The 58,596-nt window shown below is 33.6% G+C and overlaps 4 protein-coding genes across 6 annotated transcripts; 2 read left to right on the top strand and 2 right to left on the bottom strand.

Moving 5' to 3' along the window:
• Positions 1-2,800: 2,800 nt before the first annotated feature.
• Positions 2,801-33,380, top strand: LOC130662391 (protein PTCD3 homolog, mitochondrial-like). Of its 3 annotated transcripts, none has more exons than XM_057461252.1 (30): positions 2,801-2,917; positions 13,194-13,255; positions 13,571-13,613; positions 13,844-13,889; positions 15,895-15,963; positions 16,431-16,526; positions 20,582-20,645; positions 20,726-20,791; positions 20,873-20,946; positions 21,103-21,192; positions 21,309-21,346; positions 22,026-22,116; positions 23,084-23,144; positions 23,539-23,621; positions 24,090-24,135; positions 24,394-24,492; positions 24,606-24,656; positions 25,198-25,284; positions 25,846-25,874; positions 25,960-26,060; positions 26,139-26,220; positions 26,366-26,456; positions 26,612-26,694; positions 26,824-26,888; positions 27,522-27,590; positions 27,713-27,754; positions 31,268-31,331; positions 31,408-31,499; positions 32,805-32,829; positions 33,293-33,380. In XM_057461252.1, exons 1-29 carry the CDS (start codon positions 2,901-2,903, stop codon positions 32,827-32,829), a joined length of 1,926 nt encoding a protein of 641 aa, XP_057317235.1. In that variant the 5' UTR covers positions 2,801-2,900; the 3' UTR covers positions 33,293-33,380. The 3 variants fall into 3 exon arrangements, with proteins under 3 accessions (XP_057317235.1, XP_057317234.1, XP_057317236.1); XM_057461251.1 differs by lacking the exon at positions 2,801-2,917 and adding an exon at positions 2,988-3,118; XM_057461253.1 differs by lacking the exons at positions 2,801-2,917; positions 21,103-21,192 and adding an exon at positions 2,988-3,118.
• Positions 28,402-30,644, bottom strand: LOC130662392 (zinc metalloproteinase nas-15-like). The gene is made up of 4 exons (XM_057461254.1): positions 30,212-30,644; positions 29,812-29,965; positions 29,018-29,193; positions 28,402-28,667 (listed from the first exon to the last, which is right to left on the bottom strand). The coding sequence occupies exons 1-4, from the start codon at positions 30,351-30,353 to the stop codon at positions 28,441-28,443; spliced, it is 699 nt and encodes a 232-aa protein (XP_057317237.1). The 5' UTR covers positions 30,354-30,644; the 3' UTR covers positions 28,402-28,440.
• A 969-nt stretch (positions 33,381-34,349) lies between the features above and the next one.
• LOC130612058 (laminin subunit beta-1-like) lies at positions 34,350-49,278 on the bottom strand. The gene is made up of 14 exons (XM_057433347.1): positions 48,150-49,278; positions 44,562-44,729; positions 44,312-44,476; positions 43,957-44,172; positions 43,429-43,663; positions 42,063-42,463; positions 41,758-41,904; positions 41,017-41,302; positions 39,924-40,651; positions 39,620-39,850; positions 38,691-38,840; positions 37,186-38,315; positions 36,961-37,095; positions 34,350-36,172 (listed from the first exon to the last, which is right to left on the bottom strand). Exons 1-14 carry the CDS (start codon positions 49,144-49,146, stop codon positions 35,666-35,668), a joined length of 5,496 nt encoding a protein of 1,831 aa, XP_057289330.1. The 5' UTR covers positions 49,147-49,278; the 3' UTR covers positions 34,350-35,665.
• A 642-nt stretch (positions 49,279-49,920) lies between these two features.
• LOC130612383 (40S ribosomal protein S10-like) lies at positions 49,921-58,191 on the top strand. Its single transcript, XM_057433688.1, has 5 exons — positions 49,921-50,009; positions 54,978-55,122; positions 56,236-56,413; positions 57,327-57,442; positions 58,049-58,191. Exons 2-5 carry the CDS (start codon positions 54,979-54,981, stop codon positions 58,112-58,114), a joined length of 504 nt encoding a protein of 167 aa, XP_057289671.1. The 5' UTR covers positions 49,921-50,009; position 54,978; the 3' UTR covers positions 58,115-58,191.
• Positions 58,192-58,596: the final 405 nt, after the last annotated feature.

Genomic DNA, 58,596 nt, shown 5'->3' with positions numbered 1-58,596 from the left:
TGCATCCATGACTTCTTCAATTTGAGCAATATCAAATTCGACAGTTTTCATATTTGGTGACCAGGACATCGCATTTTACAAAAATAATGTTTAAAGATGTTAAGTGATGGAGTGTTTTGGAGCTATGCGGAAAAATTAAAAACATGCTTTGTAATTTTTCAATTGTAACTCGTGGTCATAGGAGATTAATTCCTGCGGACCTATCCTTAAATACTTTTGCTCGTTCCCTTGCACTCGTTAGTCTTTGCACTACAATTTCTTGTCTATCCAAAATTTCTTTAATTTTATTGCAAAACTTTAAAATCAGTCATTCTAAATAAAGGAAGCATAAAAATTGTCATAATATAGTACAAACCTGTGTTTTGATAAAAGGGTTTTACACTGTTAATAAAGAATTTCGGAGTGTATATTCTGCCGGTACCGGCAGGTTAAGGAAGAATATTAATCTGCCGGCAGTAAATTTCCCGCCAAATCGCGTACATTAACATCATTCAGGCATTATCGTCATGCATGGCGGATGCGGTTGATGTAAGTCTCCCTTTCGGAAAGGGAGACTTACATCAACTTACATATTTACTGGAAAGACTTTAAACTCGCCGAATCAATTACCCCGCGTTATTACCCGCCCCCTGGTGGCCATTCTGTACGAAACGCGAAAAGTCAAAAAAAAAGTAATGAATTTTGATCGGTAAGTACTGTCGTAAAAAAGAATGACTATAAACCGTTATTAACATTTAGTAAAAGATATTTAGACTGAGCCTGTGGAAGATAGGACAGTTGGTAGCTTATTTAAATTTGTGATGACTTTACCACCGATGGTAAAAACGCCTGAAACTACCAAAAAGAGAAAGATACAAATAGCAGAAGGGAGAGAAAATCGTGACATCAGGAAAATGTGCAACTCTGGAAAGAAAAAAAAGACACCAAAAGTTATTGTAATTGATAAATGATTAAAGAAACATTTGTTTTAATAGCACAGATTGGAATATTTGCTTTTTTAACAAAGTTTACAATACAAAAGTCAATAACTCTTTTGTCATTACATTCTTAAAATAATGTTACCATATTCTGTTAGGAAAAAGGAGATGAAAAAGCAATCGAGGAAGGTATATAGCCGGCATTATAATTTTTACCACTTGACTCGTGTTTTCCGCTATTACTGCCGGCAGACTAATGTTTTTCTTTATTCTGCCGGTAGTTGGTTACTGCTGGCAGAATTAATAGTTAGCAATATGTTGTGTTTATCGTAAATTAGTCCCTCGTAGTCATATAATGTTCTAGTTATTTTTGTAAAATTATGTGTAGTTTATTAAAATAATTAAAGGCTTGGATTAGTACCACAATAAAAAATGATTAATGCCCCCTTTATTCTACCGGTAATTAGTGCCGGCAGAATAAATACTCCCACCTATTCTGCCGGTACCGGCAGAATATCCACGTCCAAAGAATTTTGCGCAACTTTCATGGTAGTTTTTGCCAACATACACAAGACAATGGGCAGGTAACTTGCGTCTCTATATAAAACAAACAGATGTTAGTAGAAAGATTAAAACCTGTAATAGCAGCTGAAAAGGACAATAGGAAGCCAGTTTCTTTGTTATAAAAGATCTCATTCATTTGTACGATAGCATCTTCTATAACTATCTTTTAATTACTCACTTTACAAATTGCTATCCAAATTATAGTTTTGCCGCAAAGAGAAGAATTTTTAACTTATGATTAATACACGGTTTTCCATATAAAATGAGAGGAGAACTAAGAACAATTCTCGTTCTAAATGTTTGACCAATGAAATCCTTACATGTGCTTATGAAAAAGAGGGAATTTGAACCTTTATTCACTAAGCAACCTGGTGCTTACACAAACTACGCATTTCAATACATTGTCATAAAATAGATTTACCTGGATTGTTTCTTTTTTTTGCTACCTCTTGCGTCTGGAGTTAGTATTTTGAATTACCTTCCCTGTGCGCATGTGTTGTAAACTTTACTACTGGGCTGGTTTCTATGCCCTTGTTTTTACTTGCGCACGTGTTAATGTAGTCAAAATGCATCGTGGAATACTATGGCAGCTCTCAGCCAAGCGACAAATCAATTTTAAAATTTTAAAATAAAAACATTTTTAAAAACAGAAAAAAAGGTAAAGTATAATAAATTGAAATAAAAAAAATGAAAAAATAAAAAAAATGAATTATAAGTAAAATGAATTAATGAATTTTTTTAAAATAATAACAACAAAAATTATTGAAAGTAAATGAATTGAAATTAAAAAAATAAAAGAAAAAATGAATTAAAACTAAAATGAGTTAAAAACGCAATTAAACAGAGTTTTTTTTGTGTGCCAGTTCTCAGCCACCATACTGTAAGCTAGCTAGCTATATTTGTGTAGCTATATACTTAGTTACATGAGTTACGAGAATTGCAGGTTATGTGCTACTTTGATTAGCAAGCTAACCCTACTGGTTGCACAAATCTTAGTTGGCAATAATGAACAATAAAATTTCTCGCATTTTTTTGGAAATATTTCCAGGACAAAAAATTGCGATGTAATTTCCCTTAAAAATCATTGCAAAAGTTTTGTCAAAAGTATTTGGGGAACCTTTACAATTTTTAATAAGCTATTTAGGTTACATATTGCGCAGTTTGTTTACAACGTGTTGCCTAAAACAACTAGCTAGATGCTATAGCTAGCTAGCTATATAGCTAGCTTAGCTAAAAGATGTTACCCTGAAACTGGCTTTACTGGCCACCAATCTAATTATGGTTATATCCATAGCTATATAAATAGCTATGTTTATTTTAGCCATTCTACTTGGCGTCTTATAAAAGGTGATTAGGAAAGGCACTGACTGACGAACAGAGGAGAAGACTGCTCCTAACCAGCATCTGGCTAGCTACAAAATGTCTCGCACAAAAAGGTAAACAACTACCATAGTTTGCAACTACGTACAGGTCAGTTTATTGTACATATATGGAAAGGTTAGTTGTAGTTACGGACTGGAATATACCTGCATGTAGGCTATACCATGTGTTTCGAAAAACAAAATGGCAGCTGTATGTGGTGAATTATGTAGCTGCAGAAACTTGAGACATTTTCAACAAACAGGATCCATAGCAAGGTAAGCTTTAACGAGCCTAAATTTAGACAAATTTCCTCTAAAGATAATTTTCATTAGCATAGCTATCTAGCTTTCTTTTGTAAATTGGAAGCATTTGCAAAGTTTTTATTTTTACTTTTAAAAGAGTTTGCGTGAACATTTTGGAACTATGTAGCTACTGCTTCTTATTCCATGCCGTATCATGTCTACCATAAAAAAAGAGCAGCACTTTCTATAAGTCATATATATATGAATTTCACAGCAGTGCAACTAAAAAATCAGTTTTTTTAGTTAGGGTTAGGGTTTAAAGGTTATGACACCACTTTCTGCGTGACATAGTTGATTTAATTTTATTAGGAGAACAATGAGCATGCACCCACTTTTGTGTAGGTAAAAAAGCAGGAATCACGCAGCGTAAAATGGTTCTAATTCTTCTTAATAAATTTCACTATTTTCTTTTTTGGATGGATTTCTTTAATTATTGTGGGTCTGTTGTTTATATTTTCTGCCAACAGAAATGCTAAATAATAATAATATTAATAATAAATATTTAAAGTGGCTAGCCCAGAAAATCACAAAAACCTATAGTTAGTGGATTGTTTCCACTGGGGGCCACTAGAACAAAAAAGAAACATTAATTGCTATGGTTCTGAAGCAACAACACGAAAGCAAACAACAACAATGACAGATAATGTTAGAAGTATATTTCTCTTGTTTCATGTCATAACTACACTTGAGTTTGGGGAAAGGGGGGGGGGAATTCAGGTTTGGTATCAGGGGGGCCCAAACCAGATGCGTGTGTTTCCATCCTTACCCTTAGTAAGACGTATCTCGTGGAAACGTCTGCGTACCTCGTGGAAACGCTAACTCAGCAACTCGCTTGGAAATTGCCTATATCTGAGCGACTCACTTGGAAATCGCCTACACCTCAGCAACTGCTTGGAAATTGCCTACCTCTCCGCGACTCACTTGGAAATCGCCTACACCTCAGCAACTCGCTTGGAAATTGCCTATATCTCCGCGACTCACTTGGAAATCGCCTACACCTCAGCAACTCGCTTGGAAATTGCCTACTACCTGCTATGGCGTATCTCGTGGAAACGCACCTCATTTGTTAGGGAAACAAACGCATCTTCATCCCATTTGGCTGACGAAGAAAGCCCGACATCCCCACCAGCGCGGGTCAACAGTGCTTCTACCTCTGGACAAAAAACTTGGCAATCGCAAGTAGCCAAATTTGGATCACCAAGAAAACCTTGAGGCAAGAGCACTGGTGTAAGCGAGCGCGCGTCTTTGATGCCAATTGATCCCTCCATCTTGCGTTGTAGATCGTTGCGTGTTGTAGTTCGTAGTATCGTTGCGTGTTATAGTTCGTTGTAGAAGACCCTCTGGGGCTACATCAATTGGTATCGTATGCACTCGTCATGTGTCGGATGATGGTCCGGTTATCGAGTTAACATAAGGGTTGTGGTTGATTGTAGAATTAGTTAATATGGTGACAGTTGTGGACATTGATGCCAGTACATGAAGTGATTGATGTACATAAAAGAAAAAGAAAAAATATATAATAACAGGGTGGGTGGGTGTTCAAACCAAACTATTAGCAAAATGTGATGATGGAAACTAGTTGACTTTAGCTGCTCCCAATTTATAGGTAGGCAAGGCAATCTTAGGGGCCTGGATCTACAACAGTATTGGTTAGTTACCTTGAGGGCCCCTAGTGTTCATGCCTTGTGACCACCCTTTTCACTAGTCTACCATTCTAGATTTGAAATAACATTGAGTTTCTAAAGTATATCCTTCAATGATGCTAGTAGCCATCTTTGTTGACACTTGAATACTGAATGCAATCAAAGCCAAGCCTCTCAACAAGGTATAAGTACTTACTTCAGGAACCGCAATTAACATGTGGTGAACTGTTGGTCCACCACCATAAAAATGATAAACCTTAGACTGCCTCAGCTCAATCAAACATAGTAACATTTATAATCTGTGAAAATTGAAAAGAAAAAGAATAAAAAATAAAAATTAAAAAGTTAAAAAGTGATCTCCATTAGAATTTGCCAAATACATTAGAGATGGAAGTCTTAAACGAAAGCAGACTTCCATCACAGGTCACTTGGTCTGGAAGATTATTCCACACTTTTGCAGCTCTAAATGGGAAGGCTTTTTTGCCAAATTCCGTGTTGACCAAGGGAAGTGTGAACCTGTTTTTTGAAGCTCCTCTTGTTTGATGATTATGACAGTTTTTTGTCAAAAGGAATTTTGAGCGCATGTAATCAGGAGCAATGTGATTCATGGCTTTGAAAACTAATATGGCATCGTTTTTGATGAGTAAATTATTCATTGAATATTCCCTCTCTTTCCCAAGAAAGGTACGGACACATTTTAATCGTTTTTCTAGTTTTCCCAATCTACCTTAGGTGGCACAAGCCCATGCCGAGGAGCAGTAGTTAAAATATGGCATGACAAGTGCATTAATTAAAAGGTTTTTTGTGTGAGGTGTTAAACAGGATGCAATGGTTCTAATTTTAGAATATTTAATTAGTATTTTTCTATTTATGTCATTAATGTGCTTTTCCCATTGCATTTTTTGATCAAATGTTACCCCAAGATATTTAACTTTTTCGCTCCTCTTCAAAGGAATACCCATATAGTTGATAGTTTTGTTCTCAACTTTTTTTAACTGGCTGTGGTTGCCGAAAAAGATTGTTTCAGTTTTGTCCGTATTAATAGTCATTTTGTTATTATTCAGCCAGAGGTCGACTTGCGAAAGTTCTAACTCGACCTGGGAGACAAGGGTATCCAAGTTTTTATGAGACGAAATAATTATTGTATCATCTGCATATAGATGGTGGTAGTTTGAGTTGATGACAGATTTTAAGTCATCAATATACAAAAGAAAGAGCAGGGGCCCCAACACAGATCCCTGCGGCACCCCAAAAGCGTCTTCATGAAGCAGATCTGATCCTGTGTTGTTTACAAGAGTCAGCTGCATTTGGCCCGTTAAGTAGGACTCGAACCAGTCAAAGGCAGCATCTCTGATGCCAAAACACCATAGTTTTTTTAACAAAATTTTATGATCAACAGTGTCAAAAGCTTTTTTAAGGTCAATGAGCACAGCACAAACAAAGTTATGTTGGTCGAGCTCAGTAAGAATAAAATCAGAGACATCGACTACTGCAGTTTCTGTGGAAAAGAGTTTTCGAAATCCGGACTGTCTGTCATTCAGGAAGTTGTGCTCAGAAATAAAATGAGACATTTGCTCATGCACTAACTTTTCAAAAATTTTCATAGGAATTGGCAAAATGGAGATAGGCCGATAATAAGTAGGATCTGTTTTATTGCCACTTTTAAAAATAGGCGAGACCCTTTTAGTCTTCCAACATTTAGGTACATAACCAGTAAATAAAGATTTGTTGAAAAGACTTGATAAATAAATACTTAAAACTGACGAACCTGCTTTTAGCAGTCATGAACCAACTCCGTCCAAGCCTGTAGCTTTATTAAGTTTTAGTGAACTAATTATTTTTTCGACACTTTTGGTCTCAATACGAGCCCACCGAAAATCGTGTCCGCTAACAGGTGGATTAACATTAGTAGTGTCAGAAGAAAATTTAGAGGCTAGTTTGGCACCAACACTGACAAAAAATGAATTGAATGTGTTGGAAATTTCTTTTGGGTTAGAAGTTTCTGTACCATCGTTTTGGACTACTCGTTTTATCGAGGTAGTATTGCCTGACTTATCAGGAACCAGTTTTTTTAGGGTTTTCCAAAGTTGTTTTGGCCGTTTTTGAAAGTCCTGCAAAACGTCATTATAGTACTCGTTTTTAAGTCGATTTTTGAGACCTATTACCTGGTTCCTTTTTTGTTTGAAAGCTTCCCAGTCTATGATTGATTTTGTTTTTGATGCTTTCCGTTTCAAGAAGTCTCTTTCTTTGATGGCTATTATTAATTCATCAGTGACCCATGCCTCAACACGGCCAGAAAATCTATGTGTTTTGAAAGGGGCATGTTTGTCAGCCACTGTTTTAACATTTTTATTCAGTTTCTCACATGCTTCATCAAGGTCATCATAATTATTAAAATATGACCAGTCTAAATTCCTGAGGTCCTTCAGAAAAGCCTCTTCACTGAAGTTCTTGTAGCTACGAACCTTGCATGTTTTAGGTTCAAATTTTGGCCTTTTGAATTTTCTGATCACATAAACTAAATTGTGATCACTGATGCCTAAATCCATGACACCAGTTTTAGAAATACAAGAACTGTTAGAAAGTATCAAGTCTATAAGAGTGCTACTATTTTCAGTAACACGAGTTGGCTCCGTAATATGTTGTTTTAGGAAAAGAGTGGAGCATAATTCCTTTATTTTGGAGGAAAGAGCATATTTTGAAAGCATGTTACAGTTAAAATCTCCCAAGATAAAAACTTCTTTTTCTTTTGGGAGCTTGTTAAAACACTGTTTGAAATGAGTACACAGGTTTTCCGTACTCTGCAAATCACTACCTCCAGGTGGCCTGTAAACCCCACACACGTAAATAGGTTTAGTTTTTTTCAGGCACACTTTCACCCATAGTGATTCAACATTTTCGAAGTAAAGGTGTTTCAAAAGGTGGCTATCCAAGTTTTCATTAACAAAAATTAGAACACCCCCACCTCATCTATTCCGATCATTCCTATAACAGCTTGCGCATATGCAAAATAACTGCAAACTTTTTAATTTTTGTAAACATTGGCAAGTCATCTATAGCTAGGCTTGTTCTGCCCAGGTTATGTACGGCAGCTTGTCCTGTTTATAAGCAGGGCAGAAAATATATATTCGGGGCAACATAATCAGCTTATGTACGCCACTTATATTATTTGGCACTCGTGTACCACAGTTAAAAATATAATCGGGTCAGGCTGATGACAAAGTTGTTATTGTTCTCAAAATGAATTGTGTTGTAAATACAGTTTGGGATTCGCAAGTTTAATAACTTTTAACCAAACTTAATTGCTGCAAAACAAATAATTTACAGATAAAGATAAAAATACTTGCATGCTCAAAAACATGTTTTTAAAGTTATGCAGCAAGAATTTTTCCTATGTTTTTTTTAAGTTACACAGTAAGAATTAGTCTTGTGCTGTTTTGAAAGCTATACAGAATACACTTGTGTTGTTTTGAAAGTTATACAGCAGGTTATACTAGACAGTGCTTAAAATAACGGCCGGTCAACAGTCACTGACCGCCGAATTTTGTTAATTGACCGTCAGGATCACGTTACGAGCGGTCAGACTGACCGGCGATCAATTCCTTGCTTCGCAAAAAAAATTATTTATCTACTATTAAGAATAGATTATAATCTAAATATCTTGCTTCACATTTATTTACCATTGATTCATACACATTTTTTCATATAGACAATGGAGCAGCGTTTTCAATCACGCACCAAAAACACTTTAGTCACTTCAATAATGTGCACCTGGAATGTCTGTAATGTTTGTATAAAGTAATTATTTACTATACTAAAAATCAAAGAAAAAAATGACTTAAAGTTTGGAATTTGAATGAAAAACATGCGCGTTTAAAAATGAATTATTTTTAGAAATTGAATACGCTGCATTGCGTAATAACACCTGTTGTTCTTTTTGAATGTTACTGGCTTTTTCTGTTTCGCCGGTGGCATGCTTCGAAAATGCTTGTCACAGGCACAGCTTAACATAAAGCAAAACGGTACAGAAGAATTAAGTGTTAGAGTCTTTGCAGAACATCTCTTCTCACAAAACCGAGGGCAGGGCTAACTTATTGCCTACTGTGTCGTGTGGGAGACAGAACTTCTGGACTTCTTTTTAATATGATATACATTTTTTTCGATTATTATTACTAAACATATTTGATTTCTCTTTCCCCTTTTAAAACGATTTTTTAAACTTTATTCAACATGTTTTTTCTTTCGTATTACATACAGCTGTATTAAGGTACAGGACACCTAACCTCTCCCATGTTCTGGTTATATTTAACTTGCAGGGGTGCGCACTCTTCTCGCAGTATTCTCTGTGACGACGAAGGTCGGACTGACTTGTGGCATGGTTCCAAATGGTCTTCCGTCTTTCGTTCGAGTCTCAGTGTAATGCACCAGCCGAGCATAAGAGTGTCAGCATGAAGGAAAGGGGCCGACTTTAATGTTCTCTATACCTTATGTTCTTTATAAAAACACCAACCGTTTTTGATTGTTGCATTCATTCAAATTTCACAACAAAATAACACCAGCAATTCTTTTGCTGACGCAACTGCGGTATCTTCGTGTTTTACACCGGCAGTGCCGAATGCGACACTAACATGTGCAACCTAGTTCCCAGGCAACTTTTTGAGTTGTATTTCATTAGGGAGGCATAAGAATAATTTAAAACATCAAAGTGGAATAAATATCAAATTTCGTGATTAAAACCGTTTCCCAAGGAATCACATATATTTTTGACCGCCGAAAAATTCAATTTGACCGGTCATTTTGGATCTCTGACGGTCAGTATGACCGGCAGTGCTCAAATATTTATTTTAAGTGCTGCTAGAGTTGTTTTGAAATTTATACAGCAAGTTATTCTTCTCCCACTTAAAATAAATAATGAAAAAAACAAAAGTTATTTTAATAAAAAAGTTTAGTGTTCTTTTAATGTTTTTTGTGCAGTCTTATATCAAATTTAAGTGCAAAATCTTGTTACGGACTATAGCTTAGTTAACAGTATTTAAAGTCTTTCACGGCATTACTATTATATTTATTTAAAACTCATAACGGAGGAGGGTGTTACAACAAACGTGTACCTTGTTTTTATTATTGTTCCTTAATGGTATCGACTAAAAGTCTTGCAGTATTAGAATTCAGCAAGCGTAATTTTGAACAATTATAATAATTAATAACGAAGGAGGGTGTTACGACGATAATAATCTTTTTTTCCCGAGATGAGATAAGAAAATGATTGTTTGTATTTCTTTTTTTCTTTAAACTTTTTTTTCTGATATTTTTTTGTTTTCATGAAAATTAGTGTCGGCCAGGCCCGTGAAACAACTAATTGAGTTGGAGTCGTCTAAACAAGAAAGAAGCTTACCACGACTAAAATAGTTTTGATTTAAAAAAACCAAAAAACAATTATTTATATTTAATGGCGTTATTCTCTCATAACACTAATTAAGTGATTATTATAATGTTTAAAGATGTATATATCATGACGATTGCAATGTGGATCGCGAAAATCATGATGCATCTTAAAAGTCAACCCCAATATGGATTGCAACTTTCCACTGCTAAAAAGTTTTATTATTGTGATAGCACCGCAAGTTGTGCGCGACACACATGAGACGCGGTCCATGATGTTAGGTGGCCTGATTCCAGTACTGACCATAATGACCATCCCCAGAATTTAATTGCGAAAAATAAAAATGATATCACCCATCCGCAAAATCTAATTTCCGTGAAATTTAGTTACTTCAAAATATATGGTTAAATGTACTCACAAGAGGAGTTTAGACTAAGAATTATGTTGTGACTTTTTTTTGCTATGCCTAGTTTTCAATAGTGTTTTATCCTGCTGAGAAAAATCATGTCGAGACTTTTTTCTTTCACCATGCCTAGTCAATGTTTCATTCAGAAAAGTTCGAAGAAAATGCCAATCACAGCCTGCCTGGCCAGCCATTATATTAGCGTTCATATTCCGGTCACCACAATCACTATCAGGGCAAAAAAACATAATCAGGCCATGCGTACATAAACCGTCTGTCCAGTTTATAAACAGGCCATTTTTGCATTCTGGGCAGAACAGGCTAGCTATAGCTATATAGCTACTTATTGTGGATAATGAAGGTACATTTTCATTCCAAAAGCAGTCTATGTCAGGAATATCTCAGTTCATGTGCTGCAATTTTGTGGTTCAATTTAAATCTGCTATGACAAACAATTTATTGCAAGTGTAATTTTTTTGTATGTGCAATTTTTACAGGTTGTTTTTATCAAAATTCTTTTTCAAGCAAAGTTTAAAATTGAGAAAGAACAAGAAAGAAATAAGCACAGAAAGTGATTATACTACTACACTACTACTACTGGTATTCCTGTAGTCTAGAATTTAGATCCCTAGTTAACTTTAAATGTAATATATGAAAAAAGAATCGCGGCAGAATATGTATGTCATAACATCCTTCATATTTGGAGTGGCGCTGCAAAGTTTTTATTGCAGGGTTCGGGATTTTATAAGGGTGCTGATTTCTAACACATTAAAACAAGCAATCAATGACATGCCAAAAAACATTTAGGTGCCCTGTTTTTTTGATTTACAGTCACAAGATTATAAAATCATGGGTCATATGGGTTTAGCCTGGAAGAAGATAATGGTTTGGCTGAGAGTGATTTCAGATGGGAAGAAAACATGGCGAAAGGTGTACACAAAACGAAAGTGAAACTCCTTTTGTAAAAAATAAAAAATAAATGAAATGAAATGAAGAAATCAGGTGTATATTCAGTGAAAGTGAAATGTGCTCAATGGCCGAGAAGGTTGAATTCACTGTAGCAAAATTTCTCAAAGCAGCTGTTTCAGAAAAATTTAAATTTGTTTTTGCAGCTACCTAACTAGCTTTTTTTTAGGTACCAGGTGAAAAAAGAATTTTAAGGTGGCAATAACTGTTTCTAACTGTCCTTAGGCGATTCCAATTTAATTAGTTGCTCTACGGGTGAAGTTGATAGTACTTACGGTCGGTCAGTTGGCAAAATAAATGCGCTGTTTCAAAAGTTATGCAGCTTCTCCTACTTAAAATAATACTACTAAAATAATAATACTTCTTCTACTTAGAATAATAAAACAAACAATTTTAGTGTTCTTTTAGTGTTTTTTGCGCAGTTTTATAGGAAAATCTAAATTTAAGTGCAAATTCTTTTTCGGACTATGGTTGTTTAGTTGAGAATATTTAAAGTCTTTCGCAGCGTTAAAATCATTTTTTTTAAATTCATAACGGAGGAGGGTCTTACAACAAGCGTATTCTATCTTGTTTTAATTATTTTTCCTAAATGGTATCGACCGAACTCTTGCTGTCTTTCAGTTTAGCTAGCGTAATTTTAAACATATTAATCATAACGATGGAGGGTGTTACGGCAATAATCTGTGTTGTTTTTCACTTGTATATTATAACTATTTTTGCGAAAGCTAATTTTTGTTATAAATCACATAATAATTTAAACTTCTGTTTAACCACGTAAGTATTTTTGTGATTACAAAATTAGCGCACTATGCATTTTAGTTTTATCGCTACAAATTACCATGAACAAAGAATAAACTTCCAGTGGCCTTACCAATGGTCCTGTGGTCTGTGGTCCTAAAGCAACGTTATTGATTTACCTTGTTTACTATAATTGTAGATAGACATTCAACCAACAAAGATAACATCATTAATATCTTCTATGCTCATTATATTTTCACGAGATGGGATGAGAAAATGTTGTTTTTTTCATGTTTTTTTCTTTAAAACTTTTTTGCTTGATATTTTTTTTTTGTTTTCATGAAAGTTAGGGTCGGTCGGAGCCGTACAACAACTAATTAAATTGGAGTCACCTTATAGTTCCCTTTAACTAATTGGTTTATGGATACAAATGTTTTTTACTATATCTTTCATTATAAATATGACCTTAACACAGCTCTGACTGTTTACAGCCTCATGATTTTCATTTTGCTTCTGTTTTAAATGAACTGTTGGTTAATCACAGTTCATTTAATTAAAATAGTGTGTGTAGTTAATTACAGTTTAGTTCCTTTAACATTTAATGACTATTTTATTATAGCTAGTCATACATAAAAGATTTCAGCTACTCACTGTGAGAAGCATGTCATAAGGTGTAGGACACATTAAATTGAACTCATCGAAAGAGTAGTAAGCAAACATGCATATTCGTTTGTATCCATAAAAATCTGTGACTTACTTCACAACTTCAGAATTAAAATTGTCAGGGAGTAAAGCACAATTTATTAACTCATTCAAAGAAATAATGACATTAAAGAATTTTTGAAATTCACTAACAAATTTCACAACAGGTTTCACTAAAATAAATATGTAATTTAAATAAATCAAATTTTACTTTAGACTTTCAAGATCAATATTTTCTTCAAAAAATGTTTCGTTGCAAGCAAAAGAAGCAAACACAGGTACTTTTTTATATCAACTTAAAGTATTCACATTTTTCTTTTATCAGCAACTCCTTTTTTATTTTAACCACAGTTGATAGGGGAAATTTTGTTCTCAGCCTCAAAGTTACCAGTGTTGCTAAATTTCAGCTTGACATATTTTTAATGTTATTAATATTTGGAATAAGAACTATTTTATAGGTTGTGTGTTCAATTATGCAAAACTTTGGTTGCATAACTTTCCAATTTTTCAGCCTGGTTTGTTTAAGAGCAGCACTAAGCGGTTTTGACAACCATCTGAATCTTAGTCCACTTAAAATCTTAGTATGTATTTAGAAGCTGAAAGAACACAGACATATGTTTATGGAAGAAAGAAAAGGTATGCATTTAACAGATATAGACTTGACACTCACAAACTAATCATAACAAAACAAGGACTACTTTATCTGGCTTCCCTTAGTAGGAATATCTCTTAAAACCAACACAAGCACAGTCTTGTAAAACAAATGGCGCAAGAGATGTTGTCACAACAAATGTTACAAAGATAGCATAGTTGGACATGTACCAAAGGATATGTATAAAGTATAAATCGGCTCTTTGTATTTTTAGGGACAGGTTAACAGTCTTAAAAGCACTTTCTTCTACTGTTGGACAGGTAACTATAATACTTAAATCAAAGACTTTAAATGTCCTAAAATATTCAAGTGAGAATATATTTTATATGCTGTTTTGATATTAAAATATCCTTAAATTTCACAAAATACTATTTTTGATTTTTTATGTTTAAATTTTTGATCTGATAAAAAAGTGTTCAAACATATCCCTAACAAAAATAACTTTCTTTATTATCAAAAAGTATTATATTGACATTAATTGTAAGTAAAAGTAACAATAAAAACTAGAGAAAAATCATCCTGTGATTCTGTCATTCTTTTAAAAATTAAAAAATCTTTACATTGTTGTGCAATTGTGTGATCTTTTAAAATAAGTCTGAATTAAGGCGTGAGTATACAAAAAAGGTGTGATATTTTAAAATGTTTTTAATTCACCATTTTGATATATTAATGTATATGTTTTAGAAAGCCTATATGATTATCTATATAATGGTATAAAAATTATTAAGAAAAAATAAATTTGAAGGTTTAATAGACACATAAAAAATGGCCCCTCTCCTACAAATGCGATCTCTTTACAAAGCTACTAATTTCTCAAGTTTGCTGTTTGATTTTTTGTGATCACAAGACATTGATCTAAAAACACTTTTTAATTTTTTCTTAATGTTTTTTACTTTTGGAGTTATTTAGTATTAAAAAATTTTAACCTCTAATTGTCAGAAAACTCATCATAACTCGCGTTCTACTTATTCTCAAGAAATAAAAAAAGCGTTTTTAGATCGAACATTTCTCTCCACGCTAAGCGTGCTCTCCACCCCACATCCTTTATAGTTTTATAAAAGAGATTTAAAACGTAAGTGATACTCTCTTAAAAATTTAACACAGTAAAAAAGAGCTTTCGAATTTCTTACAGAAATCTTATACTTCTGCATAATAATTGATCACTATGGTAACGACTATTTGTTAACAGGTTTTTTTCACATCTTTTGTTAATGCTTCAGGTGTTCGCTTTTACACAGTTGAGTATGGGTAAAACAAAAACTAACTCTAGAAACAAAAATCTTTTCGACTAGTGCCAGCTTGGCGATCGGCAGCAGAAACCGTTTGCTTTAATCTTCTTTTAGCTGGCGAGTCAAATATTTGTGTTTTGGGTTTTCTTCATTTTTTTGATGACATAAAAGCTTTATGACGATAGGACATTTTTTATTCGCCGTTAACTTATAAACTGGTTTTGCCATGTTTTTCACAGTAAATTATATTCAACTTCTGAAGACAAAAAAGAAAAAAAAAATCCTTATGGGAAATGGAGAAAAACTTCAAAAGAATCTTTTAAGTACATATCATTTTCCTCTTTGAGTCCGCTATCATTTACAACCTTAAACATAATTGAGTAGTAAAACTTAATACCCAAGATGATTACGTGTGAACAAATATTTTTATCGCATAACAAAAAAGTAATTTATGAAAAAAAAATTTGGGGGGGGGGGATAATAAGCTATCTTGAATACATTTTTTTTTAAATATTTTTGCACACTTTAAAGCCCAGATCTTTTTCTATCTAATGGCTGAAAAACATTTTTTTAAAAAAAAAACATTTTTTTCGTATACTCACGCCTTAACATAAACGATATGACAGTGCACTTACTCAAATAATTTTTTTGGCAAGATTTGTTACTCTATTAACACTCAGTTGATTTTTAAATTTGGTTTAATCATTATTGTTCCATTTTTAACAGTAATTTGACACAATGAACTAAAGAAGTATTTAAAATTACCAATCAAAGTTTTATTTTTTTCACCTACTCTATGCCATTTTTAATTCAGAAATAAATAATCCCATTTTAGCAATCGTCAAGAATTCAGTATAATAATATCAGCACAATTTCCAAAACAAGATTAATAGAATGCATCATATTTTCTTGTTATTTTTTTAAAGTGTGAAAGTTTTGTAACCGTTTATTTCTTTAAGCTATTCTGAGGCATATCTCATATCTCTAAATACAGGGAAGACATTTTAAACCCTATCAAATAAATAATCTCTTATAGGTTCCAAATAAACCAGATTATCGCTTTTTTGATGATGTCATACTTAATCCACGTTCGCTTATGAAACAGGTTTGTACTGACTTTTTTAAAAGGCAATTTGAATTTGTTGATGATATCAATTAAATTTTCTACCCAATTTTCTCTTGCATAGCATAGGTTAACCTGTAGGTGAGATAAACATTTTACAATAGTCTTTATTCAAGTACCTATGCATTATTAAATCATTGATTTTTTTGCATATACAATTTCTGTAATTACTTTTGTTGTTTATAGTTTTTTGAGATCTCCTTCTTTTACATAGTACTAACTTTTACATAGTGCCAAAAGATGAAAGCAAATAGTAGAAGTCTGTCTGTGTGTGAAATACTCAAAATGTGCCTTGATCCCACTTTATCTCAAAATTTGATCTAGAACAAACCTTTTTGCAAGTTGAGATATAGTGATCCCATTGCAGGCGCACATGATACAGAAGATCTCCCTCCATCTTACACAAACACTTATTTATTGTTCTTTTTTATGCTAATTTTTTTTTCTAGAGAGAACTGCTGCTTGCAATGGAGTCTGGAACGAAAGCAGCTGAATATGTATTAAAAAAGTATCCTGATTTATTTCCAATGCGACAGCCAGTGCCGGTTTGTTATATAAAACTCTACAGGCTGTTAAATCCGACCTTAGCTATCCCGAATCCATTTGGATTTTTGCAATGACAACTTCGTGAATCCAGCGAATCTAGTTGGATTCTCGTGATTCTTACCTCTCGCGAATCCAATTTAAAATCTCATAAATTCAATATGCGAATCCAATTTTTATAGTTTCTTTCTCTAGTATTATTATGATATGAAACACAGGCCGAAATTCACCCTCGAGAAATGTGCCATTTTGATATTTTGTGCTTTGAGATTAAAGGGAAAGTACCGAACCCATGTGGGGGAACTATACCTTACGAAAATACCCTTTAAATACGGGTTCCTGGGAGAGACATTCATTTCATTCATTCATTCTCGGCTTAACGTCCGTTTTCCATGCTAGCATGGGTTTGACGGGGTATATTAATGACCCTCTTCCAATCTGATCTAGACTGTGTTAGATCTAAACTTAACTTCTTCTGTATTAAGTCTGTCCTTATAACCTCCTGCCAAGTCTTTCTCGGTCTGCCTCTGGGCCTTGCCCCAGGAACTATCAAGTCTCTACACTTTCTTACCCAATTAATTCTTTAATTCTACGGATACTTAGCCTGCTTCTTACACATCCACCTAACCATTCTCATATCATTCCTATCTAAATGGTCAAGATCTTCCTGCTTCACTGCCCATGTCCCACTACCGTACAACATAACACTTCTTACACAGGCCTCACACAACCTACCTTTTAACTCAATTGACAAGACTCTGCTAGTCAACAAAGGAAGTAACTCTCTGAAGTTTTTCCAAGCAGAACCTATCCTGCAAGTAACACTTCTTCCAACACCCCCTTCTCTGCCCAACATATCACCTAAGTAACAGAAGTTCTCAGCTATCTCTAATGAGCCACTGTTGTACATCATTGAAGCTGGAAATACTTCATTCTCTATAATCTCACCTTTGCAACGCTTACATACAAACTGAATGTCAGCTCTTAACCTACCACCAATACTACTGCACTTCTTACCCAATGCTTGCAAGTCTGACAAAAAATTGAGTTACTACCAACCCCTTTTCTGCAAACTCCACAAGACCACTTTACAACTACAAGGTCACACTTGGCTGCAATGCTACTAATCATGACTTTAGACTTTGCTGTGTTCACCCTTAGCCCTTTCTCTTCTAGTCCTTTCTTCCACTTCTCAAACTTTTCAACTAATTCTTCCATCGACTCTGCTATGAGAACCAAATCATCTGCATACAATAACTCCCATGGACAACCTGTTCTGAACTCCATCGACAGCGCTTCTAAGACTAGAACAAACAACAAAGGACTAAGTACAAAACCCTGATGTACACCAACATTTACACTAAATTCATCACTAAGTGAATTGTTAGTCCTGACACGACTTCTAGCATTGCTGTACATGGACTGTACCATCGTAACTACCCACTCATCCACACCTAATTTTCTCATAGCCCACCAAATAACTTTATGTGGCACTCTATCAAAAGCTTTCTCTAAATCTGCAAAGGCAAAATAGAGATTCTTTCTCTTTCCTAAATACTTTTCCTGAAGCTGTCTGAGTGAAAATATTGCATCTGTAGTGCCACGCCCTGGAACAAAACCAAATTGCATCTTATCTATATCAATTCTTTCTTAAGTAACTTATCAATCACTCTTTTAATAACTTTCATTACTTGATCAACCAACTTCAAACTTATATATAATTACCTCTTTCTAATATATCTCCCTTGCCCTTGAAACTATTCACTATTACACTCGACTGCCACTCACTCGGAATAGCACCATCCTTTATAATCTGATTAGCAAGACTTGTAATAAGCTCAACTCCAATATATCCAGATGCTTTTACCATTTACCATCTACCTGATACTCCTCCAGCCTTGATAATCTTCAATTTGCTAATAGCCTCCACTACCCATTCGGTCTTGATCTGCATAGCTGGCCCTTCTACAACATCATCATCAGACAAATTATCCTCATCCCAATCAAACTCAGTGTGAAGCAACCTCTGATAATAATTCTTCCAAGCTACCCTTTATCCTCCTCTGTGATAGCCAAGATACCTTCATCATTACTATACACTTCTCACCTACAACATCTTGATTAGTCTTCTTCATTTGCTTTGCTATCTTGAACACATCATTGCGCTGGTCTTCCCTTCTTAACACATCTTTCTCTCTGCTCTTGGTTTTGCCTTATGCACTGCTGTACATGCTTGACGCTTAGCTTCTAAGTAAATATTTTTTCTACTACCTGACTTCCACTCTTTCCAAAGTTTCCTCTTTTCCTTTATACACTGGTCAACCTCATTATTCCACCATCAGGTCTGTCTATGTCTAGCTGGTCCTTTCGTCCACCCACAGGTATCATCAAAAGCTTCTAGAAGACAATTCTTCAAAGTAGTCCAAGTACTTTCAACATTGTCACTATCACACTGACCATTGTGGGCTAACTGCTGAACTTTTGCACTAAATTGTCTTGCTGCAATCTCTTCCTTCGGCTTCCAGACTTTACAACGGGGCCTGTACATTCTCTTAGCTTCTTTAACACTCTTCAAGATAATATCACAAACCAGCAACCTATACTGGGAAACACACTCTTCCCCTGATATAACTTTCACGTCCTTCACCACTTTCTTGTCTGACTTTCTAATCAGGAAGTAATATATCTGTGTCTTACAGCCACCTGACTCATATGTTATCAACCTACTCTGTCTCTTACTGAATGATGTGTTGCAAACCACCATGTCCGTTGCCATTCCAAACTCAAGCAATCTCTCCCCTTCCTTATTTCTGCTCCCAAATCCATAGCCTCAATGCACACCTCTATAACCTTCAGATGACTTCCCAGCATGACCATTAAAGTCGCCGCCCACCAGTGTCTCCAAACTTTGATGTGACTGCTATCAACTCATCATAAAACTTATCCTTATCTTCCTCACTGAGTCCACACTGTGGATCATAAACTGACAGAAAAGTGACAATCCTATTGCCTATCAAAAACACTATAATACAACTATTAACACGCATAACATCTATTACTTTTCTACCCACTTCTCTGCAACGAATATACCAACTCCTCCATATCCATCACTATTACCAATCCAAAAAAGCTTAAAAAAAGCTATCTTCCACAACTCTCACTGAAGCTCCTTTCCACCTGACTTTCTGAACACAACACATATCAACAGATCTACGTTCTAACATTTCAACTACTTCACCTACTCTACCTCTCAGAGTACCAACATTTACACTAGCCATCCTCAACCTAGTGTTATCTACCTTGTGATGTGATAGCTGGGTAAAGGTCTGACAATGCTCACACCTGACATCTGTCCTACTGTGCCCGGCACCTTCACTCCTTAGAGTTCCAGCCCCGTTTACGCAGTTTGTCTGATCAGCCATTAATAAAGAGTTTTGGCATTGTTTTACAGCTGGATGCACTTCCTAGCACCAACTGTTCACAGACCGGACTGGGTGTTGGAGAGACATAGTAAACATATCATCGAGACGAGACGTCATTCATTTAATAAACTTTTAAAAAAGATGATAATAAAAAAAATCGCATACAAAAAAAAGCTCATGGGAAGGAAATCACGTTGCTACTCCTGTCCCGATAATTAGGTTCCCGGTGATCTGCGCGCAAGGGCTTGATGCTTGATGATCAGTAACCGTTCTGTAAAGTATTCAACTTCAATAAAGGGAAAAATAAAATGGTAACCATCAGCAGCGAATGGTGGACCTTGGCAGCAAAAGGAAGTGTTTTTTCGTAGATTCACCAATATTGGAAGAGTAGAAATATGGTGGCTAATGTTATTAATTGCGCTAATGTGATTGGATTCGCGGTATCAGAGGTCACAATAGAGTCGACACGTGAATGAGATTCGCAGATTCACGTCGGATTTGACAGCCTGCTCCAGTTCTTTTTTGTATATATATTTCTTACAATAATGTACTGAGATGTAAGCTCCTTTCTCTTGAATTTATTTACCCTAAATTTTATCCCATATCAATATCTTTTCTTACATATTCTTTTTCAGGCCTGGCCAAAAGAAAGTGTATTGATTGTTGACGATATGGAAGAAACTGTTGACAACCTTCAATGTAAAAAATGTCAAATATAATTCTGTTAATGGCGGGATTTTTTGATTGATATATCCATATATATTTATACTTTATTTTAGTGCTTATGACAAATGGTGACAACATTCCAAAAGTTATCAATCTCTATGAAAAGCTAAAACAGAAAGGTAAAACGAAACATTCTGATAGGTTTGTTAAATTATTTTTTGACATGTGTTTAAGTTGAAATTTATAACTTTTTTTTTCAGAATTATTGTCAATTGATATACACAACGATGTTCTGGATTTTGTCAGCTTCCACACAGTTGCAGGATCACCAATGGTAATTATAATTTGCGATCGGAACTGAAGGTGCTCTGTTATAAACATCTGTAATTTACTCAAACAGGGTTTTCTCTACTTTTCACTATAGAATGTATGCTATTTAAGATTTTTGCAATTTTTTTTTTTGTTTTATTCTAACTTTGTGTATGTGCAGGAACAAAATGAAAAAGCTTCTACAATGTCATCATCTTCTTCCTCTTCTTCTTCCTCTTCCTCAGAAGAAGAAGCAGATGCAACAATCCAGGTTAGATGACTACTCAGGGAGGTTTATTCATTAGGAAAAAACTGAAACCTATTTACTTTCTTTAATTATTTAAACTTTAATTATTTACTTTCGGAATTCGATTTGGATTTTTTTAGGAAAGTGAAGAAACTAAATCGGCCAAATCAACTTGGAGGTAATACTGTGTTTGCAGTTGAGATGTTTTTTTTTAATATTACACCTCAATAGTGCATCTTTATATTGATATGATAAATTTTGTCATGCTGTTATATACCTGAGCATTCATGCTTAACAATTCGGTGTATCTTACTTTTTTAGATAACGTTTTCTTTAAATTTATTTACTTACATCATACTCTAATGTTAAATTTTCATATTTTTTTAAAAAGAGTACCATTTGAAATTTAAGCCTTTAGGACCAATAAAATTGTCCAAACTTTCATTTTACTTTGCGAATGACGTTGTCACCTATATTTTACAATTTTTTTTCTCACCTTTATAATGCAGCATTTTGCTCGGATAAAATTCTCTCACTTTAAAAAATATCGATTTTCTCTTCCACTGTGTGGAATACAAGTTTGTAATACTGAAAAAAATCAAGGCAGGGAAAAAGTCACTTGTCAAGGCAAATGCAACATTAGTTTCGATACCTCCACAAGCAATAAATAGAGAATATGGTAGGAAACTTGTATTTTTGGCAAAATATCCATCGCATCCTGCATTTCCATTTGGAGCTATAAAATAACGGCAAATGAACTCTTTTTCTTCCTTAAGTAGCAAGACTAACTGTAGGAAGTATATCAGCACTTTATGAAGTCTTACATCATTTTAAAATATTGTGTTCTCCTAACATAGAATTGATGGTTATGCTGAAAAACTCTTTGCAGAATTAAAAGACCAGTCAAATAGTAGAACATATGAAGTTTTTATTCTCGGCTTAATCAAGGTATGTTTATTTCTGTGAAAACATATCAGTGGTGTTTGCCTTTTGTCTTTTTAAAATTAACATACTTTGCACAAATACGACAAATTAAATCAACACTAACATAATACGCCATTCGCCATATTAAATTAGCGCCAAATTGTATTCATCAATTCTTTAAAATTAAATACAACTTTAATCACTTGCATTTTCAGGATAATGCTGTCAATAAAATAATCGATGATGAACATGATAGACACAGCATGCTAGATTATTCAATTATCAAATAAAGCCTTTTTTCCTTACTGGCTAAATAAAATCCATGCCAAATTTAGAAAAATGTTTCATTTGCGAATTTAATATAGGCCACAAAAATCCCATTTCGGCCAGTCACAAAAATTAGTCCACTCTAAAGGCTAAAAGACACGGTAAGTTGTAAGAAAAAACTTTAGCTAAAAAGTTACTTTTTAGGTAAAAAGTTTGAAAAATCTCTTTTCACAATGAATATCAAAGAAAGAACACGTATATCTTTCACTGCGGTTATTGCTATTGCAGCAGCAGGGATAATCGTAGGGGAAAAAAGCGGACCAGAAAACGGAAAAACAGAGCTGCATAGGTTAAGTCAAGGCTTTTAAAGCGACAAAAAATGGTGCCCTTGAAGCACTATTAAATGGTTTTCGAAGAGAAGATTCAACAGAATTTAAAAATTTTCTTTGCATAGATGGGAAAACATTGGACTGGTTGTAATTAGAAACAAAAAAATATGCTCAAATCTTTAGTTTAAATAATAGCTCATTTATCATTCTTTTAATTTTAATAGAAAAAAATTAGCAAAAATTGAAAATTTCTAACTTTTAAAAAACCTTAAAAAAAAAAAGAAAAAAGCGTACATCTTTCCTGTTTACGCATTCAGTTTTCTTATCTTACATTTAAACGGTCCTATTAAACTTAAGCGTCTTCCATTCAAGGTCATCATATTTTCTTTTTCTAGCATGATGAGCAACTCAGAGCATTTCATTTGTTTCAAGAGTTTGATAACAACAACATGAAGGGTAATCTTTTATTTGTGTATTTTTATTTATAATTTTAAAGTTTAACTTAAGAACCTTTCTAGATGAAGACAAAATAACAAATTAAAATATTTTTTTTCTCTTTTGAGTTAAAATATGTTTATATATGATAAAAATCTTAAGCGTTTTTAGATATTTAAATACATTTAATACAGAACATCTCAAAGGTTCCTGATAGTTTTATGCTTTTACAACCAAGTATCCACACAAAACAAACCCTTGCTGATTTAATCATTTAGACACATCTTTATATTTTTTCTCTGTCTAACAAAAGAAAAGAAAATTATACCTCTTTGTTTTTTAGGTGAGATTGTTAGACTTTGTTTTAGAAATTATCTTAGAAATTATCTTAGAAATTATCTTGGTTTTTATCTAGGTAGCTTATTTTTCTATAACAGCCTACTTTCACAAGTGTGTAGCGTTAGAGAAGGAGATAAAAATCGATGGGATTTGGTTGAGGTAAGATTTCCTTATTAATTAATTAAACTACTGGCTATCACTTTCACGCTTCCTTATTACTCCTCAAATTCAAAAGGTCCCCCTAATTCTTAAATGTCCTCAATTTTTTTTTTAATTTGGTTTTTCTTCTCAAATTTCCTCAAAACAATTTAGACATCTCAATTTGTGGTTGCTATGGCCTGCAAACATTACTTATCTTTTGTAAGAAAATATTGAGATGCCAGTCTGTGTGTTCCCTCACTTTAACAAATGCAAATTTTTCTCCTCAAATCTCCTCAATTATGTTAACAAAAGCGCCTCAAATATCACAAAAATCTCCTCAAATCTTCTCAAATTTTTTTTTGAAAAAAGAGTGGGAACCCTGTTACACATCTCTGGAAGTTCTATGTTTTCGACAGGCATGTCTTAAAATTCCTCAGTCTGTTTGATCAGTATGCATCAAAAGTTGACTTATTTCATTACGTACAGGAAATTGTTGCTAGCATGAAGAGAAGCAAAGTTACACCCAATGTAGGTAGGTTGCCATCCTATGAGTTATAATTTTTATAATCTTTATTATTCTTATTCTTGCTGTGTTTCTGTTCGTCTACCCGTCTAGGGAGTAACAGTTGGAGAATTTCTGGATTTTTATTCTGCAGCATAGTGACTAGTTCGTTAAAAATTATTTTGAACTTGCTTTATCCTTGCTCTATCAAAAAAAAATTTTTATTTATATTTTATAGTTTTTATTATGTTTTTATATTTTATTTTATATTTATCCTTCTTTTTTTAGTGACATACAACGCATTACTTGATGTGGCATTCCAAATGAATGAAAATGCTCATGAGCTTTGTCAGCGTCTACTGCGAGAAATGAAAAAATTGAAAATAGGCATGTTTGAAAAACCTTGTTTTTCTACCTGGCTGTAGTTATCATCTGGAATCATCGGACTGGTATTATTTAAAGAAATTGATAATTAGTTTTTTGTTTTGTTTATTTTTCAGCTCCCTCACTTGGCAGTTATTATTATGTACTAGCTGCTGAAAGAAAACGACGTATGATTTAAAATTTACGCTATTTTTATAATATAGTGACTTTTATTTATGCAGTCGGTTATATGTCCCTCAAGCTCTAGTGTCTCATTCTCTTTTGCAACAAGTGTGTTTTTACACACTGTGGTGAATAGTTCTTTTAAAAGGGACATGTGTCTAAACTCTTTTTAAAAAACTCTAAAATTGCTGGTAAGAAATCGCTGCAAACTTTTATAAATCTTGTAAAAACTTTTTTATTTTTAAAAGAACCTTAATTTTCACCTGTTTGATTTATAAGGTGTAGTTATGATTAATCATCTAATTTAAGTTAAAGCAGAGTTTCATTTTTTTCGATCACTGTAGGTAAAATTTTGAGCAGATATTTTATAATTTTTCACAGATTTAATCAGTGTTGTATCCTTGTTAGGGTGTGGATGGTGTTGAAACATCGTAAACTGCAAAATGAAAGTGATTTTTGGTTAAAAGATTCCACTACCAAAATAGAAACACGAGATAAACCTTTAATTTTTCTTCCTCACCACTATAAAATCATATTTTGTTTTAGCTCGTCAAGATATTAAAGTTCTTGTGGAAACTGTAAGGGATGTCAAAAAGGGATGTGCTGAATTTGCCATGCAACATCCTGCAGATAGTAAGTCACCTGATCCTAAATTACTACTACCATCAAGATGACGTTTCACCAAGGCTCACGCAAAAGGCTGCGTCACAAACATACATCTTTCTATTCGTCAAAGTATAGGAGATTAGTCAGAGTATTTATTATGTATTATTTTTATTTCCTCCAGGGTTTAAATTTCGCAAAGATAATTTTTCTAATACTGAAAATAACTGATTAAGCGTCTTCGGCGCTTATTTAATTTTTGAACTAGTACATTGGGCGTTTATATCGAGCTGGTGATTATTTGGTCACTGGGAGCTTGTTGGAAATTTTAAGAATTGAAATACTGAGAATCATTAATAATAAATCAAGGATAAAATTAAAGAACGCAAAACGAAGGTCATTAATGTCCAACTTTTTTCCCTTTCCACATTCTACAATGCAATTTTGATTTAAAAATGAAAATAAAAAATTATTGTAAAAGTTTCCATATGTCAATAAATTATACAGGCGCTTATCCAAACTAGGCGCCCAATTAATGCATTTATACTAATATAAGACAGAAGTAAAAATGCAATTATTTCTTTATTCTAGTATTATTCTTCAACATTGCTATGGATTTGGTAGGAAAAGTTTTTCTGCTCTTGTAATCATAATTTACCAAGGTTCTGACCAGTTTACTAACCAAGTGATGTTTCCCTGTTACAGGCGAGGTACAAGAGGAGTGGAAGCATAGCGAGAGATTTGCTAGACATTGTTGTAAATAATGGATTACAATATTTGTTAGGTTCTAAAAACAGTAGCTTCTTGTAAGTGATATATGTTACTCTGTATTTTCTTTCATTTTTCAGTTCATATTAAAAATGTTTAACATTTTTTTGTTTTAGTGGCAATTACATTTGTGCGATAGCACGAACTGCTCCCGATCTTGACACTATAATTGAAGAATACGAGAAAATAATTCCGAAGGTATCCACGACTTTTTTATTTTTTTTTCGGTGTTTTTATATATGGTGATAGTAAGTCGAAAAAGCAAAGAAAGAAATCATTTTAGGAGAATATTTTTATTTCTCCGGTAGAAAGAATAAACTAGCTTTGTTTTCCTTTTTTTTAGTATTTTATCCCAAGAGATTGGGTTTTCCAGCAATTACTTTTAGCGCTACGTAACCATAAGAACGCAGAATATGTTCCAAAACTATACACAGGTATTGTTGTGTGTTTATTTTTAAATTATCAAATATGTACCTTCATCGAGATTTTGTTATTACACTTGTTTTACTAATCTATGTCACTGCTGGTAAAAGTAAAAACAACGCTTCAAGAACTGGCAAGTAACGTTTTTTCTATTTTGTTTATTTAGACATGGTTTCAATGCGAGTACCACTTACGGAAAGAGTAACAAATGCCTTATATGCAGCGTTGGACACTTACGTACCAGAAGAGGTTGGTGTAATTTTGCTTACGAAACTGACAACGGTTGTGAAATTTTGTATGTTTAATTGTTTGTTTGTTTGTTTATTTTTTGAGTTGTTTGTTTGTTTGTTTGTTTTAACGGTTACATTTTTTTAATAGAAAGCTGAAGAGGCCCTACGTGTTGTGAAAGACTCAAGAAAATGGATGAAAGTTTTTCGTGTACCGTAAGTTTTAAACGATGTCACACGCATCTTATTCATTATTTATTATGTCACAACTTCACTAATATGTCCCAAATTAACATGTAAAATCATGCTAAAATTAAAGTTAAAGATATTCGTCACTGAACCAAAATTTGGTGATTGTTGGTCAATGTTTATAGAGACAGCGAAAACACGAATTGATTTTGCCAATGTCGATTTTTCTTGTAGGGCAAAATAACTTTATTGACAACTAGAGCCTTTCCAAAAATCATAATTAATTATTAAGACTTTTTTTGGAATTGGAGCCGTTTTATAATTCTCTTATGAAAATTCCATTCAAATCAATGAAATTTTGTTGGAAAATTGATTGATCAAAATGGAAATTATGCCTTTAAGTTCCACAGAAACGAAATGCTCAAATCGATCGACGTTGATCGAAAAAATCGTGAAACAACATAACGGTTGTCACATGGTTAGCATCGTCGTCAAACTTGATGATCAATTTACGAAGTTGGAATTTTAAGATTTTCCTTATTTCACTTAAGACATTTCACATACAAATCGATAAATTTATCCTGAATTTCCCTTAAAAGTATTAAAAGTAAAATGTCTTATGTCTATCTGTCTGTTATTGGTGTGTAAATAATTCCATAGGATGACATCAAACATTTTATCAACAACAATCAAAGTACTTTGTCTCAACAAAAACTATGATGACGCCAGGTAGGATTTGCTTTCTTTTTATTCAATACCATCACCTTGAATGACGAAGAATTTTCTATTTGTTAAAACGCCCAGGAGAACCTTTCTAAATACGAAAGTTGGAACAATGTTATTGTTTTTAGAGAATTGATGGAGCAGTATAAAGAAAGTGAAATTGACATCAGGTAAGATGAAATAATGTTGCAGCTGAACCTTTTTTGTATTATCTACTTATCCTGTGATAAGTACACGTTTTTTGTATCATAAGAAAGCATTACATCTCAAAAAGTTAAAAAGAAATATTAAATTTAGTGGAACGTAAGGATTTTTAGGTTTTGCATGCCACATTTGCAATACGGCATCTTAGTATTGAAAGAAAGTGTTTCAACTAGCAAAATAGACCGTTTTCCAATTGTGAGCCATTATGGATATACACGAGTAGAGATATAGACCCTACGTTTTCGGTAACGAAGCATACGAAAAGGGAAAAAAGGAGCTTTTTCGAGTCATTTTATATTCCTTCGTTAATCTAAAACACGACGTACTAACTAACTGGATACTGGTATAAGAAAATGAAGGAAGACATACTGGAGTAAGCAATAAAACTCTAAGTGTTTTTAGGCTTCGTCCGACACTATTGAAATTTTTTTTGTAACAAATCTTTTATTTTTATTTCGATGTAATTTTTTTGCTTTCTTCAAGTTAATGCGAGGTTATAAATATCGGGAAAGTTTAATTGTTGAAGGATACAAAAGAGTTCTCGTTCTATGTCTTTCTCCGGTAGTTCAATTGAAAATTGATTTACGTGCACCTACATCGAAAAAAAGAGTAATTGTATCAGACCATACTGATATTATTCCTAAATAAAAAGTTATTTCACTTTACACCCATAGAATTTATTTATTTGCCACGCATCTTGTACACTGATGTGGTCGCGTTGACCAAACTTTGCTCCATCCACTTTCGCTTTGATCGTCTTCTGAAACGGCAGCTTTCCAAACGCAACAGAACGGTAGTGCATTATGGAGTCATAATCGTATGGGCTGCCAAGACTGTCGATCTGTTTGTGAGAATACTTTTTGAACTGCGGTTTGTATTCTAAAATGAATACAATAAAATCCTTGCATTTTATTAATATTCAATATAAAATATAATCCCTGGGATTGTTAACAGAAATTATTTTGCTCAAATTTGATCAAATGGTAAAGATATGGAGACATCGAAAACGTCACTATTATATTTGTTGTTTTTTTCTTTTCTTTTTCTTTTCCTCTTACCATTTTTCGGAAAACAAAGCGCAAAATTATAAAACTAATTTGAAATGAAAAGTGTAAATACAAAAAGCTGACAAAATCGCCAATGCTGTGACAAAAAAACTTGTAAACTTTTGGCGCTTTAACAAAAAATTCAATCAAGTGGTAACAACCGTTAGGAACAGAAATTCTTACTTGTTTTTATGTTGTCCCATAAGATTTCGACATATTGATCTCTATCTGGTCTCGATTGTTCATGATGTAATCCAAGCGCGTGACCAATTTCATGAATAGCTATTCCTTTGTAGAAGCATTCAAAACCTAAGGATAGTTTTTGCTTTCCTCCACTGCGACCAGCGTAAGAGAAACACCTAGTAACGAAAGACAATTTTATCTTTCAAGGGGTGGTAATGAATAAGCAAGAGAAATGTAGAACTTTCTGACCCTTCCACATTACTTTTTCCTCTTTTTCTTATTTTGCTTCACTTGCTGTCCAGCTGGTAACAGTGGTAGTATCGTTCCAAATAACGTTTTAGGTTATTGAGGTAAAACTTTCTAACAAAAATGCTTTGAATGCTTTTTTTTTACTTTTTTACCTGTCCTGATGCTTACCTTCTATGTTAATATATTCCATTTAAATACAACAACGTTGTCTTGGTCACACTTACCATTTTATGTACTGTATCCATATATAAGTTTGACCCTTTCCCTATTCAATCGTTGGCCTTTTCATCTTGTTTAAATACGTTGTTTTCTCAAGACACAAAGGTAATGGTGAAAAGATCTTAATTCTGATGTCCATGCTAAAACTTTTCATAGCTTAAAGCTAATGCCTTATTATACCGGCAGTTATAGGTGTTAGTTTTTGTGTAATGGCGTTAATAGGACTGGCAAGTGTATAAGCTTGCACAGTTCAAAATTTGAAAAAAATAATAAGCGTGAAACTGACTGGTATTGATTTGTAAAAAAGGTTGTAGAAAACAACTGACTTTCCATATCCATCATCCACGAAATTTAGATAATCCTTCTCATTGGTTCGTTCAACAAATCGGACACAGGTTTTGCTTTCCCATGCTGCCATGGCTTTCAGTACAGCCTTTTCTGTTGGACCCTTTAATCCAAGTTTATTTAATGCTTTATTTTCTAAAACGAAATACGTTTGATCATGTTATACTAAAATTTTTTGAAAAAAGGGTAAAAAGGATAAAACTGTTTTATGTGTCTTCACAAAGTACAAATAATTTTATGGTCATAAGAGAGAATTTTTCAATCTTGTTTTTACTTGTTCCAGTAGCTACATCAAAGACATATTTTGTTTGCCTCTGCTACAACTCGTAACTTATCGGATGCCTGTACTGTGTTGTACAGAAAACAAAGCAAGTCACTCACTTATCTCCGTGATGTTGTAAGGCACAACAGCGTTCGGCCACTTTCGATACTTTGAATTCATCAAGCCATACGCATTTTCACTGATCGAATCTACATCACCACCTTTCATTGCTATCTCGATTTCCGCTCTCGACATGATCATATCTCCCTGGAATAGGTACCCATCATGAGTTCCTTGCAAAGAACAGGTTTATATAAAAAATGTGTGACCACGATCATATTTTAATCAAAGCAATCACTTTACTAACCTTTAATTTTCGGAAAGATGGATTCAAATTTATCAAACGGCTTGCAATACACACAAACAAGAAGGACAGTTAAAGATATGTAACATCTCATATTGGCTTCGACGTGAGTCCTTACGTTTCTGTGTAAGAAATTACAATGGTTTCATGTAGTGGGTATTCACGAATCTCTTCTTAGTAAACACACGTGTCATACTTCGCACAACACTCGACTTCAAATTTGCAAAATGCTATCACTTCTCAATAGTCTTCTTAAGTGTTTGGACAGATGTGAGAGACGCGCGGATTGGAGGAATTGGAGCCCATGTACATAGCTATCGTCGTCTTCAGGATAATTAAATCAGTAAACAACCTGGTTTAACTTTTTAGCACCTTTTTAAGTTCTTTACCTGTTGTTACAATATAATTTACTTGTGAGTAAGTAAAAGGTTATAATGACCACTAGCCAGTCTGCCCTTTTCTTTGCTCGCCTTTGTCTGCCATTTTACTTTTTCTCAAAGGAAATTGCGGTTGTCGTAAATAAGGCGCATTGTGTAGTAAAAAAAGTTGTTAACAGTCCCCGAAAAATGGCTAGTTTTTTTTGCTTTGCCCTTATATAATTTGCATATTATCTTTAAGTACTAGCCGTTAACCCGTGGAAAAATCCACGGGGTCGCCCGTCCTTTATATATAGCATTTCGTGTTTCTGTAACAGGACGCGGTTTTCGCGGACAGACAGACAAAATACGACTATTATTAAAGAGACGATGTATGAGATAAGCAATAATTCAATAATAATATATATAATAACTTTTTTTTGTTCATTCCATAGTTATGGTGCTTTAAAAAATGTTTTGGATTTAAATCTGTTGCAAGAGGACAAGCAAGAAGCACTAGTAAGTAACCCTCCTAGTTACCAGACCTTCCACCGGAGCCTGAGAAGGAGTTGATGTCACTGTTTTCTGAATTTAGAGCACGTTGAAATATATGGCAGATAAAAAAGTTCAATTGAGCGACGAGATGAGAAAGTTGATATCCGATCATGTTTTACTTTCAGATAAAAGGTTTGCTTATGTTTTGTTTTTTTTACTTATAGATTTTTTAAAAATAGTTTAAATATTTGAATGAAAGCAGGATTATATATAATAATACAGTTAACTCCCGGTAACTCGAACTTTCAAGGGACTGAGGAAAATAGTTCGACTTAACGAATGTTCGAGTTAAACGGCTTTTTTTAACTCGAACACCCGTTAAGGTGGCAATAACCATTTTAAAAATCGGAATCTTTTTTTCACGTAATTAGTTACGAAAGATTGTTTTCGGACTATATATTCATTTTTTCTGTCATTTTTTCTGTTACACACTTGTCACGATTTTATGGCTAAAATACTATTATCTTTCACCAAAAATATTTAGCCTCAACAATATCTCTTTAAAATAAAATTTATGAATAATTATTTAATTAGTTCTGCCGCATATAGTTTAAGTCTACGTGTAAATTGTATAGAAAGAAATGACGTAATTATTAAAGAGAAACGTTAATAACAACAAAGATGGCGCATTATGTAGAAATTTAAGACGATGTTCATTATGCTATACTGCACGAGCTTTAACTTTTGATAGCATTTTCGTTTTACTTTAAAATTTTCAGACATGCTTGGTGAACCATGCAGCCATGATACGGAGTGCGGAAATCTTTTTATTCGGAAAATTTTTCTTTTAACAGCGTTCGATGCAGCAGGGGATGCTAACAAAGAATCTTTTGAAAGAAACAAAAAGGCTATTGTTAAAAAAATAAGAATGAACAAAAAAAATCCGCACACCGTTTTAACAGGGTTAACCCAAGGTTCATTTAAAACCAGAAGCTGATGAAAAACAACGAGATTGTAAAAAGTTGGAGCTCGAAGAAGCTGCTTTTTTCTTGTTTATGATACGTTTCTAAATAGAGATTTCAGTGTTAAGTTAAAATCAATTTTATTATGTATTAAGGCCTATATTTTTAGGAAATAGTAAAAAAAAAAGGTATAAATAAAACACTGAGTAAATAATTCAGTTATTTGGACAGCTAAGAAAGGGTTACTGCCACCTTAAGTCGAATTTAATCTAAAATGAGGTCATACTTCGACTTACAGCGATTTTTGGTGGAGGACGAAAAATGTGTCAAGTCAACGAATGTTTGAGTTTACGTATATTCGAGTTAACCGGATTTTTTTTATAAGAAAGTAAGACCAAAGAAAATTGTTCGATATAATGAAAATTTAAGTTATCCGTTGTTCAAGTTACCGAGAGGTAACTACTGGTTTTTGTTTGTGTGCTCAGATTGACTGCTAAATCGCTAGTTCCGTTCTTAGGATGTGTTTTTTTTATAGTGAAAAGATTCTATCGTGGTTTTAGGTATGTCTCTTTCGTACACTTTAAATAGAGTACAAAAATCATAGCAAGCGCACGGCTGTTGATTTGAAACTAAATTTTTGAAACAATTTACCTTTCCTTTCATAAACGTATAAAAATATTTTTAGTGGGAAAATAAAAAATGTTAGAAACCGTCTGCTGTCTCCAAAAATCGCAGTTATTTTTGAATATTCTGTTATCTCTCAGAAACGTAGTCATCTTTGAACCGTCTATCTCATCAGAAACCCAGTCACCTTTGAAAAAAATGCCTTATTTTAATCACCAATTTTTTCTTTAATTTTTTATCAAACAAGAAGATTTGTAAAAATAATTAACAATAGTGGCTATTTCTGAATGTATCAAATTCAAAAATTTCTTCTCGAATTAAATTTTAAAGTTTCGTTCACAATTCTTCTGTTCTTCACTGTGTAATATTTTACACTGTTTTTCACTATTTTCTGTTTAGGGTTGGATCAAATGATCATTTGTTTCGCTCGATAGAAATATTGTAGGCTTTGTTTTCTAAAATACATGGATTTTATATATTTTGCGTACAGACTTGTTTTGTTTTAGTAACTCCTACCTGGAAATGTTCCGGAGAATAAAGTTTCACAGCGAATTGATTTCGCGGATAAGCCAATTTTGAATTGAAATTCACAAGGCAATATGGCAGCTATTTAATCTATAAACTAAATTTTAAGTTTAATATATGGCTAGTCAAAAACGTAGGAAAATTGTATCAAGGAAAAAGAGAATATATTTACATTTGTTCTGTCAGTATTTTTGTTCAGGAATCTTTTTACACGTATTAACACAGTTTTTTTTTCATGTTCCCAATTTTGCAGTATAATTGAATTTCTAAAGCATTACTGACGATACGACCTTAATACGCTTGGTAGACATATTATTTATGTTCGAAGTAAAGAAACAATGAAGTTATTGGGATCAGAAATGACGTCATTTCGCTGATTCGATATTTCCTTCAAATCTGGTCTGTGTGTTACTCTTAGGACCCATATATGACCTTAGTAGCCAGTTGGTGAAAAATAGGGGACCAACAAGAAACTTTTCTAGTCTACATTTTATTAACGTAGCAGTCAATGCATTTATTTAACATCTACTGTTCTGTTTTCAAAAGTTGTAAAGTTCGGCATTCAAAATCACTCAAATTTTTGTCCTGGGTAACTTTTGTTCGGCATTTTCTAAAATGTTAGTAAAAAGTTGAAAATCGAAGAGACAAAATAGTTCTCCCCGTCCGCTTCTAAAATTCCGTACCCGCTAATACTGTGTTAAATTTCCACTGAAATTTTCTCCTGAGCACTGGTTTCCGTATCTGTATAGGTCCATACGATGCATGTAAACAATAAAAAAGAATTTTTTTAAACATGACATCAGTTCTATCATGACAAATAAGATATAATTGCTTAAGGAAGATTTTTGTCTCTTTGCGGCCAGCTGTTTATAAAATAAATTATTTGTACAAATGCGCAAGCATGGACTTGCGCAAAAATGAAAACGTGACGTCACTCCGCAATCTGTTAATTTTCATTCATATAAAGTACAAAATTTCTATTCAGCAACAAAAATAATCACCAAAAATAATGGCTTTCTTTCAACCTTGTCCCCAGAGCATCTTGTATCTTTTCTGACATTGCGACGGCGGTACGAACATGGCCTCGGAGAAGGTCAGCCCGAAATTTGGCTGTTCCGATACAAAAGAGAAGATAGGTGCTGGAGACAAGGTTGCTTTTAAATTGGTAAATGTATTAGTCATACTTCTACAAGCAGCGGATTTGACTTGGCCGATTCGCCACAAATATAAAAAGCAGCCCACCTATGGCCCTTAACAGGCGTTGCAGTCCCCAGTTGTGATGTATTAAACGCTAATGAAGAAAAAATAAGGAATGCTATGAAAAATAAATATCTAAGAAAACGAACACTATTTTCTATTACAATCGTTAACAAACACCCATATTATTTGCACATCGATAATAAATTTCTGATTTATTTTATGTAATTTTTGAGATAATTTTCGCCCCCAGACACACAGCAGATTTTCCAACTGTGAAATAGAGTAAATACTTCTCTAGTGGCTCAATTTTCCTCTTAAAAAATAAATTAAATTCACTTCAGTAAAAATCCTTTTAAAATACATTTTAAAAAAATTCATCACATACAATAAAAATACGTTTTCTTTAAAAAAAATTATCTACCTAAAAAAAATGACTAAATTTTGGCTTAATTCGCGTACTTCAGAGTCTAAGCGTTGATATTACCTTCTAGATAACGCGATAATTAGTTGTATTGATATGCAAAAAAAAAATTAAAACAATATTCACAAAAATATACATTTTAAAAAACAATCAAAATATATTACTGTAAGTTTTATTGTCATACTTTTATAATTTATAAAAAATATTAATCTCCTAGGAAAAAATGTGTGCAAGGTTTGTTTTTTGTAAATTCATTTTCAGCCGTAACACAAAAAGCTCAAGAGTTAGTAAGTATACACTGGGAAAAAATTCGAGATAACAAAAAAACCGTGAGCCTTTTAAGCTATAGCGAAAATGCAGTGAGTAGGAAACAAGCCTTAAATATCACCATGCTCTATGAACAAACATGCAAAGCTATAAACTTTCCCGCGTGAAAGGTCGTTAGAATGTTTAATAACGAATTGTGATTGGGCAATTATGAAAATTATGCGTGGTTGATAAAATATTTGATTTTTACATTGGCAAGATGTTTAGTTTCACTTACATACCTAAAGAGCTGGTAAAATTATATAGTGAAAAAAGGTGATGTCGTAATCAAAGGTTTCGTCTACCGACAATAACAAAATTCAACCACACCCCTTCACTCCCTTAATGACGTCATGCATTTTTTCCATGTCGTCAATTTCACGACGTAAGCTTCGTACTTGTTCTTTGTAGGATGCGATATCTTCTTTTTGAGTGGTAGAAAATTTTTTCAGGATCGTAATGGCTTTCTGGATATTCAAGCCGTCGAATAATTGACGTGATTCGTTAAAAGATTTCCGTAGTAACAACAAACTTGTCTTGTTTAAAGTAGTCACTGATTGAATGTTCACCATGAGATCAGCCAATCGCTTTTGATCTTGTTTTTTGTCCACCAATGAGCTCTCTGATATTGTCAAAGCCGTCTTCGATTCAACTAATAATTGGTTGGCAGTATTCGTGAGATCGTTGCATTTCTTAGCAGTTTGGATGTTTTGGCTAGTGATATTGGTTATATTTTGAATCAACTCAATAGATTGATTCCAGTTGTATGATAACTGAAGTGAAGTATGTGCCAAATTGGTGGATGCAATATGCATTTCTTTGAGCATCTAAACAAGATAAAAGGCTGTGTAAACTCAGACAGAGTCATATCATTCTACGGTGTGTTTCTTAGGACCGTTTACATGAGATTTCGTTACTTTAGGTGGTATTTCACTTTGGTTAAATTGACCAAAGAGAAATTTCAAACCGGTGCGAGTGAAATGCCGTTTTCAGTTAGTAGCCAGACTTTTTATTGTTGTGTAGAATTTCACTCATGTCACATCAGGTCTCTAATCAAAAGATTTCCATGCTCAGTTCAAAGAAACGTAAAGATTTAGTTTAGCTTTTAACATTTTTTCAGACTTTTTCCTTGTTATTGGAAAAATCTTCACGGTTGTTTGTCAATGTTTTTAACGTTTACGTTCTTTCCGTATTAATTATAATTAATTATAGTTATAATTAATTATAATTAATAATAGTTATAATTAATTATAATTAATTATATTTATAATTAATTATAATTAATTAATTCGTTAAATTGCAGTTGTCTTCCATGTTTCGTAGAAAACTTAAGAAATTCTAAACTTGTTATAAAATCTACCATTTTTAAATCAAAATGCTTACTTAACAAACAATTTTCATCATTTCAGTAAGGCATGACTTAAGTTGTCGGTATGGAAAATTTAAAAGCCGTACTTGGTTCTGAAAGTAGCCGGATCGCTACGTAAAGGTTGCACGAAAGAGCGAACATGCGCGACAAGCCGTGGCTCGCACTGGTATAATTCCGTTAAATCTTAACTAAAATATTACGTTTTAAAAAGAGAATTCAGGATAGATAAGAAAGAATAATGAATACCTGGTTTTGAATCAAAAGTTCATCACTAGCATTTCTGGACAAGTTGGATACCTTGGAAGCATTTCCCATGTATTCTCTTATAAGCAAAGTGGTCCTGTTTATTTCAGCAAAAACAAATTCATTTGTCTCGTTTACCTGAAAAAATATTAACTTGGAAGATAGTCAAAAAAGCACGTTGGTATATATAAGTTTGGATACATAAAAATCATCGAGTCAAACTCTAACCTTCCCAGCCATCATGATTGATTCATTTGCTGCTTGAGAAGCATTACCCAAAGTAACGTTGAAGTTCTTCACAACAGAGAGCAGTTGAATCGCAGTGGAATAAGTTTCGTTGGAAAGTTTGGTGGCGTTACGAACTATCGCTTGAGCTTGGTAAATTTCTGCAACTAACATTGACAAATTCTTGTTTCTTTCATGCGACAGTTGGAGAGTTGCAGATGATGTGTTCATATATTTATTTACCATACTTGAAACTCTGTTCTGGCTGTTATTCAAAGTTTGGTGAATTTCACTCAGTTCATTGATTTGCCTGGTAATTCTATTAGCTTGTTTTGCAATGTCCAATATGGCAAGACTAGAGTGATTGACAGTTCCATTTCGAACGTCCATCAATGTGTTGTTAGCAGAATGCAAAAACAGAATAGATGACTCTAAAAATGTTTCAGAGTCATTAAGAAGACTTTTTACAAGTACATTCGTGGGTTGGATAGCAGCTTTGAGGTCGTTAACTTCCGCTTGCGTCTTATTTAAGCTCTCTTCTATATCATTTCGAACCTTTCTAGCAGTAGAGGTTCGCTGTAAAACGTAATTTGTTGTGTTTAGGATCAGATATATATCTCTTAAAACTGGAGAATACACACTTTTGTAGGCTAAAGATATATTGGAAAAATTTCCCGCTATTTCTTGTAAACTGATAAGTTTTTTAGGAACAACTACAAGAGCAGGTTCAATGTTTGTATTGATTACATAGACACTTGTCCAAAGTAGATTGTACGTTGTGTTGACAATGAAGCTGGATATGTTTTCATACGACAACATCGAAGGAACTCGAGAACGTATTAAATCGATGTCTTGCGATATGTTTATTTTAAGTCGTGTTTCCATGGCATCCAATGTCTCGTTTAACATAAACAATTCCGCCATGACTTTCTCCTCCAAAATGGTAGACTCGTTGGCCTGTGCGATCATGCTCATAACAGAAGTAGTCAAGTTTATCAACAAGTTTGTGAGAGTTGTGTTGGAAAGCAGTGCGTTTGTATGAGTATTATTTTCAGTTAATAACTTTAGTTCTTTCAATGATCCTCTTAGCATGTGTACTTCGTTTTGTATGAGTCGATGACATTCTGAGCATGCTGGAAGATAACGCAAAAATTAGTGCTCAATAAACATACTTACAGGGTGAACAGTAAGAAAACGGCATAAACATGACAGCTATTTCACATAACACATTTCAGAACAACTGAAATGTGTTATGTAAAATATCTCTCCTACTTATAGCAAAGTAATCAAGTCAGAAGCTGAAATAAAGAACTCGAACGACAAAGATCATGAAATATCAGCTAGCTAGGGATTATTATAAAAAATATAATTTTCCATTGATTTTCTTCTAAAATGGATATTTTCGAGATTCCCAGACTAAGAACGACTTTTTTAATATCTGGGAGGTGGTCACCCTGTATTGACGATGTTATAACTTGAGGTACATTCTGAAACAGATATCTACTTACGTTTGCATTCATCGGTGATATTAACAGAATTTTCAGCACACCTATCACACGCACGTCCTCCAATGTCAGCTTTACACGGACACTGCCCTGTCACCACGTCACAAACATCGGACACACCAGGAATAGTATTTTTCGCAGCACAGTCACAAGCTTGTAAAGAAAAGAACGTCAGATAAAAAGTTCTGAGGATTATTAGAAATCAAATAACAATGGAAGGCTTAAACACAAGTAACATCGACATCACATGAAGATTTATGGAAACTGCACAGACAAACTGGAGTACGTTCGTTGTTATTTAGTATATGCGTCGACGTTAGTATCAACCGACTGACAAATAACATACTAAAAGACAAAAATAAATTCAGAGGAAAATTTACTTCATTCTGCAACGTTTAGTTAATCGAGCGTTATACTGATAGTTTAATACGTGAACATAAATTATAGTCAAATAAATACGTATGTACTTTTTTTAAAGGAAGAAACTTAAGCGAGTCAAAAAATCGCAAAATCAAAACTTTCGCAAATAACACCTTTAAAATTTCTTAGCGATAAACATCATTTTAATGATTTTTTGCGAGAATCAACTTTTTGCGATAGGTAAGTGTTAACTATATGTTCAAGCATGCATGGTTTAAGGAGGTCCTAAAATAGCGTGTAAAGTTACAATAACGATAAATACGCATGATTTTGAATTGCTTCAAAGAATTAGTTAACAATTATTACATAGAATCTAAACAATAAGGATGGGATTGATATAAAGGAATTTTTTATCTGATGAAAGGAATAAATAAAAATGTGCGTAAACTTTATGGCGAATAGCCCATTTCAATATATTATTTGGCCTAACTTTCGCGATTTTCATTTCAGAAAGTTTTTTTCGCTAAACTTGCTTCCTTTGAAATATTTTAAAAAAAGGATGCATGCCTCACCTCTACAACCAGAAAAATCATCATTCCCATACCCATAATAGCCTCGTTTACATGCCAGACAATCAGGCTCTTGTACGTTTGGTTCACACGTCTCACAATACTGGCCCGTGGTACCAACACGACAATTTGAACAAACTCCAGTTTCTTGATCACATGTTTGAGAGCGACCATTACATTGGCACAAAATACATTTTCCTAGCGAACCCGAACCAAACACTTTGCGAAAATATCCTGAAAATATAACGTAGTTACATAGCAACTTATAAACCTATGTTTCCAAATTAAAAATAGTTTTTTTCAATACCATTTGCACAAAATTGACAGGAATTTCCAGTGTAATTTTGAGGACACAAACATTTCTCCACACCAGAGAATTGCACACCATTTGATAGCTTTTCAACACGGCTCATTCTAAAATCACATATTTCCAAATGGCTGGCATTACCAGCTTGAACAACGATATCAATGTTTTTCACATCAAAAAGAACAGCTTGTAGGTCCAGTAAGGAAATTCTTTCTAAGACCCAATTATGAATAACATGAAATTGATCAGAAGTATTGGCTGGTAAAAGAGAAAAACTATTGTTATTTGTTCCAGTAAATCGTATCGCTAACGTGGGTAAACTTCCATTTCCGTTATGATGAACATTTAAATTTAAAAACAAACGCTGATGAAACAGGTATAGAAGATTTCCAGTGTAGCTTGCTGGAAGAGAAATAATAGGCACTGATTTCGTTACGTTCACGACAAGACAATTGTTTGCAACATCTCCAATGAAATTCGGCAAATTCCATGTGGTTGGATCAAAGGAGATATCAACTTCTTGATATCCCCCAGCAGACGTACATTGTGCAGTTTTGTTAAAACAGAAACATTTCTGACAGCCTTTTGAGTTAGTTTGATTCAAATTGAAGAAGCTTGGTTTACATGCTGAACACTTTTTAAGATCAACGTTTTCTTTGCAAGGACAAGTTCCATTATATAAATCACATTGCTGTGCAAGCGAACCCAACATGGAACAACCACAGTAACTAAAAACCGAAGGATACAGATAACAGGGTATTTAACCACCAGCTGTTCGTTCTAGGAGTTGTTGTAGCACAAAAAGTAATAAGTAACCCTAGGAAAGGGTGGTTCCTTAAAAAGCAATCCAAACTATTTTCAGGGACAAATTTCCGGATTACTGATTATATATATGTCTGTGTGTCACGCAAAATGGTGCCACAAGTAGAGAGATGCACACAATGCGGTATAAAAATGACGGGCCGTGGATTTTTTCACAGGCCACCGACTAGTTTCTAGTAAATAAAAGCAGGGGGACTCATGTAACTCCACATAACTTAAAATTTGCATGGAATGTCGAATTTTGTTATAAATATTGCACTCATAACAGTACCTGCATCCATTTTTTGTGAAGTTAAAATAGTTCTCTCTACATCGGTCACACTTAAATCCTACGGTGCTGTTATGACATAAACACTGTCCATCTTGTCGACACTGTGATGACAATGAACCATTTTTATTGCACAGACAAGCACGACAACCAAGTTTGCTTTCAATACCATAAAAATCTTTAATGCACGCATTACATGTACGAAATGACACGTTTGGTTTGCAATTGCATTGACCTGTGAATCGATCACACGCTAAATCTACCGATCCAACTGGGTCACAGGAACAAGCTAAAATGTACAATACTTTCTATATATTTCACACAAAAATCTTTAGGCCAAGAAAAGAAGAGGGAGAAGAAGAATTGTGAATCATAGATTTTAAGATACTTTGTCTAAGAAAGTAAAAGGTACCCATACAAATTAATAAATCACACAACAACCAATTTAAGCGCACACAGAGCTGAGTGCATACAGTAACTAAAAAACCAGAATATGCAACAATATAATATCCTGGAACTACACTTTAACTTCTGATTGTTGTTGGTATTCTACAAGGGAACCTAAAATATCTTCCTCAGTATTCCCTGAGGAGAGCAAAAGTGTTTCAAAATACTCGAAATTTTATCAGCACCAGTACCATAAGAGCAAAATTTCCCTCGGTTTTCTAGATTTTCTTGGTCTTATTTTTAAGTACTAAAAAATGTACAATAAGCATTGTCTGTAATAAAATATTATTTGTATACCTTGGCAGCCATTTTGTGTAAAGTTAAAGAAACCAGGTTTGCATTCATTACATCTTCTTCCCATAACACCAGGCTTACAAAGACACTGGCCGCCATAAGAATCGCAAGTCATTGGATTAACAGCACTAGTTAAATCGCAATCACATGCTAAGAAATAAATAAATCAAAAAATACACTGAAAAACATTCTGGCAGCAATATTACAATTAAAGGGGAGGAAAAGTCAAATATTAGGAATAAATTTCCCATTACTTACTTACATTTTCAGTAGATCATTTTTATTACAAAATGCTAAAATCACTTTACCTAAAGTTCCATTGAACCATTCTGCAGTAGTAGAAAAGGTGATCGCTCTGCATACTTTATGTTTATCTTTGTTTATATATCGTGACTCTTTCCAGCATGAACTAATATTTAATTTGTAAGCATCGCTCGAATTTAGATAAAGTTTACTTGCCATATAATCAGGCATAACTATAATGGAATCAATTTTTACAGGTGTTGAAAAATTAGTTGAAAGCTTGATACTGTAATTTGCTCCTTTCACCATTACAATCGGGTTCTTCCGCTGCCACATTAACGTACCATTTAGTAAAGTGATTTTCTCATGAAATAATGAGAAGGAAACAGTTTTATTGGTGTATGATAACTCCAAGTTAACATCAATATCAGATGCAGATTTAACATATCTCAGAACAAGGAAATACCTGAAATATTATAATCATAATTTAGATACTTTTAAGTGGATTGATTTTCCCAAGAATTAATTTTTGCAAGATTTTTTTTTAAAATAAAGTATAATTTTCGCAAGAAATAAATTTCGCAAGTTTTGCAAACAAAGAATTTGAAGACATTTTGTTTCTCAACTTATTATACGGTTTTTTAAGGGCTTCGATATAGAAGACATAAAGAGTGCTGAATTGGAAATTTACATTTACATTATAATGTAGATCTAGGTAAATCAAAAGAGAAAAATTAGTGTAAATCATTTTTTAAAAAGGAGAAAAACCAAATTTAGCAAGAATTAATTTTCGCAAAAATTCGCAGTGTCAATGCTCCCAGCATTTTTTGTGAGAACCAATTTTCCTTAAGGTAGTCAAGCCACATTAGGGTACAAAAACGCATGAATAAGAGCTTCCTTTCAAAATGTTAAAAAATCCCTGAATACTAAGGTTCACTAGGCTGGATCCTACTTACTCCTTCTGAAAGCACTACAAAATATTATAACAACAAAAAGTATCTAAAAAATATTTTTAAAAATACAAAACTGTGTAAATTTGCAGACCTGATAGTCTGCAAATTTAGCACTGGTATTAATTCGTTTACGACTATTGTCTGTTCCTGAACTCTAAGAATTTTTTCAGATAATCAAATAACTTGGAAACTGCATTTTAATTTGCATTAAAATTCTGAGAGTAAACGTAGGGGCCATAAAATCTTACAAACAAACAAAATTCCTTATAAGTTCAACATCCTTTTTCAATTTGGGCATCCCATTAAAACTTTAGTCATGGTTGGAAATAGGAAGAAGTAGAAATAAAATATACAAACATGCAATGACAAAGTATAAGACACGGAACTACCATAGTAACACAGTCAATATTACATGAAATTTAGTCTGTAAAATAAGCTGTTTTAAGGCATCAAAAAATTTGTACATCCTGTGACCTACCTTGCTAAAAAATCCACTGAATTAAAAGTTACTTCCACATATCCTTCGCTGGAAATTACAGCATAACCAAATCCTGTGAATGCTTGATCTGCCTTATTGGCATCTGATTTTATTTGAAATTTACCAGCACCTGATTCAGCCTCTAATGTATAGTAATCAAAAAAAGGAAAGAAATTCCCAGGAATTGTACTTTTGCATTGACTACCATATACACCTCTACGGCAACTACATACACCTAGAAATAAAAAAGAAAATAAAAGAACTCAGGAAGTTTTTAAAAATTCTGTTTGCTTATTAATCACTCATGTGTTGATTTTATTAATAAAAGTATTGTCTGCATCACAAATAAGGTACCAAATATTAATATTAAATCCATGTTAAACTTTTTTTTATATAGAACATCACTTTATATTGGTTTTGCACAGTACTTATTACTGCACAAACAGACTGACTAAACAGAAACTAAATACACAGGGCAACATTTAAGCTTTTTGTTTTAACTCAACACAATTAGTTATTTCACTTCACCTGTTATCTGATTGCATGCATTGTTTACTGACCCACCCACATCACACCTACATTCTTCACATTCATGGTCTTTCGATATAGGAAAGCTGTAAAAACCTGGCTTACATCTTGAGCAGGTACGACTATGTGTGGTGTTCTTACACATACACTGACCGGTTATTTGATCACAAGTGTTGCTTTTATCCATTAAGGTACCAAAAAGGGAACAGTTGCAGGCTAGAAAATTACCAGTAGAAATTGATTGTCAATTATACACTTTGTTTTAAAGAAAAATATTGTTTTCTAAGACAAGTTTCAATAATATTCTCTTTGTGGCACTAAAAAAATTGTTAATACAAACAAAACAGACATTTACCAGAACAATTCCCTGTTTGAATTCCAAAATAACCAAACTTGCACTGGTCACATTTGCGTCCAATAACATCCGGTTTACAAAAGCACTGACCAGCCTCTTGATCATCAGAAGATTTTTGTAAACATAACCCATTGTTAGTAACACCAGCCATGAAGCAATCACATGCTGTTACAGAAATATAATAAAAACATGAAATATCTTGCAAATTATCAAGAACAAAAAAATCTCAAAAAAAATGAAAACTTCCTACCTACACAAGCCCTTACATCAGATAATGATACACTTGTGTTTCTATAGTACAACTCTTTGCATTGATCACAGTTATATCCAGTAGTTCCATGCAAACAATCATCACATACTCCAAAGCCAACCGTGGCATTGTAAGTACAAGACTTGGAATGTCCATTACACTCACAGGCTAAGTTAAGAAGGAAATAAATTTTATTTATTACCAGCTACAGTATTTTGAAAGTTTACTTAAATGCAAAGAAAAAAAAATAGTTCAAAACAACATAATCTCACTTTTACTTGTGTATATTATGCATGTCTATCCACTCATTTTATTAAATAAGAGATAGATTTGAGAGACAAGAGAAAAGTTAAACATTTTACCCTAGTTTAACCCTTTTCAGTCCGGGGTTTTTCGAACATACTATGACCGGGGGGGGGGGCGGATTCCGCCCCCCCCCTCAATAACTTTTCATAGGATTGTTCAAATTGAATCAAACTTGGCACACTTATAGTACGTCATAAAAGGAACAAAATGGCACCATTAAACTTTAGCTTGCGTCAGCACATTTTCTGTGACGTCATCAGAAGCTTGAAAATTGTTCAAAAAATGCCACTATCTGCTTAAAATATAAATTACTTTTGTTCTAGAGCGAATTTTTACATTCTGTTTAAAGTTTCTGAAAGCTAAGTAAAAGTTATTTAATATATCTTCCGGTTTTTACATGGATCGGATAAAAAATTGCCAAAAATTGCACGAAAATCCGTTTTTTTCCGATTTTCGGGTGAAATCCGAAAAAATCGGGAAATCGGATTAGTCATGTGTTCAAATTATTCACAATGATTCTTCTTGATAAAACAAAGTTGTGTTGCAAGTTTCAAGTTCTAAGGATAATCCTAACAGGAGTTATTATATTTTCCCCAGTATAAGGACTTCATAGAGATTTTTAGGGGTAGTTTCGAGTAATGGCCAATATCAAAGCCTCTGAAAGGTATGGGACCTAAAAAATTAGCATGCAGGTGTCTAATAGATAAATGTTGAAACTCATTAAGTTTCATAGCCATATAACAAATTAATCAGGAGTTATTAAAAAAAAACCGTCAGGGGGGGGGTCTCTAAGAAAGCAAATAGTGATGGCGTCACTAAAAAGAAAGAACACTCAGTCCGGTCTGTGAATAGCTTATGGTAGGATGGGCATCCAGCTCTTTATTAATAACTGCGAGAACAGTTGATAAGATGAACTACATAAACAGGACTAGAACTCTAGGAAGTGTAAGTGTTGTGCATGGTAGGGCAGGTGTCAGGTGTGAGCATTGTAAGACCATTACCATAGCAATCACAAGGTAGATAAAACTAGGTTGCAGGTGGCTAGTGTAAATTTTATGCACTAAGAGGAAGAGCAGGTTAAGTAGTTGATATGTCCAGATCTGTTGATACGTGTTATCAGGTGTTGAGGAGCTTCCATGAGATTTGTCCAAGGTGGGATTGGTAGTGATGGATATGGAGGAGTTCACATATTTGTTACAGAGAAATTGGCAGACAAAGTAATGTTATGCCTGTGTGTTAATAGTCATATTATAGTAATAAAATCTTTTATAGGAAATTGAATCGTCACTTTTGTGTCAGTTTGTGATCTTCAGCGTGGACTTGGTAAAGAAGACAAGGATAAGTTTTATGATGAGTTAATAGCGGTAACATAAGGGCCTGTCTGATGAAGGTTACAGAGATGTGGAAGGAGGCTATGGATTTCGGAGCAAAAATAAGAAAAATGAAAGATTGCTTGAGTTTGGAATAGCAATGGACATGGTGGTTGCAAACTATGACTTATGTGATTGTCAGACAAATTGTCAGATAGATTACTGCCTGGTTAGAAAGTCAGACAAGAAGGTGGTGAAGGATGTGAAAGTTATATCAGGAGAAGAGTGTGTTTCCAAGCACAGGTTGCTGGTTGTGGTATTGTTTTGAAATAAGAAAGCCAAGGGCTCTGTCGGAAAGTTTGGAAGTTGAAGGAAGAGATTGTAGCACACAATTTAGTACAAAACTTCAGCAATTGGCCCAGGATAGTCAATGTGATAGTTAAAATTAGACTACTTTGAAGAAAAGTTTTCTGAGAAGCTTCTGATGATACCTGATACATATGCAGACCCAGGTAATGAAATAATGAATTGAAAAAGTGTATTAAGAAAAACAGGAAAGTTCGAAAATAGTAAAAATATCTGCTAACAAGTTAAGCACCGTGGTCGTACAGGTAAAGTCAGAAGCAAGGAAAACATATTTGTAGAAGTGTTAAGAAGATAAGACCAGCATAATAAGGTGCCCAAATAGCAAGGTCAATGAAGAAACCAAGATGTTTCAAGTGAGAAGTGTCTTGAATAGTACAGGGGGACAAAAAATTTAGCTTGGAAGAGATATAAAGATAATTTGCCGGAAGATGATGATGCAGTAGACAGGCCAGCTATGTAGATCAAGACAGAATGGGAAGTGTAACTACTAAGAACATGAAGATTGACAAGGCTGCAGGTATGTCAGGTGTTGTTACAGATATGGTAAAAGCGTTTAAAAATGTTTAAGTTGAGTTTATTGCAAGTCTTGCCAATCAGATTATAAAGATTGTGACTGGCAGTATAGTGTAATAGTCAATTGTTTCATGAGCAAGGGTGATGCATTTGAAACAGTTAATTAAAGTTGGTTAATAAGGTAATAAAGTTATTGGAAGGGTGATTAATAAGTTTTTTAGGTTTTTCCAGTGCATGGCACTACAGTTGCAAAATTTTTTACTCAGATAGCTTCAGGGACAGTATTTAGGATAGAAAAAGGATCTCTATTTTGCTTTTACAGATTTTGAGTATGCTTTTAATGAAGTGCCATGTATAGATATTTGATTGGTTATTAGGGACTTAAGTGTGGGTGAGTGGCTAGTTAAGATGGTTTAGTCTATGTACAGCAATGCTATAAATTCATGTAAGGACCACAAGATTAAGTCCGCAAGTGAGTCAGTTACATAACCTGGTTCAAGTTTGCAATGCAAGCACAAACACAAGCAACATTTTTTTAAAGTAGCTTTTTCTACCAGCTTTTCTTTAAAAAAATTCTATTTTCAGCACTTTTATAATATTATTCACTTCAAATTATTACAGTTTATTTTTATTTTTGAGAATATTCTTGGGTTTGTTGCATTTGGCTTTCTTTGCGTTTTCTGGTTCACACCACAAAAATTATGCTGAAACGTAGAAGGTGTTCACAGTCTTTTTCTTACGTTTCTTTCACAAGTATGAATCAGCTTTATGTGACTGATGTCAAACAATCACGGTTATGAAACTTATGGAAAAAAACTTTTAGAAATAAATGTCATCATTTATTTCTAAAAGTTTTTTTGTATGCATTTTGATTACTTTGTTGTGACATGGATACAGGCATAGTAGGCTAACATTGGTGGTCGTTTCAAACATATCTATGAGGTCCGCTCGTAATTTCCTCATTTCCAGAGACATCAAATTTGCTTCTGGCAAGGTTTCATTTTTAGGCAAAATTAAACTAACCTTTCTTGACCTAAAATAATGATGGGCAAACTTTCTAATATAGTGGCCTTTATTATAAAAAAAATCAAACCTTCACAAGGGTTTGGCTTTGTTGGTGATTCAGCATGCTTCCATGGTTTATTGTTATATAATGGTAGACACATTTCACAGTCAATTCCATCAGTATTATGTTGACAATTACATTTCTGCTCATTGATGTTAGGGCCAAAACAATAAGGGGCATGCCCATTACAATGACAACGACCCTTAATCTGAATATCACTTATATCGTAATAATATTGGTTCAAAAATGGTTCTTGATTTATAACTTCATTACCATCTGTCCAAGGATACTCCAGTGAGATCCTGAAATCAGTGGCCTTTAAATATTGCTGTGTAAAGTTTGTCCAAAGGTTATCTGCTGTATAGTGTGGTTCAAATGTTACTTGGCTTCCTTGAACAGCTGTGACACTCTTATCTTCAACACAGTAAACATCTAAAGCAGTTTTAACACTGCTCTTCTTAGAAACATTAGGGAACCTATAAGTACAGTCATCTGCATAATATCTGTAAGGGATCCACGTCAAGCCATAATCACTAGACTTTTCAAATACAAATGCATGTGGTTTACTAGAATAAAATGTAACCTTTATCGTGCCAGTCAAATCATATGTTTTATTCATTGACAAAGTTAATTTGACTTTTAAAATGTTGTTCACCAATAAGGATTGCTGTTTTGCATCCCACCAGGTTACCGACTGCCACCATGTTTGTTTAAAACCAGAAGACGGAAAGTTTAAAGGGTTCTCATTATCTGTTAAATAACGAGAAGGGTGTCTGTGTAAAAATGAAGATGCATTGCACTGGTAACAACCTAGAGGCTGTGAAGTTCTGCAATATCCACTTGGTGGTGTGCCACAAGTCATATTTGGTGTTACATCAATGATACGTCCGTGACCTAATTTTTCAGGTCCTGGCCTGCACACAATAGGCTTGAATTTAAAATCATAGCAACTGTAGCCCTGTGCAAATGTTTTATTTGTCAATAACAAAACAACAAGACCAAGAAGAGAAATAAACAACAACATTTTGAAACATTAAAATCCAAAACTTGTTATAGCTGGGTCATTTTGTTCTCCACAAATTGTTTTATCATCATCATTCTCTAAGTCGCGTTTTGTTTAAAATCGTATTAACTAAATGTATATAATATTTCTCAATCTAATTTTCCTTTCATGCTGGGAGAAAACCATATAAAAAATTAATAACGCAGCTAAAGATAAAAGGTTAAAAAAATAGATAAATACAATAACATCTGCTTCCACTTCTCAGTCGTAAATATAAAATCCTTTCACAACAAAAGCAAATAAAACAATCAATCACAAATCAAATCAAATAATGTCAATTTCCAAAATCAGTGCTTCTTAACGCGCGCCTGATTTCTCGTACTTTTCCTCGCAGATTTGATTCAGGGTATATGTACAAAAAATGAATTTACATTGAAATAAATATTTTAGTTATAATACATATTCTAGGCTTTTTTTTGTTTTTCAAATAAAACATTAACCTCTTTTATGTAAAAGCATATTACAAAAATTTATAACAAACCTTTTATTGCAGGATTTTCTTTTTATTTACCCCCGTGTGGTCTTATGTTTTGATGATTTCAGGAATACCAACGAAAATATAAAACATGAACGATATTTTCCATGTACAAATCCTTAGGAAAAAGGTATTTTATGGTAAATGTTGAGAAAAGGAAGCTTATAGGATACAGGACAAACATATAGTAAAGAACAAGGTATTATTATGTAGACGAAAGTAAAAAAATTATTACTATAATGAATTCTATCTATTTTGATCCTTGATCCGTATTTTATGTCCAAAATGGTAGCCCAACTATGAATGGATCTTTTTAAATCGGGTTCGCGAAGGATCAGAGGATAGCAAGGTAAATTTAGTAAAAATCTTACTGTATCTCATGGATCAATTGGGTTTACAACTAAATATGTATGTCCCTATGTGTAACAGAATGTAGGGATCCAACTAAGCATTTTATTTTAGTGATGGCGTCTTTATATGCGTGTTTACATGCACATAAATACAGAGGAAATGGAAATCAGACGTTCAGTCAATACTTACTTATATTTCACATATCGTTATTTTTTCTATTGTTGCTGTTGTAATAACTACCAGTAAATAGTGAATTTCTTGGTTTACATTATAAACAATAGCCAGGTCTTGGCCTTAAAGCTTAGCTACCTAGCTACCTATGTGTTTTACGCCAATTCTTGCGGTTGGAATGTCCTCTTCATTGCTCTCCGATGGGGTATATGGACTTTTCATGGTTAAACCTTCACAGTAGAAATCTTAATTAAACAGAATTTACAAGCATAAACGGCCTTAAAATTTCACAAAATGGCAAAAATTGAACAGTATCTAAAACATTAAGATTTGACTAAAAAAAAGAAAAATTCCTTGAAAAATCCAGTATTGTATTTATGAAGGTTTCACCACAAAAACATGATAACAGCATTTGTACACCATTTCGTAATGGCTGCTTAATCTGAATACTGGCCCCTGATTGGTTTAACCAATATTATGACGCGTTTTCGACCACAATAATTCCTATGCTGCTTCTGTGCCATATTCAGTACGGCACTTTTCCCCGACCGGGGCTAATCACCCGATCAAGGGAGTCCGCAACTATCAAATTAGTTCAAACTTACCTGGATTGGGGGAGTACTTTTTGAGAAAAAATTGTTTTGTAAAAGGTCCGCTGGACAAAAGTGCGGGCCAATTTTGTTTATATGAAGTCACGTGCGTATCTTGTGCCGATTCACCAATTAAAAAAAATCACCATGCCGTTCTGGCGCTATTAATGTTTATTTATGTTGGATCAACAACATGGTAAATTACTATTTGTTTCTGGCTAACAGGGTAAAAAGATTTTATTTTTTTGATGTCTTAAAGCAAGCAAGGATAGCTAGCTTTTGAATAAATGAGTCTTTTATTACGGTACAGATGACAGACTTACAGGATGACAGACTTACATACTTACAGGATACACCAAAACAGCTATCAAGACAACATAAATTTGTAGCTACTCCTAGCTAGCTTAGGTGACAAATTAGGCTAGCCAAAGCAAAAAACTAATCAAAAAATATATTTCATCATCATTCTCCGCTTAACGTCCGTTTTCCATGCTAGCAGGGGTTGGACGGGGTATATTAATGACCCTCTTCCAATCTGATCTAGACTGTGTTAGATCCAAACTCAACTTCCTCTGTATCAAGTCTGTCCTTATAACCTGCCAAATCTTTCTCGGTCTGCCTCTGGGCTTTGCCCCAGGAACTATCAAGTCTAAATTGTGAAAGAAATAATGATTGATAACCTATAGCGCTAGCTAGCTAAAGACATAAGAAACATGTTATTGGTGTAATGTCTTCACATATATAAAATAAACTATGAGCAGGCGAACCCATATATAATGTGGAAAGATAGGCCAAAACTTTTGTGAAATATGTCATAACCCATTACTCACCTGATCAGGAAAATGTGCAGTACTGATATTGAAGGTTTTTTATTTAAACTAGTCTACTAGGTATATTAAAGGGCCAAATGTTAGGGGTTTTACAGTTGCTGTACCCTGTTTATGTTTCCTTAGCTACTTGATTTTGGATAAAGTAACAAATCTCACAGTCAAAACTCTTACTGACTTTATCAGTCAGGGACAACCACAAATTAGACTTACGCCCAATTAGGATAGTAGCTTAGGAGATTTTCCATGGACTAGTTAGGAGATCATCTCCTATTTAGGAGATTTATTTTCTTCTTTTGCGATTATCTCTAGCGAGCAAATATTTTATAGTTTACTTTGCGGGACTAAAAATTATATTCAAATGTCTATGGGTCGCCTTATTAGACGAGAAATAGTCACTATGCAGCACCATGTTGAAAATATGCACACAGGAAATTTAGCCTTCGTCCAAAAGCAACCGTTGCCATAAAACAAAGGTGTCGTAACACGTGCATGCATTCTAAATCAAAAAACACTAAACGCTATATCTTCTGACAGCGCAAATAATAAAGAAAAATATATTTGGGCCATCAAAAGGAGGTTCTATAGAATATTTTTAGCTAATAAAATTGTTACAACTATGCAGCAGAACAGCAATAGGCAGAAAAACCATGTTGATAGCCTAATTAGGAGAGATAAATCGCCCAAATAGACCATCGTAGACTAATTAGACTATCATAGCCTAATTTACGGTTATCCCTGACTGTTTATTGTTCCTAATGTTTTTAAAAGTTCTGTGTATAGGTGCGCATCCTGACGAGCAACAAAAGAAGGACCACAGGCCAAAATGGCTATTTGCAGTAATTTATACATTTTTATGAATATAAGATTGAAAATGCATTAATTTTTTTTTCTAGACTATTGCCTTCTTCTTTAGGGCAGATTTTGCTAATTTTAGCGCCAGTCTTTTTGTTTTGCTTTATATTTTCAATCATTGTAGTCATTGTCTATATTTTTTATCTGTGGACATGTCCATGTTGTTAATGCAAAATCTAAAGTTTACGTCCAACGCAACTCATCTATTATACAAAAATTTCCCCATAAGTTCCCTATTAAAATTTGTATAATCACGCCTATATTTAAGATGGCGATTAAGCCTTGCTTAGTTTATCTTAGTGCTCAGTTTTAATTGCAAGTCAAGAAAAAAAAGATAATTTTTGTGTGCAACATAGATTGGTTATTTAGATATTCTTAAACAAATTTTAATTTTTTTTTATTATCTCATTCACAATTAAGACTTTATCAACACTATTGTACTCACCTCAAAGAATTACATTAAAAATTCGAAATGATTATTCACTTTTTGTTAAAACTTATGGAACTCTAGATATATATAGCTACAATTTAAATATTTATTTTTCTTATTGCTTGACTGCCGTCTTGCCAGTCTTTGACCTTTTTCTTTATTAAAAATTTGCATACTAGTCCCAGTGTTTTTAGTGGCACATGGCCCTATTGTGTATTTTGTAAGTAACACTTTAATTATTACTAACTGTTATAGTACAGATGTAATAAAATAAATGTTCTATATTAGTTCTATAAAAATAAGGTACAAATGCTGATTTACGAGGTTTACCTTAAGGCCGGTTTCCATACAACTGCATTTTGCGCCCAGTCGTAAAAAGCGCCGTGACTTTTGATCTACGCATGCGCATTATCAGAATAATGCCACTGACCTCGCGCTTTTGTATGCGCTGGGGCGATTTAAAAAAGTTAAACAGGCTCTACTTTTTGCGAGCTACATTTTGCGCTTCAGCTTAACAGCCAATCAAAAGGTAGCAATCTACATGAATTACGAAAGAATTTTTAATTAGATCATTTCAATATGGCTAGCAACATCTCGTTTCTGTGTTAAATTTTTGTCAAAACCAAATGAATGTAGAGAATCAGAATATATATCAATCAAGTGAAGTAGATGAGAAACAAAATAACATTAATGAGTCTGTGGAGGCACAAAGAAACAACATTGTAAACAAACTTAAAAAGACTACTCATGATCTGACGACATTAAATCCATAAGCAAAACGTTGTATTTGATTCTTTCTATGGAAAGTCGTCTCATCCACATGTTTTTCTTACATGTTTTACAACGTTGTTTATTTCTACGCCATAAAAATATTGCTAGGACTACTCTCAAATTTTGCAGCAACGAATATCGTCTGTTTATACATCAGCCATTTTTTGCAAAAAACACGTGAGCAAAAATCGCTAAATGGAAATGGTTCGGTATATGTGATAAAAGTCGCGGCGCATTTTACGACTGGGCGCAAAATGTAGCTGTATTGAAACCGGCCTTACGATAGTAATGTACCATACATGCTTTTCTAAGCACTCATCATGAAAGTGTAGAGCAGTTGAGAAATATAAGGTTAGCATGCTCTAAATTTAAAACACCTCACATTTTTGTATCTAAACGTTCTTAAGAAGAAACACACAGCATTCATCTTTGCATTTCAAATTGGGAAAATATCATATAAAAGAAAGCTTTAATTAGACAGTAATTACTGTCTCCTAATGTATCAGGGAATACATTGATGTAGTTTTTTTTAATCGTATATCATCCACTGAGTAACTTATTTCTCATCCCCAAGGATTGTTAGATTTTTCTTTTTATGTATTACAACCCAACAAGTTTGGCAATACTCATTTGAGCATCATATCCTGTCTAGGTCAACATCATGTTATAGTCCAGGTCAACCTGTTTTTTAAAATAAGTTATTTTCAATTAAATAAGAAATGCACACACCTCCTGCTAATATTTTTTTATTGCTTAGACAGCTAGTAATATCATGTTAATTATTTTTTAAAAAAAACAAAATCATTCATGTAGAAATAGATTTGGATTTTTTTCACTTTGTTGCGAAGGCGCGTTAATTATTTTTGGCTATAAAAGTCATTCATTATAGTGAATGAAAGTCATTAATTTGACCAGTACATAAATGTGTAACTGGGTCGCGTGCCACAAAAAAGGCTGGAGATTGTCTGAAAAGATTAAAATGACAAGAAAAACAAAATTAAAAAACAATATCTTTGGTTACTTAAACTTCTGACAAAAAGTGGACATTGGAAATTTATCATAAAAAATTTTTCTAGTTATTCCAACTTGTAAAAAATGCCTTGGAATCCCTTTAATTATTTTGTTCAGCTTGTGGTAATACATTAACTAAACCTGTATTCCTATGCAAATGTTTGTAGTCATTTTTTTTCCGAGGCACACAAGATTTACCTTTTAACAATTGGTGATTACTGGGGTAAATTCTTCAAAAAAATCCATATTTAACTCTTCCCTAGCATTGCATTGAAATCTAGATTGTGCTAAGATTGTTACTCTTAATTTAGAATGATTATCTCAAAGGCGAACCGAATAGCCATATACGAGTCGTTATTCAAGGATGGTGTCATGGTAGCTATAAAAGATTTTAATTTGGCTAAGCATGGTGATCAGGAGAAGGTCAGAAATCTAGAAGTTATTAAAGCCATGCAGGTAGGTGAGATTAACAAAGCTAATAAATATTTCCTGGGTTTTAATTATGCATCAATTCGTAACCAGTGATTTTTACCAGTGAATCCCTGGCTCCATTCTGATGCTATAAAAAGTGTATCAATTCCTCAACAAATGGGACAATTATTCTTTTTGTTACTTTTCGTGGATACTACACATCTCTTATGTCTGTGGAAAACCCAAGAAATTTGTCTGACTGAAGATCACATATTATTTTTGTTGAACGTTAAAGTTTTTTTTACATGCACAACGCCTAATTAAAAAAGGTAAAACTGAAAAAAGTGTTGCATCAGGCCCAGCCAGAAAGATTGACAAGGAGTCAAGATAACTTGATGGAACACGAAGTTTTCATATTACCTATCTTCTTTTGTCTCAATGTGTGTTTATTAGTTTGTTGTTTGAAAGCTGAACAATTTTCTAGAGTGCTGATCATGCATCAATTCGTAACCAGTGATTTTTACCGATGAATTCCTGGCTCCATTCTGATGCTATAAAAAGTGTATCAATTCCTCAACAAATGGAACAATTATTCTTTTTGTTACTTTTCATGGATACTACATATCTCGTTTATATTTTTGAAAAACTCAGAATTTGTTTGACTAAAGATCACTCATCATTTTTTTTAAATGTTAAAGTTTTTTAAGAGTACAGTATCTTATTTACAAAAGGCAAACTGAAACAAGTGTTGCATCAGACCCAGGCAGGAAAAATGACAAGGAGTCAGGATAACTTGATGTAACATATAGTTTTATATTGCATATCTTCTTTTGTCTCAGTCTATGTTTATTAGTTTGTTGTTTGAAAGCTGAACAATTTTCTAGTGTGCTGATTATGCATCAATTCGTAACCAGTGAATCCCTGGCTCCATTCTGATGCTATAAAAAGTGTATCAATTCCTCAACAAATGGAACACTTATTCTTTTTGTTACTTTTCGTGGATACTACATCTATTTTGTGTTAAAAAAAGAAATAGTCTAATTTTGTAGATCTGGCTCTAAATTAGACTTTTTTTTATTTAGTCACAGCCAAAAAACTGGCAGAATAGTAGGTTAATCAATGTGTGTTTATTGATTGTTGTTTCAAATTTGTTTTTAGTCACTTAAATCTCGTGGATATGTCAGAGAGAACTTCGCATGGAGACATTATTATTGGTATGTGACAAATGAAGGCATTCAATATTTGCGTGATTTTCTTCACCTTCCACCAGAGATTGTTCCTGCAACATTGAAAAAGTCGACAAAACCATCCGATGCACCAAAACCATGGGCCAAAGGTAATATTCTCTCCTTACAAACATTCCGAAAGCCTATAATCTTGCCTAAAAACATCCCTTAACAATTGGTTAAGTCTGCAAGGCATATTCATTTTCCTTCAATGTATCCAAAAGGATAATGTCTCGTTTATTAACATTAACAATATGCATTAAGCTGACATCATTTGTCTGATGAATCTGTTGCATTGCAATTGAATTTAAGGACAAATAATTTGAAAACAAGGCGATGATGCCAGTTACATTTATCACCTGGGGCCAAAATGGAATCAACTTTCTAACTTGATGTCATCAAAAACCTTTAAATCGCATTATCTCTTCAACCGTTCGTCAAAAGGACATTATCCCATACACTTTCTCTATCAGCATTTTAAGCTTTATACAATATAGGAATGGATAAGCAAATTTCTAAAAAAGCTTTTTTGGTGTCATTGCTGCCGTTGTTAAAATTAATGGCAGATATTTTCCATTCTTTTGTTTTATGTCTCATTATTTGATCAGTTAGTTTTGTCTCCATTTATTACAGTTATTAAAGTAAAGCTATTGCAATGCACTTTAAGTTCGAGGCAATAACATGGAACGCTTAGTAGGAACTGCCTGGAACTAAAATTTTAAAGCTCAGTCAATCCCCTGTTTGGGAACCAAGTAATTGATCACCTTTAAACCTTTAAACCCCAATATCTTTTTAACCGTTCGTCGGAAGCATACGATCCTCGATCTGTGTTTTAACCTCTGTGCAATAGAGGCAACAAGTGAACAAAGTCTAAAAAAGATTTTGTATGCATCGAGGGCTTATTGTTGGCGATAGTAAAATGCAAACGATGAATCTTACTAATCCTTACGTGTGGTTACAAAACCGCGTTTTTTTGCAAAATATCTGAATTTGATCATTTCACAAGTAACATTTTCCTCGTAGGTGGTGACCAACGAAGCTCTGGACCACGTGGAGGAGATTCTAGCCGTGACTCCTACAGACGTGATGGAGGAGCATCAGACAAAGCCGGAGCAGGGGCAGACTTCAACCCTGAATTCGTAAGTCTTTTAAAATCATTGTACAAATGTCCGTCTTTTTTATTCGACCCAATCTGGATTTAATTTTCCACGATTTAGCGATGCAAACTATTTTCCTTTGCAAACTGCTGTTCGTAGCTGGGGTAATGCTCAATAAGTTTTTCCGTAAGAAATGCAACTAAATAATAATTGTGCGTTTTGCACGAATGTATTTTAACAACCAACATCAAGAGGGAAATTTTTGGCATCAAATTAATTTGGCGAATCAAAAATTTTGCCTAAAAAATATGAGTTTTCTTCATTCAGGTTTAACAATTCGATATATTTCGTGTTTATATATGTATATGTATAGATTTTTTGTTGAAATCAATGCGCTAAAAATCTGTTTGATCAAAGTGCTTTTTGATATTAAAGGAATTGATAAATTTGAGTAAATTTCTCCCAGAACGTACTTCAAATTTGAAAAAAGGCTATTTTTATTAGATAGTGTACTTTTTTATCGTCTTTTGACCCAAATTTTCTTTAAGGAAAGGGGTGTCCTTGATCAGTGACAGTGTTAATTTACAATAATTATGGTTAGAGTTACAAAATTTAATTCTAATTAAAGTACTTTTTCTTGTTTTTTAGCGTGCTGGCTATGGTGGTCTGGGACGTGGTGCTCCAACTGGTGGGTTTGGTGCACCTCCCTCGTAAATATATAAAACATTTTCAAATCAGAAATATAGTTGTGTTTGATTTGTCCTACCTTATTAATAAATGCAGTGGTAGAATGCAACATTATTTTCTTGCTTCTTTCGTCACTTTTAACCGACGAAAAGTTTTAACCCCCTTCCAGAAGAAAACATTTCTTGATTTTTTTTTACTTATTTGACAAAACAAATGCTAATCAATAATGAGTGTTTTTTTCTTCATTTTCAAGACATTCTTCGGTTTCTTCTTCCTCGTCTAGTACCTCAGTGCTAGTACTTTCTATTTCAATGTCAATTTCTTAAATCACTTTCGTCGGAGCTTTCAATAATCCCACAAATAAGTTCCAACCCTTACACATCAGTCTGCCAAAAAATTCCACTTCACATAAGTTCAACACGTGGTACGCTGTTAGAGTAAGCGAGCAGTTGTCAAACGGAGTTGCACCTGGTGATGTCAAAGTCTCTCAAGTTAAGTGATTTGAAGCC

This window comes from Hydractinia symbiolongicarpus, chromosome 10, assembly GCF_029227915.1.
Source record: "Hydractinia symbiolongicarpus strain clone_291-10 chromosome 10, HSymV2.1, whole genome shotgun sequence".
Lineage (NCBI taxonomy): Eukaryota > Metazoa > Cnidaria > Hydrozoa > Anthoathecata > Hydractiniidae > Hydractinia > Hydractinia symbiolongicarpus.
Note: the sequence above shows the minus strand (reverse complement) of the source record. Positions and strands in the feature narration are given on the sequence as shown.

Excerpts from the sequence above, each read along its gene's own strand:
- LOC130662391 (XM_057461251.1), top strand. The coding sequence starts at position 3,045 with ATGGCAGCTGTATGTGGTGAATTATGTAGCTGCAGAAACTTGAGACAT. Across the intron at positions 13,614-13,843 it reads GTTTATGGAAGAAAGAAAAG|GGACAGGTTAACAGTCTTAA; the intron begins GTATGCATTTAA and ends TTGTATTTTTAG. Across the intron at positions 21,193-21,308 it reads AAGCAGATGCAACAATCCAG|GAAAGTGAAGAAACTAAATC; the intron begins GTTAGATGACTA and ends GGATTTTTTTAG.
- LOC130662392 (XM_057461254.1), bottom strand. The coding sequence starts at position 30,353 with ATGATCATGTCGAGAGCGGAAATCGAGATAGCAATGAAAGGTGGTGAT. Across the intron at positions 29,194-29,811 it reads GTGGATGATGGATATGGAAA|GTGTTTCTCTTACGCTGGTC; the intron begins GTCAGTTGTTTT and ends TTTCGTTACTAG. Across the intron at positions 28,668-29,017 it reads ATGGGACAACATAAAAACAA|AATACAAACCGCAGTTCAAA; the intron begins GTAAGAATTTCT and ends TATTCATTTTAG.
- LOC130612058 (XM_057433347.1), bottom strand. The coding sequence starts at position 49,146 with ATGTTGTTGTTTATTTCTCTTCTTGGTCTTGTTGTTTTGTTATTGACA. Across the intron at positions 41,303-41,757 it reads TACACAAAATGGCTGCCAAG|CTTGTTCCTGTGACCCAGTT; the intron begins GTATACAAATAA and ends TGTACATTTTAG. Across the intron at positions 36,173-36,960 it reads AACTTTTGATTCAAAACCAG|ATGCTCAAAGAAATGCATAT; the intron begins GTATTCATTATT and ends TATCTTGTTTAG.
- LOC130612383 (XM_057433688.1), top strand. The coding sequence starts at position 54,979 with ATGATTATCTCAAAGGCGAACCGAATAGCCATATACGAGTCGTTATTC. Across the intron at positions 55,123-56,235 it reads AAGTTATTAAAGCCATGCAG|TCACTTAAATCTCGTGGATA; the intron begins GTAGGTGAGATT and ends ATTTGTTTTTAG. Across the intron at positions 56,414-57,326 it reads ACCAAAACCATGGGCCAAAG|GTGGTGACCAACGAAGCTCT; the intron begins GTAATATTCTCT and ends TTTTCCTCGTAG.